The 61,413-nt window shown below is 47.3% G+C and overlaps 4 protein-coding genes across 7 annotated transcripts; 1 reads left to right on the forward strand and 3 right to left on the reverse strand.

Annotated features, from left to right (window-relative positions):
- Positions 1-6,175: 6,175 nt before the first annotated feature.
- LOC118094406 (diamine acetyltransferase 1-like) lies at positions 6,176-10,723 on the reverse strand. The gene is made up of 6 exons (XM_035134766.2): positions 10,661-10,723; positions 9,795-9,849; positions 9,168-9,251; positions 8,915-9,016; positions 7,748-7,788; positions 6,176-6,352 (listed from the first exon to the last, which is right to left on the reverse strand). The coding sequence occupies exons 1-6, from the start codon at positions 10,721-10,723 to the stop codon at positions 6,176-6,178; spliced, it is 522 nt and encodes a 173-aa protein (XP_034990657.2).
- A 4,663-nt stretch (positions 10,724-15,386) lies between these two features.
- On the reverse strand, positions 15,387-21,871 carry LOC118095764 (diamine acetyltransferase 1-like). Its single transcript, XM_060281394.1, has 6 exons — positions 21,809-21,871; positions 20,146-20,200; positions 19,644-19,727; positions 19,215-19,322; positions 17,671-17,705; positions 15,387-15,563 (listed from the first exon to the last, which is right to left on the reverse strand). The coding sequence occupies exons 1-6, from the start codon at positions 21,869-21,871 to the stop codon at positions 15,387-15,389; spliced, it is 522 nt and encodes a 173-aa protein (XP_060137377.1).
- Positions 21,872-25,553: 3,682 nt separating this feature from the next.
- LOC118095021 (thialysine N-epsilon-acetyltransferase) lies at positions 25,554-35,864 on the forward strand. Of its 2 annotated transcripts, none has more exons than XM_060281929.1 (6): positions 25,554-25,702; positions 28,746-28,797; positions 30,071-30,154; positions 31,582-31,683; positions 33,023-33,115; positions 35,487-35,864. In XM_060281929.1, exons 1-6 carry the CDS (start codon positions 25,601-25,603, stop codon positions 35,618-35,620), a joined length of 567 nt encoding a protein of 188 aa, XP_060137912.1. In that variant the 5' UTR covers positions 25,554-25,600; the 3' UTR covers positions 35,621-35,864. The 2 variants fall into 2 exon arrangements, with proteins under 2 accessions (XP_060137912.1, XP_060137913.1); XM_060281930.1 differs by having other exon boundaries at positions 25,555-25,702; positions 33,075-33,115; positions 35,487-35,842.
- A 3,620-nt stretch (positions 35,865-39,484) lies between these two features.
- LOC118095022 (asialoglycoprotein receptor 1) lies at positions 39,485-52,976 on the reverse strand. 3 transcript variants are annotated; one of them, XM_060281937.1, is made up of 9 exons: positions 52,770-52,976; positions 51,141-51,235; positions 47,601-47,723; positions 46,513-46,608; positions 45,167-45,238; positions 44,198-44,290; positions 42,318-42,466; positions 41,425-41,531; positions 39,485-39,747 (listed from the first exon to the last, which is right to left on the reverse strand). In XM_060281937.1, the coding sequence occupies exons 2-9, from the start codon at positions 51,172-51,174 to the stop codon at positions 39,603-39,605; spliced, it is 819 nt and encodes a 272-aa protein (XP_060137920.1). In that variant the 5' UTR covers positions 51,175-51,235; positions 52,770-52,976; the 3' UTR covers positions 39,485-39,602. The 3 variants fall into 3 exon arrangements, with proteins under 3 accessions (XP_060137920.1, XP_060137919.1, XP_060137918.1); XM_060281936.1 differs by lacking the exon at positions 52,770-52,976 and adding an exon at positions 52,518-52,685 and having other exon boundaries at positions 51,141-51,234; XM_060281935.1 differs by lacking the exon at positions 52,770-52,976 and having other exon boundaries at positions 39,486-39,747; positions 51,141-51,516.
- Positions 52,977-61,413: the final 8,437 nt, after the last annotated feature.

A 61,413-nucleotide genomic window follows, 5' to 3' on the forward strand; every position in this document is an offset into this window, starting at 1 on the left:
AGTCCTTTGACCTGTGGAACTCCCTCCCACAGGAGGCAGCCATGGCTACCAACTTGGATGGATTTTTTTAAAAAGAGGATTGGACAAATTTAGGGAGGAGGAGAGAGCTAACCATGGCTGCTCTCCTGTTGCTCTCGGTTATCGGGGCACCTGGTTGGCCACTGTGAGAACAGGTTGCTGGACTAGGTGGGCCATTGCTCTGATCCAGCAGAATAGTCTTATATTCTCCATGAAGTGAGCTAGGAAAAAATAGGGGTGGTTGGCTTTGGCTGCCCAACTCCCCATGGGGCTGAGTCCACTATCGGTCAGAGATGAATGGATGGAGGCAGGAGGCAGGGAAAGCAAGGGAGATCTCTGTTTTTCTGTTGAAACAGAGTTCCCTTCCAGTCGGGATTCAGGCCTCATCATGGGACTGAAACTGCCTTGGTCGCACTGGTCGATGATCTCCGGCGGGCTAGGGACAAAGGTGAGAGCAGTTTCCTAGTCCTGCTGGATCTCTCAGCGGCTTTTGACACCATCGACCATAACATCCTTCTGGACCGTCTAGAGGGCTTGGGAGCTGGGGGCACTGTCATGCAGTGGTTCCGCTCCTTCCTCCTGGGCCGTGTTCAGAAAGTGGTGGTGGGGGATGAGTGTTCAGACCCCTGGGCGCTCACTTGTGGGGTGCCTCAGGGTTCTGTCCTCTCCCCCATGCTTTTTAACATCTACATGCAGCCGCTGGGAGAGATCATCAGGGAGTTTGGGCTGGGTGTCCACCAGTATGCGGATGATACCCAGCTCTACCTCTCTTTCAAATCAGAACCAGTGAAGGCGGTGAAGGTCCTGTGTGAGTGCTTGGAGGCGGTTGGAGGATGGATGGCGGCTAACAGATTGAGGTTGAATCCCGACAAGACAGAAGTACTGTTCGTGGGGGACAGGAGGCGGGCGGGTGTGGAGGACTCCCTGGTCCTGAATGGGGTAACTGTGCCCCTGAAGGACCAGGTGCGCAGCCTGGGAGTCATTCTGGACTCACCGCTGTCCATGGAGGCGCAGGTCAATTCTGTGTATCCAGGGCAGCTGTTTATCAGCTCCATCTGGTACGCAGGCTGAGACCCTCCCTGCCCGCAGACTGTCTCACCAGAGTGGTGCATGCTCTGGTTATCTCTCGCTAAGTTGGACTACTGCAATGCGCTCTACGTGGGGCTACCTATGAAGGTGACCCAGAAACTACAACTAATCCAGAATGCGGCAGCCAGACTGGTGACTGGGAGCGCCCTCCCACCAGATGTCAAAGAGAAAAACAACTACCAGACTTTTAGGAGACATCTAAGGCAGCCCTGTTTAGGGAAGCTTTTAATGTTTAATACAGGCATCCCCAAACTGCGGCCCTCCAGATGTTTTGGCCTACAACTCCCATAATCCCTAGCTAACAGGACCAGTGGTCAGGGATGATGGGAATTGTAGTCCAAAACATCTGGAGGGCCGAAGTTTGGGGATGCCTGGTTTAATAGATTATTGTATTTCATTTTTCTTTTTTTTCTTTTTCTTTTTCAAAAACAATTTATTAGATTTTCCAATTAACACACATTTATAAACATCCAACCAAAACATACAAACATTCAAAACTTCACAATAACATACATTACTCTTTTGACCTTTCTCACTATCCTCTATTTACCATGCTCCGCCGAGCTTGACTTCCCTCCCTCCCCTCAATAGGTTTTCTAATCCGAGCTTATCCCGCAGTTCCTTTATATCTTCCCTTTAAAGTCAATTCGCAGGATTTATTTCAACCCTGCAAGCGTTTTTAAACTTCTACAGTTCTTTTCCATGTAGTCCACATATTTACTCCAATCTTTTAGGAACCTTGCTTCCCCCTGGTTCCGGATCCCGCTAGTCAGTCTCGCTAATTCTGCATAATCCATCATTTTTGTCTGCCACTCTATATTGTATTTCATTTTTCTGTTGGAAGCTGCCCAGAGTGGCTGGGGAAACCCAACCAGATGGGCGGGGTATAAATAAATTATTATTATTATTATTATTATTATTATTATTATTATTATTATCCAACAGAATAGTCTTATTTTCTCCATGAAGTGAGCTAGGAAAAAAGGGTGGTTGCCTTTTGCTGCCCAACTCCCCATGGGGCCGAGTGAGTCCACGATTGGTCAGAGATGAATGGATGGAGGCAGGAGGCAGGGAAAGCAAGGTAGACCTTATTTTTCTGTTGCAACAGAGTTCCCTCCCCTCCTTGCAAGGAGGCGAGAGAACACCTCTACAAACAGTCAGAAATTACATCACATAGAAAGTGGGGTTGTTGTGGCTGAGGCAGGCCAAGGTGTGATATTCCTGAAGATTTAGCAAGTTTCTCCCAGTTCCAGACACAGTTTACACTAAACATTAGCATTTGATGAGACCACCAGGATGCCTGTCAGACATCCCTCAGCACAGAGCATGTGGGCGAATGAGGACAATTAAGATAAGATATCTTTATTGTCATTGTCCCCTTGCGGAAACAACGAAATTACTTGGTTGCTACATCCACTCAGATAAAGCATTCCGCATAATCCAAAATTACAAAACCTAATTAAAAACAGTAAATATAATACAAATAACAAGTAAAATAAGATGACTTCAAAGTCCAGGCTTTCCATTTAAGGCAGGGGTCCCCAGACTTACTGGGCTTCGGGCCGGAGGGTAGGGGAGTGCGCGCACAGTGGGCCGGAGGGCGGGGGAGCGCGCGCTCGTGCGCATGCACACACGGTCGGAAAAAAAATCGCCGAAAATCGCTTGTGCGCATGCGTATGGGCCTCCCCCGACCCGGAAGTGCATCGGAAATGACCTCTTCTGGGTCGGGAGAGGCCCATACGCATGCGCACAAAGGATTTTCGGCGATTTTTTGCCGATTTTGAAGATCGACGCCGCGCCGCGCGCCGTAAGAGCGGGCGGCGGCAGCGGGCGGCGGGGGTCGTCGCGGGCCGGATTGGGAGGCCAATTGGGCCGCATCCGGCCCGGGGGCCGCAGTTTGGGGAACCCCTGATTTAAGGCCAAAATCGCTCTAGAGCAGAAACTGTTCCTGAGACGGCTCATTCTTGCCTGCATAGTTCTATATCTCCGTCCCGATGGCAGGAGCTGAAAGAAATGGTGACCAGGGTGCGTTGGATCTCTTGATATATCTAGTGCTTTTCTATGGCACCTGGTGGTATAGATTTGTTCTAAGGTGGTGAGTGAGCAGCCAATAATGCTCTCTGCTGTTTTAATAATTCTACACAGCCCTGCTCTGTCCTGAGAAGTACAGCTTCCGTACCACACACATAAACCGTACGTGAGCACGCTCTGTATGGCACAGTGATAGAAGGCAAGCAGCAGCTTTTGTGGAAGATGGTTTTTCCTTAAAATTCTCAAAAAATATCTGAAGAAGTGTGCATGCACACGAAAGCTCATACCAAAATATAAACTTAGTTGGTCTTTAAGGTGCTACTGAAGGAATTTTTTTATTTTGCTTCGACTCAGACCAACACGGCTACCTACCTATATCAAAAAATACAGTCTCTGCTGCGCCTTCTTCACAAGCCCCCTTGTATTAACACTCCAGGACAGATCCTCCTGTAACTCAATGCCTAGAAATCTAAACGTTGTTACCCTCTCCACACAAATTCTGTCAATCAAAAGTCGCTGGACCTCGTTTTTGTTCTTGTTAATACCAAGGTTTAGAGATATAGGAGATGAATTCCTTCAGGAACTTCCCCCGATTGCTATCATCCTGCCTGTTCTCAGGCAAGCGGGGTTAAGGAAATATTAAGAGTCTTTAGGGCAGCCAAGATGGTTTTTAGATCGCTCTCCTGCGCTGTTTTAGACATGTGGGTCATAGACGTGTTTACCCTGTGCAATTATCAACATTTAGTCTATATTTGAGACCTCGGAATTCCTAGAACAGAAGAAAATATGGACTTGCAGGGGGTTGAGCTAGATGACCCCTGGGTGACCCCCCAGTTCTACGGTTCCATGATTCTTTGTCTTCACCCACTGCAGGCCGGTTGGCGTAAGAGCGATCAGGAGGCTTAGCATGGCGTTTCAATGCCAAAGGGCGCCCGATTCGGGTTAAATATTAGTTTGGCGTTTTCGCGTGTACCAATTTGGTTCCAATAACAAACCGGCCTGGAAGCTTAAAGGACTCGTCTTCTTCCCCTTTGACCCGGGGACTTGAAGGCCCCCCAAGAAACTGTCTCTCTCCCAGACAGCGAATGGTTAACTTGAAACATGAGACCACTTCTTTCCTTCCATCCCAGACTTGTAGGGCCTGGTTCTGGCAGCTCAGTGACCAAGAGGGAAATCCACTCTGCACATGCTCCGGAGACAACCGTTCTTTATTTTTAAGCAGAAATTGGGTGGCATTGTAAATCATCGAATTTCAGAATTCTAGAGTGGGAAGAGACCATGAGGGTCATCTAGTCCAACCCCATACAATGCAGGAATATTTTGCCCTGGTTAATCTGAAACTCACTCACTCCTGTAGTGGATTTTCTCCAAATCGGCACTCCGGCTGCGGCATAGCTTTTTAACTTTATTGGCCCACAAAAGCAGAGTCCACAGGCTTGTACAGAGGCATTCCCTCCCCTTGGCTTCACACAAGCGTGGAAATTAAATCTCATAACAACCAGCTACCTAGACCTGATCAGAAGAGACCAGGGATGGGAAGAAAATAAAGTCCCGACCCGAGAAGAATGGCAGATTAAGTCGATGGATTATGCAGAGATGGCAAAAACGACCAGAAGAATCCGAAATCCGGAAAGCCAAAAATTTTCATAAGGAATGGGGGGAAATTATATATATATATATATATATATATATATATATATATATATATATATATATTGGAGTGGCAAAGCAAGCTCCAGGAATATGTTGAAATGGCCCAACTAACTAACAGTTTAAGAGGAGAATCAAAACAAAAATTTCAGGAAAAATGGTTAAGATATAAAGTATATATACAAAAATACAGTAGGAAACGGTTAGTCACATCAGCATTTGAATAACTCTGTATATGGCTTTAAACAAGTATAAAAACCGACGAAGATACATTTAAGCAAGAGCATTGAGGAAAATGTAAAGATACAGTCGATTGAGTTGAAACATGCTCATATGAATGTTTGGAATATACGCTTGGGTTTGGTAGGAAGTCACAGGAGGGTTATACTTACTTTTCCTTATTGGGAAAAATAAGGGACACCAAAGTTTACAATTTGTCAATAGTATTCGATATGGTTTTTTTTGTTTCGTTTGTATGAGTTTGTTTAATTCAAAGGTTTATTTAAATCTGATATGGAATTATTTGTGTTTCGAAAAATTTGTTTGGAGAACTAGTTGTAAAATGATGTAAAAGGGAATAATCTTTGTATTTCCAATATGTATTTTGTTTTTGGTAAGAAATAATAAAGATCTTTGCAAAAAAAAAAAGGAATGGGGGGGAAGTTTATAATTTATCTGAAAAAAATCATTGTAAACAGTTAAAACCGTTGGTATTGCGTTTCATTGCGATTTATTGTGATTTTATTGTGATTTATTGTGTTGTTTGTTTCTGTTGTTTTTTGTTGTAAAACCAATAAAAAATATTATAAAACAAAAAACAAAAACCGTTGGTAGGAGTGGAATAACACTTGGTGAATTTTGGATTATAATGGAGATGTAAAAGATTTGGATTATTATAAAAGATGCAGGAGGAAACGGCCGCCAAAGGACCCAGAAAGGGGAGAAGCGAAGTTCAGGAGATTCTTTGGAATCTTGTTTTTATTATGTATGTTGGATATGCGATTGTAAAGTTTTAATTTGGAAAAACCAAATAAATATTATTATTATTATTATTATTATTATTATTATTATTATTATTATTTTAAAAGAGAAGGGCATCAAAGGCAGGAACAAGGCCACAGATTCATCCATCAGTTCTCAGAAAATTTCTTCATGCTTCTTCGCAGACTAATTTTTTAATTTTTTTTTTGCAACAACCCTGCATTGCAGGGGGTTGGGCTAGATGGCCCTTGGGGGTCCCTCCTGTGATTCTACGACTCTTATCCTCTTGCCCAAACTCCTCCTTCACACTCGCTATTGCTGCCCTTGCATCGTGGGCATCGTATCCAACCACAAAACATGCCCCCCAGAAGCCCAGGAGTGGAGGGTGGGATTCGAACCCCGGCCGCTAGAATCTGCTCTCAACTGCCAGCCTCCTCAGCGCCTCGTTGGGGAAACGCAGAAGGTGCCAGCCATCTTTGTCGGTCAGGTTTTCGCCTCCCCGCCTCTCGAGGAAGCTCAGGACGTCCGCCTTCTGGGAGGAAATGTGCATTCGGAGTTGGCTGAGCCCTTGGCGCCAAGCAGCCTGAGGTGGCAGGGAAGAGGGGGAAAAGAAAGTCACCCAAGGAAATTGCAGGGGTGGACTGGATGCCCTTTGGGGGTCCCTCCCAACTCTGCCATTCTGCGAAATTCTGAGTTTCCGACAATCAGGAACGTCAACGAATAGCCATGACTGTCCACGGCTGCCAGGGATTCTTCAGCCGGGATTCCTGCATTGCAGAGGGTTGGACTAGATGAGCCTTGGGGGTCCCTTCCAACTCCACAGCCCTGTGAGTCTATTGCCATTCATTGCAAAAGTTAGCTGAATACCACCCTCACTTTTCCTCCACCAACACCACCAGGACCTGGGACTCAAATATAACGTTTTAAGTGCATTATACAAATGTGACACTAGATGGCGCTGGCGAGCTAATGACAAATTCCATATATATTTTTTCAAACGTTTTCTGAAAAAAGCATTTTCAGAGCATTTTTAAATATATATACACTACATGTGTGTGTGTAGATTCACTCCTGATGTCAGTCATTGCTGGCCCAGGCGCTGGGTGAATTAGCTCATTTACGCCCCACCATTTTTCTCTAAGGAACTCAAGGTGATATACATTTAATCCTCACAATAACCCTGCGAGGTAGGGTCGGCTGAGAGAAAGTGACTGGCAGCCCAAGGTCACAGCCAGGGAGCTTCATGGCCGCCCAGTGGGGATTTGAACCTAGGTCCTCGTCCGATGCGCCAAGGAAGGCTCTCAATGACATCGCAAGGCATGGCTAACTCAGTTTCAGTTGGCAAAAGATGAATTCAGCACTCGGATTTCCTCCAGCGTCACCAGGTCCTGATGCCAGGAATTGCCGACTCAGGTATTGGGCGAAAGGGATATCTGGCCTTCTCCAAATGGCATTATAAGGAAACAGGTCCCATAATCCTCCACGGCTGAGGGCTTATTCAGGGTGCAGAAACTCGTTTGAGAGCCAGTTTGTCGGAGAGGCCAGGGTTCGAATCCCCACACGCCCGCAAAGCTCACTGGATGGCTTTGGGTCATTGCTGCCTGTCAGCCCGGCCTACCTCAAAGGGGTGTTGTGCAGATTAATTCGGGGGGGGGGGAGGACAACCGCATATGCTACCTTCAGCTCCTTGGAGAAAGATAATGTGGGATATTAAGAGTAATCATAAACCCTTTGATGCCCTAGCTTCTTGCCAGGTAATGTGTGGACAAGGGAACCCACATGGGGCAAAACCAGGGGGCTTCTATTCCCCAAAAGAAAGAGAGGGGGTGGTGTTTGAGCCCCCCCTCATCCCGTCACGTATCAGGGGGACACGCGAGCAGAGGCGCTCTTGTGACCAGGGTTTGACCAGGGCAGGGCAGCCGTTTGTCTGAACAGGGCCAAAAAAGCGCCCCGGGGTCTCAGGGGTGCAAGAACTCACCTCAGCCACCTGCTCCACCAGCGCCCTCCCGATCTGCCTCCCTATGAGGAAGGACAACCAGAGGAAGCATGTTAGGAGATGATGCTCTGGCTGCGATTCCTACACAGCAAAAGAGGGTTGGGCTGGATGACCTTTGGGGGTCCCAACTCTACAATTCCATACCTGAATAACAGCAGCTTGTATATACTGTATCCCAAGGGAATACATTTTTTTGCATGCCTCCAACTGTACATAGATATACATGTCATTCTCAATGCTTTACATTGGTACCTCAGTTTAAGTACACAATTGGTTCCGGAAGACTGTAGAATTTTGAAGTGTCAGGCATAGCTCTTGTAGCTTTAGCCCAAACGTAGCAGAGTTTTCCTGCACAGCGCAGAAGCTAGTTGAGGTGGAAATGACTAGTCGGCTAGACGCAGAATAGCTCTTTACAGGATTTATTAAAAGAAAATAAAACCAGCAGAGTTTCTGCATACAAAGCAAAGCAAAATAAATCCTCTCTGTCTCTCTCACTCCAACCACACGCAGCACTCCTACTCCTAACACCCAACAAGAAACAACTGTGCTAGCATTCCTAGATAACAGAGTTCAGTGCTGGTCATTAACCAACCAGAGAGTAGTTTCCAGGCCAGGCAGACCTTGGCTTTCTGTCAAGAGTAAATTAACATTGCCTTGAGTTAATTGTGTGAAGGAAGAATCTGTACGTTTCCCATGAGAACTAATTATCAGAAACCGAACAGAAGCGTCCTTAACCTGAAAGTAATGGAAAGTGGATTAATCCGTTCCAGGCAGGTCCGCGGAGTACTTAAACTGAAAGTACTCAAACCGAAGCGTACTTAAACCGAGGTATGACTGTACATGTCCTGTTCAATGCTATATAAGTCACTTACAGTACATTTATAATCATATTGTACTACTTTGGCTATGTGTTTAATAAAATATTGAATTCTTGCATTGCGAAAAACGAAGATTATGGTGAAAAGTGAAAAACATGAATTGCAAAAAAACTAGAACTTACAGAACAAAACCACCTTCAGATATGAAATCAGCACGTTGAAATCTGCAGGTGTCAATGCAACAAACATTTTGTTCCCCAGTGGTTGGCCACTGTGAGAACAGGATTCGACCACTAGCTAGCCCAAGCAGGGGACCCCCCCCCATCCGTACCTCTAAATTCCGGCATGACGTACAGATTGTCCATATAGATGTTCTTCCCTCTCCAGGTGTTATAGGTGTACAAGAAGAGGGTGTACCCAATAAGGGTGTGGCCTGCGCGTGGAGGGGAAAAAACCACATTACCCAGAAGCTCAGCCTTGCTGGCATTTCCAGCCCACCCACTTGCGCCTCATTTGCAGCAGCAGCTTCTCCTTGCGAGCTGGATCATGTCCCTCGGAAGACGGGAGCCTATTCCCCTCCTTACCTTCCTTGCTTTTCTCCTCGAGGGGGACTTCAGCCACAAGGCACTTGTACCGGGCCTGCTCCCCAAATCCAGCCTTATTCAGCTCTGTGGAGGAAGTGGGAAAGGGAGGTTGCAGTGAAGCCTTTCAAAAATAAAACTGCCTCTTAGCGCCCCCTGTAGGTAATCCCACGACCACCCCCCGGGGGCACAACCACACCTGTAAAAGGTAAAAGGTAAAGGACCCCTGGACGGTTATGTCCAGTGAAAGGTGACTCTAGGGTTGCAGCGCTCATCTCGCTTTCAGGCCAAGGGAGCCAGCGTTTGTCCACAGACAGCTTTCTGGGTCATGTGGCCAGCAGGACTAAACCGCTTCTGGTGCAACAGGACACCGTGACGGAAACCAGAGTGCACAGAAACGCTGTTTACCTTCGTATTGGTCTACTTGCACTGGCGTGCTTTCGAACTGCTAGGTTGGCAGGAGCTGGGACGGAGCAATGGGAGCTCACCCCGTCGCGGGGATTCGAACCGCTGACCTTCCGATCGGCAAGCCCAAGGCTCAGTGGTTTAACCCACAGCGCCACCCATGTCCCTCAACCACCCCTTTAGGGAGCCACTAATCTATATGCCCACTGGGGCCCCTTTTTTTACCTTTGACGTTGGTCCTGAGCAAGCCCAAAGGGACGTTGTAGATACCCGCAATCTCCTGCACAGAGGGAGAGAGAGAGAATTGGGAGCAAAGGTGCTGGTTTGCAGCCGCCTCGAGACTCATTTGTTCCCCTTTCACCCAGGGATCCTTGTGATGAATTGTGCACACAAGAACAGTCAGGATCAGGCCCGGATTTAGGTTTGATGAGGCCCTAAGCTACTGAAGGTAACGGGGCCCTTTATATGTCCAGCTGTCCTTTGTCAACAACAAATTGTCGCTGTTTTTTTGTGTGTGGAAGATATGCTATGTATATTCCCCAGTGGTTGGCCACTGTGAGGACAGGATTCGACCACTAGCTAGGTCATTTGTGGACCTAATAGGTATCTCAAACCATTTGCACATAACAAAATATGTATTCTTTTCTCAAATTGTTGAACTGAAATACAGTTAAGGAGTATATTAATAGTGAAATGCAATTTAGAAGTATATTAATAGTGAAATAATTATTAAGCTCTAACTTAAAATGTTAAATTGTTTTGCCCATCTAGTTCAGCATCCGGAACAGAAATTTTGGCACCCGAGGACAACCACAAAATGGTATCTCCTTCCACTCCAGGGAAGAAGATATGAAGGAAGATTAAACATCAGGAACAAAGGGGAAATAATGATCTGTCGCAGAATCATTGATTTGTACAGTTGGATTTGTACAGTCATGTATTCCAAACCTAGGAAGATGATAAAGCAGAAGTTGGCTAGTCTGGGATTCTTTAGCTGCAATTGATTGAGTCATTGCACGGGGTTGGGCTTGATGACCCTTGGAGGACCCTTCCAGCCCTGACCGTTCTGTGCTTCTCATGGTGTTCCTCACCTTCACGAGCCGCAATATGTCCTTCAAGTCCTTGGGGGCGCAGGGGCGGATGGCGAAACTCATGGCTCCAGATTCTCCTGGGCTCCTTACTCTGTAGAAAGAACTGATGTGTGCATCTGGGCTGCGTTTGAAAGCTGGGAGGGTGGGAATCTGCTTGATTCCTGAGTGATGTATTAAACAAAATCTAAGACCTTAACATTCTTACAACAGTGACGACTCGACTCGACTCGGGTGGGGGTGGGGCTTCTGGGTGCGTTGCAGGGAGAAGGACGGTCCCAAGGTCAATCCGTCAGGCCTCCTGTATCTCAGCGAGGAGAAGATGGGCTGCCGGCCAGAGTTTTCGAGGGCTGGGTGAGCCTCACTCTGGATGAACAGAGCCAAGAAGAAAATCTGCCCAGCAGGAAATTCCAGCGAAGAGGCTATCCTCTGACATGTAGTCGAAGGTAAAGGTAAAGGGACCCCTGACCATTAGGTCCAGTTGTGACCGACTCTGGGGTTGCGCACTCATCTCGCATTATTGGCCGAGGGAGCCGGCGTATAGCTTCCAGGTCATGTGGCCAGCATGACAAAGCCGCTTCTGGCAAACCAGAGCAGCACATGGAAACGCCGTTTACCTTCCCGCTGTTGCGGTTCCTATTTATCTACTTGCATTTTGAGGTGCTTTCGAACTGCTAGGTTGGCAGGAGCTGGGACCGAGCAATGGGAGCTCACCCCATCACAGGGATTCGATCCGCCGACCTTCTGATCAGCAAGCCCTAGGCTCAGTGGTTTAACCACAGCGCCACCTGGGTCCCAGCAAACCGCAATGTTAAAACCAGGAATTGGGGGAGGGGAATTAAGCAACTCCCTCAAAATCCCAAGTCCCCCTCAAACTAAGGCCAGGACAATGACTGTTTACACAAGCGCCATACATACACACATACATATTGTACTACCAACATTACTGTATGCTTGTGAAACATGGACCACTTATAAAGGCCATCTCCAACTCCTTGAAAGATTCCATCAACGGAGTCTCTGTAATTTTTTACACATCACTTGGGAAGGCAGGTGAAATAATGCCAGGGTACTGGAAGAAGCAAAGATCACCAGTGTCGTCTCGGAGCGATGATTCTTCAACATCCACTTCCAAATGCTCCTCTTTTATGATGTTCTTGATGATGGTGTGAGCCGGGAAAGTTTTAATACGGTAGTCTGTGCATTTGAACCTAAAGGTAAAGGGACCCCTGACCTTTAGGTCCAGTCGTGGATGACTCTGGGGTTGCGGCGCTCATCTGGCGTTATTGGCCGAGGGAGCCAGCGTACAGCTTCCAGGTCATGTGGCCAGCATGACAAAGCCGCTTCTGGCGAACCAGAGCAGCGCACGGAAACGCCGCTTACCTTCTCGCCGGAGCGGTACCTATTTATCTACTTGCACTTTGACGTGCTTTCCAATTGCGAGGTTGGCAGGAGCTGGGACAGAGCAACGGGAATTCACCCCATCGTGGGGATTCGAACCACTGACCTTCTGATCAGCAAGCCCTAAGGCCTAGGCTCTGTTGTTTAGACCTACCGTATGTTGCAGCAAATAACGATCAGGTCTACTGACCGCTGATTTGCTTCTGTAACTTGGCTGAAGACTCCTCCTTTGCTGATCAGAGGGACCCCAACAAGGAGCTGGGTTGCGGGGTAAGTCCCGTACCGCAGGATTTCCCCCCCTTAACATCAATAACAGCCTGGCTGTTGGATCAGGTCAACAGTGGCTCAGGATTTGAACACAAGACCCGGCACTCTCCCATCCTGCGGTTTCCAGCAACTGGTATTCAGAAGCGCCACTGCCCCCATCCCTGGAGGCAGAGCTTAGCCATCAATAGCCCCCCTATTTTTAAAGCCATCAAGGTTGGTGATCCTCACTGCCTCCTGTGGCAGGGAGTTCCACAGTTTAACCATGCACAAAGAAGGCCTTTTCTACCCCAAATCTTCCAACAACCAGCTTTGTGCAATGTCCAAGAATGCTAGTGTTAAGAGAGGGGGAAACAACTTTATAAGATCCTATCCTGCAGGTTCCTGCCTCTGGCTGAATCGGGCCCCTCTTGCTGGCTGGCCATTTCCTCCCTCCCTGCGGAGGCACCCGAGATGCTTGGAAACCCGGGTCCCGAGGTTGTGTGAATCACGCACCGTGAGCAAACACATGCCTTCTGATTCAGCTGGCGCGCTGTACACAAACTCTGTATAAGTTGAGCAAATATGCTCATCATCGCAGAACTGGGTGAATTTGGATTCAGGAAATGTCTGGCCCTGATTTGCTCACGTCGCCTGCGTGACAAAGTCGCCAATCATCCACTTTCAGAGCGACAACAGGAGAATTGCCAATGCAGGCTGGCACTTTTTGTGGCTGCAGATAATTATTGTCTGCTCACCCAAACTGACCGCCTGTGAGGGAGATCGAGTCCCTGGGAATTGTAGTTTGTTCAGGGCGCTGTGAACTGTAGGTTGGTGGGAGGAAGAATGGCAATTCCCAGGGTTCTTTGGGGAGCAGTACTGTGTTCTGTTTTAAATGTCTGCAGGTGGATATACCCATCGCAATTCCTTCAATCTCATTTTCTGCCATTGGATCGGGTCCCACCCTCCAGAGCCGGAGGAAACAAGCTTGATCCATCTTCCATGGGACAACCCTTTAGATATTTGAAGGTGGCTGTTCTATCCCATCTCAGGGTGGATCTACACACAGGGGAAAAGCCACTATAAATAAGTCAGAAATTAAAACGTTATATTAAAAATTAAAAAAAACCCAACCACTATGGAAAAATGCAAATGAATTTTCTTGGCTCCCCAGCGCCATCTAGTGTTGCATGTCTATAATGCATTCGAAATACTGTGGTGGTGTTTTTTTTACTAATGTAGCTGTCTCCTCTTCTCCAGGCTAAACATCCCCAACTCCACCCACTGTTCCTCACAAGGCTTGGTTTCCAGACCCTCTTTACCATCTTGGCTGCCCTCCTCTGCTCACCTTGCAGCTATTGTGGGGAGGGATCTAAACATGGAGCTTAAATGGCAAAGGGAGCTGGGTTCGAGTTAAAGATTAGGGAAGGGGGACGAATGCCATCTCCGTTTAGTTAAAGAATAAACTGCACTGGGAGCTTCTGAGAGGGACTTGGAGGGCAAAGTTTGCGCGAGGGACTTGAGGGAAAGGGTTCAAGAAAGGGGAGGCAAAGTTTAAGCTACAATGGTTGAGGCTTAAACCAGCTGCCAGGGAAATTTCCTCTTCCTGCCAATCCCAGACTTGGGGGGCCTGATTCTGGCTACTCGGTGAAGAATCATAGGGTCTGTTCCAATTCTACAATCCTATGGCTCTCTGGCCTCAGAAGGTGGTTGGCTGTTACATCAATTTTTTAAAACAGAGGTTGGACGGCTGTCTGCCAGGGATTTTTGAGTTGTGATTCCCACATTGCAGTGGGTTGGACTAGATGGGCCCTGGGGGTCCGCTTCTAGCTCTGCAGTTCTACAATTCTGTGATCTAGAGACATTGTACAGAAAAGTTTAAAATGTTTGATGTTTTATTGTGTTGCTAATATTTTGTTGGGGACGCGGGTGGCGCTGTGGTCTAAACCACAGAGCCTAGGGCTTGCCGATGAGAAGGTCGGCGGTTCGAATCCCCGCAATGGGGTGAGCTCCCGTTGCTCGGTCCCTGCTCCAGCCCACCTAGCAGTTCAAAAGCACGTCAAAGTGCAAGTAGATAAATAGGTACCACTCCAGCAGGAAGGTAAATGGCATTTCCGTGTGCTGCTCTGGTTCGCCAGAAGCAGCTTAGACCCAGAAGCTGTACGCTGGCTCCCTTGGCCAGTAAAGCGAGATGAGCGCCACAACCGTAACCCCAGAGTTGTCCGTGACCGGACCTAACGGTCAGGGGTTCCTTTACCTAATATTTTGTTGGGAGCTGCCCGGAGTAGCTGGGGCAACCCAGTCAGATGGGCAGCATAGAATTATTATTATTATTATTATTATTATTATTATTATTATTATTATTATCATTATTACTAGTGCTTCTTTCTGGGGGTACGCAGGGTACGCATTGCATACCCCTAAACATTTTGTGAATCTAAACTTGGCCTCATTGAGGGGCAGTATTTTAATATGAGTAGTAAAATGAGAGTACCCCTAAACATTTTAAAAGAAAAAAGCATTGTTGTTGTTGTTGCTGTTGTTACCGGTAGCTGCGAGCCAATCTGGGCACAAGCATGTGGGAAAGCGGTGTCTACATGAACAGATGGTAATAATAATAATAATAATAATAATAATAATAATAATAATAATAATTTGTTATTTATACCCCAGCCACTCTGGGCGGCTTCCAACAGAAAAATAAAACACAATAATCTATTAAGCATTAAAAGCCTCCCTGAACAGGGCTGCCTTCAGATGTCTTCTAAAAGTCTGGTAGTTGTTTTCCTTTTTGACATCTGTTGGGAGGGCGTTCCACAGAGCAGGCGCCACCACCAAGAAGGTCCTCTGCCTAGTTCCCTGCAACTTCCAACGATGGTGGAAGAGAAAGTCACTCTGCACATGCTCCAAAAACACCTCTCCTTTATTATTACTTTTGACACATGTATCGTTTGTGCAGTGTCCTCCTGGCTTTGTCAACGGGTTTTCCAGCCGCGCCTGGGAGGAACCTTCAACCTCTCGCCAGGGATCCTTCCCTTTCCTCCAGAGTCGCAAATCTCGCCCCCCCCCCAGGAGCGCCACCAGCTTAGAATTTGCTCCGAGACGCCATCCCTCGCAGGACGTGGCTATGGATGCGAAAGAGGTTCCAGCCCTCCTCGGAACTGAGGTCTTCGCCTCCGCGGCGCAGAAGGAACCCGATGTCCTCCTCTTTCGAGGCAGAAACATACATTTGCAACTGGGTGCATCCCTGGCTCCAAGCATCCTGGAGAAAGAAGAGGCAGAAATTCAGCTTTGGTGCATCTAACTTGCAATATTAATTGTGGACTACCCAGCAGGGTAGAAATGGGAGTGCCTGATCACCTCATCTGTCTCCTGAGAAATCTCTATGTGGGACAAGAAGCTACAGTTAGAACTGGATATGGAACAACGGATTGGTTCAAAATTGGAAAAGGAGTACGACAAGGTTGTATATTGTCTCCCTGCTTATTTAACTTATATGCAGAATTCATCATGCGAAAGGCTGGACTAGATGAATCCCAAGCCGGAATTAAGATTGCCGGAAGAAATATCAACAACCTCAGATATGCAGATGACACAACCTTGATGGCAGAAAGCGAGGAGGAATTAAAGAACCTTTTAATGAGGGTGAAAGAGGAGAGCGCAAAATATGGTCTGAAGCTCAACACCAAAAAACAACCAAGATCATGGCCACTGGTCCCATCACCTCCTGGCAAATAGAAGGGGAAGAAATGGAGGCAGTGAGAGATTTTACTTTCTTGGGCTCCTTGATCACTGCAGATGGTGACAGCAGTCACGAAATTAAAAGACACCTGCTTCTTGGGAGAAAAGCAATGACAAACCTAGACAGCATCTTAAAAAGCAGAGACATCACCTTGCCGACAAAGGTCCGTATAGTTAAAGCTATGGTTTTCCCAGTAGTGATGTATGGAAGTGAGAGCTGGACCATAAAGAAGGCTGATCGCAGAAGAATTGATGCTTTTGAATTGTGGTGCTGGAGGAGACTCTTGAGAGTCCCATGGACTGCAAGAAGATCAAACCTATCCATTCTGAAGGAAATCAGCCCTGAGTGCTCACTGGAAGGACAGATCCTGAAGCTGAGGCTCCAAGACTTTGGCCATCTCATGAGATGAGAAGACTCCCTGGAAAAGACCCTGATGTTGGGAAAGATGGAGGGCACTAGGAGAAGTGGACGACAGAGGACGAGATGGTTGGACAGTGTTCTCGAAGCTACGGACATGAGTTTGACCAAACTGCGGGAGGCAGTGCAAGACAGGAGTGCCTGGCGTGCTCTGGTCCATGGGGTCACGAAGAGTCGGACACGACTAAACGACTAAACAACAACAGTGATGAGGCCTCCCTCATCACTATAATAATAATAATAATAATAATAATAATAATATTTATACCCCGCCCATCTGGCTGGGTTCCCCCAGCCACTCTGGGCGGCTTCCAACAAAATATTAAAATAAAGAATTCCATCAAACATTAAAAGCTTCCCTAAACAGGGCTGCCTTAAGATGCCTTCTAAAGGTCTGGTAATTGTTGTTCTCTTTGACCTCTGGTGGGAAGGCATTCCACAGGGTGGGTGCCACCACCGAGAAGGCCCTCTGCCTGGTTCCCTGTAACTTGGCTTCTCGTAGCGAGGGAACCGCCAGAAGGCCCTCAGAGCTGGACCTCAGTGTCCGGGCAGAACGATGGGGGAGGAGATGCTCCTTCAGGTATACTGGACCGAGGCCGTTTAGGGCTTTAAAGGTCAGCACCAACACTTTGAATTGTGCTCGGAAACGTACTGGGAGCCAATGTAGATGTTTCAAGACCAGTGTTATGTGGTCTCGGCGGCCGCTCCCAGTCACCAGTCTGGCTGCCACATTCTGGATTAGTTGTAGTTTCCGGGTCACCTTCAGAGGTAGCGCCACGTAGAGCGCATTGCAGTAGTCCAAGCGAGAGATAACTAGAGCATGCACCACTCTGGCCAGACAGTCCGTGGGCAGGTAGGGTCTCATCCTGCGTACCAGATGGAGCTGGTAGACAGCTGCCCTGGACACAGAATTAACCTGTGCCTCCATGGACAGCTGTGAGTCCAAAATGACTCCCAGGCTGCACACCTGGTCCTTCGGAGGCACAGTTACCCCATTCAGGACCAGGGAGTCCTCCACACCTGCCCGCCTCCTGTCCCCCACAAACAGTACTTCTGTCTTGTCGGGATTCAACCTCAATCTGTTAGCTGCCATCCATCCTCCAACCGCCTCCAGACACTCACACAGGACCTTCACCGCCTTCACTGGTTCTGATTTGAAAGAGAGGTAGAGCTGGGTATCAACGAAGGTAAGGACGCACGCTGGACTCACCTCCGCCATTTGCTTCATAAGCGCACTGCCAATTCCTTTCCCTGCAAGGAAAGAAAGCAGCCAAAATGAGGAATATCAAAATAATCTGAGTGAGTGACCCTCCCCCCCCAATATGGGTGATTCCCATTCTGAGGAGAGGGGGGTGATGTTCTAAAGGACATTTGCAAATATATTATGGGGTTTTGGAGGGGCCAGTCCTCTAGACCAGGCATAGGCAAACTCCGGCTCTCCAGATATTTGGGGACAACAACTCCCATTATCCCTAGCTAACAGGACCAGTGGTCAGGGATGATGGGAATTGTAGTCCCAAACATCTGGAGGGCCAGAGTTTGCCTATGCCTGGTCTAGATGATACCCAGAGACCCCTTTCAAAGCTGCGGTCCTGTGGCTGTGAAGTTAGAATCTAGTAGAGTTGAAAGGGACCCAACTCGCTGCAGGAACCACAGCTGGAAAGACCTGGACAGGTGGCCATCCGACCTCTGTTGAAAAATGGCCAACAAAGGTGACAGCCCACCACCTTCTGAGGAGGTGGGGTTGGAAGGGACCCCCAAGGCTCATCTAGTCTCACCCCCTGCAATGCAGGGATCACAGCTAAAGTATCCCTGGCAGATGGCCATCCAACATCTGCTTGAAAGGAGATCCTGCCGCCTTCTGAACTAGTCCGTTCCACTCCTCTTACCGTCAGAAAGTAAATAAAAAAATTCCTTCCAGCAGCACCTTAAAGACCAAGTTTTTTTAATTTTGGTATGAGCTTTCGTGTGCATGCACACTTCTTCAGATACGGTTGAACCGTCAGAAAGTACTTCCTAAAATTAAGGCGGAATCTACTTTGTTGTGGCTTGAAGCCATGGGTTCGAGTCCTACCCTACAGAGAAGGAGGAAACAAGCTTGCTCCCTCTTCCATGGGAGAGCCCTTCAGATATCTGAAGACAACTATCACATCTCATCTCAGTCTCCTCTATCCCAGACTAAACATACCCAACTCCTTCAACTGTTCCTCATCAGGCTTGGTTTCCAGACCTTTGATCACCTCGGTTGCCCTCCTCTGAACATTTCCCAGTTTGCCAATACAGTGGTACCTCGACTTCCGAATGCCTCGACTTCCGAAGGTATCGACTTCCGAAGTCCGCTAACCCGGAAGTTTTTTCACCCCGTGCGCGGTCTGCGCATGCGCAAAGCGCATAATCGTGCTTTGCGCATGCGCAAAATGGACGCTTCGACTTCCAACCTGCGCCGCAGAATGGATCGCCTTTGGAAGTCGAGGTACCACTGTATCCTTAAATTGTGCGCCCAGAACTGGACACGGGACTCCAGGTGTGGTCTGACCAAGGCAGAATATAATGAGATAATGACTTCCCTTAATCTGGACACCCAACATTTGTTGACACAGCGGAGAATCACATTCGCCTTTTTTGTTTCTGCATCACACTGCTGGCTGGCGTGAGCTTCTGCTCTGCCAAGTCATTTTCAGAGGAGCTGTTCGTGCCTTGGAAGAGGAGAAAGGTTCCTTCGCCGCCCCCACCCCAAAAGACACCCCTCCCTGCCCATACCTCTAAATTCTGGCATGACGTAGAGATTGTCCACATAGGCGTTCCTCCCTCGCAAGGTGTTATAGGTGTACGAAAACAGGGTGTACCCAGCAAGACTGCGACCTGGGGGGGAGCAGAAACCCGCAATGCAAACTTCTTAACCTGAGCTACTATTCCTGGGTTAGCAGAGTCTGTAACCTGAAGCGTTTGTAACCTGAAGCGTTTGTAACCCAAGGTACCACTGTACGAGAACAAAGTAATATTTAGCATTTATTGGACCGATATGCTTGTACAGAAAAGCAACCTGTTGCTAGAGAAGTCACAAGCAAGCCTCGTTGCTCTTGTTTTGACTCTGTTTTGAGCCAAAGTTTCCTCCGGCAGCATCTTGTGCCAGAACCGTCAATTTATTGAAAGTTGCTCCCTCCCCGCTCTGTTCAAAATTACCGTCCTTGCGTTTTTCCTCCGGGGGGATTTCAGCCACAAAGCACTTGTATCTGGGGTGCTCCCCGAAGCCAGCCTTCTTCAGCTCTGCGGAGGAAGTGGAGAAAGGAAGAATCGTGGAGGCGTAGTGTTGGAATGGGGCCCAAGGGTCATCTAGTCCAACCCCCTGCAATGCGGGGATCACAGCTCAAAGGACGGAGGAGGAAGCAAACCCCTGCGTCCCCGGTTCAGTTGGTGATGGACAAGGGGGCAAGGGGATGAGTGGAGGTTGTTGCCAACTTTTTAGCCAGCCTCTGCTCCTCTGCCTTTGTTATCAGATAGAGTGTGCTTGTTTTAGGAAGCTCCACCAATTTTACGAGGCCAACTGCAGTTCGGCGAACCTGGGCAGGCTAAGCCAGGAGGAAACCCCAAGGAACAGGCCTGCAGAAGATGGAGGAAGCCCAAAGAGTTGGGTGCTTGCTCCCCACCAGCACCCACAAAAATCTCCTACGCACCACTTATTTACCTTCCACGTTGGTTCTGACTGAGCCCAAAGGTACGTTGTGAAGGACTGCAATCTCCTGTAAAGAGGGAGAGAGGTTCGTGCTTGAAGGGGGAGCCCCAATATCCTTTGCCTTTTCCCCCCAGCGGCAGAAATAGGTGCCAGGACACCTGGGTCCCAGGGGCCATCTGAAGAGGTTTGGGGGTCTCAGTAGGGATCATCAAAGGGAAACCAGATTTTCCTGCACGGCCCTTTACGCTGGTGTTTGAAGCTGCGGGCGCATGATGTTATCTGCAATCCATATAACGGAAGCCACCTTGCGGCTCAGCTGAGGTGTGTACACTTGAGAAAGTCACTGAGCGTGCTCAGATGACGTCTTCGTGAATTGGAGATCGAGGAGGGAGGTTGCAAGGACAGGGAAACCAAAAAGGTAACACACACATCAGGTGAAGACATCCTCTCCGCCCCTTCTCTGGCGTGGACTTGAAGCACAGACAGGAATCGGGAAATGACCTCGCTGAGTTTTTAGCTGCTCAACCAAACCAAAGAGACACGGCTTCCCCCCAAAGAATCCCAACGTTTGTTAAGGATGCTGAGAGTTATTAGGAAATTGAGCACACCCCTTTCTCCTCACAGGACCACAATTTCCAGATTAACAATCAATCAAAGGGATGCATAAACCCTTAACAACTTGGGACCAGTTTACCTGCAAAATCACCTTACCCCACATTCTTCCACTTGACTGCTTCAATAATCAAAACTGACAGGTGCCACATAATACTCACTGCACATCTGCAAGAACTTGATATTTTAGCGTGGCAGCACTTTGGAACTCCCTGCCTCTTGATATCAGACAGGATCCTTCATTGTACTCTTTCCGGCGCCTGCTAAACTCTTTAGACAAACCTACCCAGATGTTTAGAAAGCTGGTGAGAGTTTTAATCTGTTTTTAGTTTACTGTATTAACTTTTTGAGAGTATTAACTCATTGCTGTCAATGATTCTTATCTATAATTTTATCTTTTTGGAAAACTGCTTTGAGGGTTGTTGTTGCTTTTTATAAAAGAATCAAACAGTGTATAGATTTTACGAAATCTATACCCATCCGTCCCTCTTCCCAGGGGACTCCTTCTGTGAGAGAAAATAGGGCCAGCTTGGTCGGTTAGAGCACGACACTCTTAATCTCAGGGTCACGGGTTCGAGCCCCGCATTAGGCAAAAGATCCCTGCATTGCAGGGGGTTGGGCTAGATGACCCTCGGGGTCCCTTCCAACTCAACAATTCTATGATTCTCCAAACGACTTTCAGCACCCTTAAACTTCTTTTAAACTCCCGGGATTCTTTGGGGGAAGCCAGGACCAGGTCCATTTAAAGTGACGCAACACCACTCCAAAATTCAAGGTGCAAACGTGACCTGCTATATTGGGGGCCTGATCCACAGAAACTCTCCCATGCGAGGTCCGCTGAAATTGAATGAGAGAGGGCTTTTTCACACACCCCTGCTAATATCAGCGGGCAGGGCAGGAGAACTTCTCTGTGACTTGAGCAAAACCCTGTGATTCCAGACTCTTTGCCACACTGACGAATGACCCAATCCTGTCTCGAATCCACCTGAGGCTCAGACCCCAGGAGAGGACACTCCAGGTCAATACTGGGGTGCACAGCCTCTCCCACCGCCACGGCCCCCACCTCAATAAACCGCATAATATCCTTCAGATCCTTAGGGGTGCAGCGACGGATGGCGAAAATCATGGCTCAAGGCAGGAACCGAGTCCAGTGTCTCCCAAAGTCGACTTGCTCTCTCTTTCGGTCCTTACAGGGGAGTCACGCAGGCAGCCGAGTTGCGTAAGAGGAGGGCAGGGAGGGCACAGTCCCACCACTGCAAGCAGGATTTGGCACAAGAGCAACTCTTTCCTCCTGGCATTCAGAAGCATTGCTGCCTTAAAGCCATCCGGGTTTGGATGGCTCCCTGGTCCTGAATGGAGTAACTGTGTCCCTGAAGGACCAGGTGCGCAGCCTGGGAGTCATTCTGGACTCACAGCTGTCCATGGAGGCGCAGGTCAATTCTGTGTCCAGGGCAGCTGTCTACCAGCTCCATCTGGTACGCAGGATGAGACCCTTCCTACTGTTATGAAAAATGTACCCCAAAATGCGTTGCCTTTTAAGAAGGACAGACGCGGGTCGGAAGCTCCAAAATTTGCACTAAGTTCAGCTCCGCCGGGAAAATGACAGAGACCACACGATGCTGTCAGGAAAAACAAACTGATCCCTTTATTGCAGAATGCAAAGCTACAGCTGTAGGGTCCCTGCCTCTGGAAAGAAGGAAGGAACCCCGGGAAATGGTAAAGTCCCTTTTTATGCCCTCCTGTCCCTGCGTGGAAATCTCTGGACTGGGAGGGAGGGGGAGACAAGGGCGACGGGTGGGGGATCGGATTAGCTGGGTGCGGAGATGACTTTTCCTTTCAGATGGAGAGATGTCAATTGCTCTTCTCCTGTCGCTGATGGTGCTCCCTGTTGTTTGGCAGGAAGGGCAATCAGTCGAGATGGGTGCAGAGGTGGGGCAGTTCCTGGCGATTTCCGTGGGGTGGAAGTCCGCCCGGCAGGTGTTTTCCTCCAGGCCATGGAAGGGTGGGCTACGTTGAGGATGGCAATTTATTTGAATAAAGTTGTTCCAGCTAATCCCTCTATTGTCCGTGTGTCCTTGAATGGGTATAGGGTGGTAGTAGGGCAAGGTTCAGGTGGGTTGGGATCATACAGGGTTCATACAGAAAATATACCTGGAAAACATACCTAATGCAGGGATTTCTAATTAAAAGGTAGCAGTCCTGACATATACAGTTCTAAGATATAAAACAGCAATTCTAATACAGAGGCAGCGGATAGAGATTTCATGGTAAGAGAACATATAATAGGCTGTATTATTAACTTGAGTAGAAAAGTTTAACTTTGGATTTGGGCGGTTTCCCCCCCCCTTCTTCTGGAAACATTGTTTTGTTCTGGGCGGAGGGGAGGTGGAGAGGGGAAATGTGTGAGTTTATGCTAACTGTTGTGCATATGCAGATCCTTAAGCCTTCCTTCAGGCAGGGTCGTGTCCTAGCTGGAGGGGTGGGGAGACAGGGAAGATGGCATTGAACAGGATTCTGGGTATTGCAGCTGTCACCCCTCTCTGTTCATTAATAATGGTGTCCTGCAACCCCCCCCCCCCAATATGATTTTATAACACTACCTTTGCACTGTCTGGCCAGAGTGGCGCATGCTCTGGTTATCTCCTGCTTGGACTACTGCAATGCGCTCTACGTGGGGCTACCTCTGAAGGTGACCCGGAAACTACAACTAATCCAGAATGTGGCAGCCAGACTGGTGACTGGGAGCAGCTGCCGAGACCACATAACACCAGTCCTGAAAGATCTTCATTGGCTCCCAGTATATTTCCAAGCACAATTCGAAGTGTTGGTGCTGACCTTGAAAGCCCTAAACGGCCTCAGTCCAGTATACCTGAAGGAGCGTCTCCACCCCCATCGTTCTGCCCGGACACTGAGGTCCAGCGCTGAGGGCCTTCTGGTGGTTCCCTCCCTGCGAGAAATGAAGTTACAGGGAACCAGGCAGAGGGCCTTCTCGGTGGTGGCGCCCGCCCTGTGGAACGCCCTCCCACCAGATGTCAAGGAAATAAAGAACAATCTGACTTTTAGACGACATCTGAAGGCAGCCCTGTTTAGGGAAGCTTTTAATGTTTGATGTTTTATCGTGTTTTTAATATTTTGTTGGAAGCTGCCCAGAGTGGCTGGGGGAACCCAGCCAGATGGGCGGGGTATAAATAAATAAATTATAATTATTGGTGGCCACCTCTGCCTCCTGTGGGGGGAGGTCCGCAGTTTAAGTCTGTGTTGCGTGAAGAATGATGTCTTCTTTTATCTGCCCCGAATCTCCCAACATTCTTGAGCATTCATCCCGGTTTGATTGCAGAGAGACTAGGCGACATTGCATGAAGGTGCATGTCACTCTCTTTTGGGAGAGAAATAAAATAAAAAAATTCCTTCCAGCAGCACCTTAGAGACCAACTAAGTTTGTTATTGGTAAAATAAAAAAAATTCCTTCAGTAGCACCTTAAAGACCAACTAAGTTTTTATTTTGGTATGAGCTTTCGTGTGCATGCACACTTCTTCAGATACCAAAAGCATGCACACGAAAGCTCATACCAATGGCAAACTTAGTTGGTCTCTAAGGTGCTGCTGGAAGGAATTTATTTATTTATTATTTTGGGAGAGAAATGTGTTTGTTGCTGCAAATCAGGAATGAAATCTGCTGGTCCATTTCCAAGCCTACAATCCTAGGATCCATTCATTGGTCGCAAGCAATCTCACCTCCTCCCAGCGGCGCTGCAATAAAACTCCCGGCACCGAGAGAATCCGAGAGCAGGGAAATGAGACGGTGGAAGAAGACTGGAAGAAATTCAAGATCTACTTGGGAAAGAACTGTAAGATTAACAATAGATAATAAGGGAAGTGGAAGTACAAAGAGGCTGAAGAAGCATTTAGATATAGTAAGAAGGGAATAGGGACCCAGGTGGCGCTGTGGTTAAACCACTGAGCCTAGGGCTTGCTGATCAGAAGGTCGGCGGTTCGAATCCCTGTGACGGGGTGAGCTCCCGTTGCTTGGTCCCAGCTCCTGCCAACCTAGCAGTTCGAAAGCACGTCAAAATGCAAGTAGATAAATAGGAACCGCTACAGCGGGAAGGTAAACGGTGTTTCCATGTGCTGCTCTGGTTCGCCAGAAGTGGCTTTGTCATGCTGGCCACATGACCTGGAAGCTGTACGCCGGCTCCCTCGGCCAATAATGCGAGATGAGCGCGCAACCCCAGAGTCGGTCACGACTGGACCTAATGGTCAGGGGTCCCTTTAAGAAGGGAATAAGTTTAAATGTAAAACGATTATCAAGATCTCTAGATCCAAATGACATTTTGAAATACTGGGAATGTGTGCTTAAAATGGATCAAGAAATTTTTTTTATAATAAGCATGTTAGAAGAAGAAATGGTTTAAGAAATAGACAGTGCTGTATTAGTTATAAATAGAAGCGTAGAAGGGGGGAAGGAGGAAGTCGACAGATTAAAAATTATACTGGATATCGCTAAAGAAATGTTTTTCCTTTTTCCTTTTTGTTCTTTTCTTTTTTGTCTTTTTATATTTTGTATTTTTTCTGTATTTGTTATAAAATCAATAAAAAAAATATTTTTTTAAAAACAAACTCCCGGCACGCTTGCACAGCTCAGCAGGGATCGGTAAGGTTTCAAACTGGATGGAGCAGGGGGTTGGACTGGATGTCCTCTGGGGTTCCCTTCCAACTCGAGGATTCGCTGAGTTCTCTGGCCAGCTCCCCGGCGCGCTCCTCCTCTTTCCACCCTCCCTCTTCCCTGGAGCATCCTGGGAAATGTAGTCCTCCGAGCCAGGGGGAAAACTTCCGTATCTCCAGCTGGGGACGTGCGATGGCCGCTCCGGCAGCCGTGGACCAAGACCCCGCCGCTCCCGCGGTGTCGATCCGGCCTTCCCGAGCCGAGGACTGCGCGGAAATCATGCGCATGATCCGGGTAGGCCCTTTCCCACGAGCAGGCAGACACGCAGGCATCCGAGCGGTGCAGCTGCGCCCTGTTGAACTGCTGCACCTGTTGAGTGTCCGCCTAGCCCCGTCTCCGAGCCCCGGCGCTCGCCCTCCCTGCAGCCCGAATAGCAAAGAAAGAAGTTTATTGTTTACTGAGCCTTCATCCTGATTTGCAGGCAGGCAGGGTGGATAAAAATAAATGATTTTAATAAAAAAAATAAAAATCGTTTTTTTAAAATTTAAATCGGATTTTTTTTAAAAAAAATTAAATCGGATTTTTAAAATAAAATGCTTTTGGAGGGAAAAGTCTTTCTAAAGATTTATATTTAAGTTACATTATCATCCAAAGGCTATTCATCAGGAAATAATTACAGGTAAGTAGCTGTGTTGGTCTGACGCAGTCAAAACAAAATTTAAAAATCCTTCCAGTAGCACCTTAGAGACCAACTACAGTAAGTTTGTCATAGGTATGAGCTTTCGTGTGCATGCACACTTCTTCAGGAAATAAGGATTTGTTTTAAGTTTGTCACGTGTGCTAAAACTCAGTCAAAGTTGTTGTTGTTTTTTTAAAAAAAAATCTTTAACCACATCAGTTAACAAAGGTGGATACACAATGCTATAATGCTTTTGTTTTAGTTAAATGAAATGTTTAAATTGTTATTAAGGGAATGATTTTTCTCCTTCCAATAAAGTACAGCAGAAAAGGTTTCCAAATATAAACAGTTCACTTATAAAATCTCACAATAATTTCATAATTATCTGCCTGTGTATTTCTAATAGTATAACCGAATCAGTAATTTTTGATATAACTGTAAAAACTGCTCTGAAAATTTATTATTCCGGAAATGAAACCTTCGTCTGGTTGTAAATATTAAGATTATGCCAGCAAGAATGAGTCTATCTGTGAAAAAAGAGATTTAAATTGAGTCTTACTGACTCGTGATTTAAATAATGATTTATATTGATTTGATTTAAATCAAATCTACCCTGCATGCAGGGATTATTATTTAATTCAATTTATCTATTGCATTTATATCCCCCCTTCCCCCCTCTTCCTCGCAACAACCCTGCGAGGTAGGTGAGACGTTAGCTCAGTTTCTAGAGCACGACTCTTAATCTCCGAGTCGTGGGTTCGAATCCCAAGTTGGTCACAAAGATTCCCGCATTGCAGGGGGACGGGCTGGATGACCCTTGGGGGGGTCGAGAGCTTCTTTGTGCACTGCATAGTTAAACTGCGGAACTCCCTGCCACTTGAGGCAGCAATGGCTACCAACCTTGACAGCTTTTAAAAAAGGACTGGACAAACCCAGGGAATATAAAGGCTATGGGGTGACTACGAACCATGATGGCTCTGCTTCTGAAGGCCAGCAGTTGGGAGCCACGTGTTTGAATCCTGCTTGTCGGTTTCATATAACGGGCGTCTGCTTGGCCGCTCTGAGGGCGGGATGCTGGAGAGAGGCTAGCTCAGTTGGTAGTGAGACTTTTAATCTCTGGGTCGTGGGTTTGTTCAAATGCCGCATTGGGCAAAAAGACTCCTGCATGGCATGGGGTGGGCTGGATGACCCTCGGGGGTCCCGCCCGACTCTCCAATTCTAGGATTCAGAGCAGGATTTGTTCAGGACATTAAGGAGGAATAAATGAAACAGTGTGTATTAATGGAAGTCTAGAAGTGGGGCCGGGGAGGCGGGATTTGGATGTGAGGCAGCGCCTCCTGCGACTTTTAAATCCTCAAATGTAGATTAGCATATGCAAATCCTATGCAAATGTGTGGGCTCAGGATCTTTTCCAGCAGCTAGCAACAGCCCCCTGCTGTCAGAATAGAGGTGGGGGGGGGGAGAGGCTCATCCTCCTTTGCAAAATCTAAACTAGGCACACTCTGTAACAATATTCACCCTGCCTGACTTCAAAAGGAAACTCCTTAGCTTTGAAAGGCTGAGCCAGGATTTAGGGCAGAGTTTGATGCTATTTGTTTAGCGCTGGACCAAGGCCAGGGATTTCTCTCCTGTGGGTTTTCCATTAGCATAGCAAAGCTCTTGTAGAGATTGTGTAATTGCCAGTTTTTGCTCTTCGGCTATCCTCTCTCTCTCTCTCATTTGAGATTTTGCAGAGAAATCGCACTCGCAGTTTGCAATGCAGAGAGGCTGCTGGTTCAGGCCCAAGGGGCCCAATCCAGTCCAGCATCTCCTGTTCTCACGGTGGCCAACCCAGTAGGAAACCCGCAAGCAGGATCCTGCGCCGCCATCAAGTGCCAGTTTTGGGCAAGATCGCCTCAGGCATCATCCAGACCGTGGGTAGCCAAACTAAGGCCCGGGGCCTGGATCCGGCCCAATCGCCTTCTAAATCTGGCCCGCAGGCGGTCCAGGAATCAGCGTGATTTTACATTAGGATGTGTCCTTTTATTTAAAATGCTTCTCTGGGTTATTTGTGGGGTGTAGGAATTCGTTCATTTCCCCCCATTCAAAATATAGAATCGTAGAGTTGGAAGAGACCACAAGGGCCATCCAGTCCAACCCCCTGCTGAGCAGGAAACACCATCAAAGCATTTATGACAGATGGCTGTCAAGCCTCTGCTTAAAGACCTCCAAAGAAGGAGACTCCACCCCACTCCTTGGCAGCAAATTCCACTGCCGAACAGCTCTTACTGTCAGGAAGTTCTTCCTAATGTTGAGGTGGAATCTTCTTTCTTGTACAGTAGTTTGAATCCATTGCTCCGTGTCCGCTTCTCTGGAGCAGCAGAAAATAAACCTTTCTCCCTCCTCTATATGACATCCTTTGATATATTTGAACATGGCTATCATATCACCCCTTAACCTTCTGAAAAAGTTTGCTGACCCCCGACCCCAAACCTATAACAAGATTTTGATAAGTTATTTGTTTGATATGGCAGAATAGAAAAGCTTTTATAAATGCAATGCAAAACAAGGGAAATACGTTTGGGGCTGGGTATATGGGTGAAAATTCAAGGTCTTGGCAAGTTAGATGGTGGGGGAGGCATTGTACCTGCGGTTAATGTCTCTTTCTTCCCTCATCAGGAACTTGCGGAGTTTGAGAAAATGCCTGATCAGGTAGCAAACAGCAACCAAGGTGAGGCTCAACCCCGGGCGAGAATTCTCGGGGCAGATCTTCCTTGGCCAGGTCTACACAGGAGCACAGAATCACCAAAGTGTTGAGTCGGAAGGGACCCCCAATGGTCATCTAGCCCAACCCCCGCAGAATGCAGGAACCGCAGCTCAAGCATCCCCGGCAGAGGGCCGTCCGGCCTCTGCATAAAAGTCTCCACCTTCCAGGGGAGTCCATTCCGTGGTTCAAAGGGGGTGGATAACTGCACTTTGCAAAAGGAGAAGAGAATTGGTCTCTGCCCGCAAGAGGCTTGCAAAACAGAAAATCAAGGCAGGGGAGCCCACAAAGGAATGGAAGGCAGGAGATGGCTCCCGAAGGAATGAGCTGGCCTGGCCAACTCACAAAGCAATTTTTTTTCCTGGAAAAAGACTTGGGGGTGGGGAGTGTTTCCAGAGCTCATCTGAACTTAAAAGCCCCAAGGTTTAGAATCATAGAATGGTAGAGTTGGATGAGACCACAAGGGCCATCCAGTCCAACCCCCTGCCGAGCAGGAAACACCGTCAAAGCATTCTTGACATATGCCTGTCAAGCCTCTGCTTAAAGACCTCCAAAGAAGGAGACTCCACCACACTCCTTGGCAGCAAATTCCACTGCCGAACAGCTCTTACTGTCAGGAAGTTCTTCCTAATGTTGAGGTGGAATCTTCTTTCTTGTAGTTTGAATCCATTGCTCCGTGTCCGCTTCTCTGTAGCAGCAGAAAACAATCTTTCTCCCTCCTCTACATGACATCCATTTATATATTTGAACATGGCTATCATATCACCCCTTAACCTTCTCTTCTCCAGGCTAAACATACCCAGCTCCCTAAGCCGTTCCTCATAAGGCATCATTTCCAGGCCTTTGACCATTTTGGTTGCCCTCCTCTGGACACGTTCCAGCTTGTCAGTATCCTTCTTGAACTGTGGTGCCCAGAACTGGACACAGTACTCCAGGTGAGGTCTGATCAGAGCAGAATACAGTGGTACTATTACTTCCCTTGATCTAGATGCTATACTCCTATTGATGCAGCCCAGAATTGCATTGGCTTTTTTAGCTGCTGCATCACACCGTTGACTCATGTCAAGTTTGTGGTCTACCAAGACTCCTAGATCCTTTTCACATGTACTGCTCTCAAGCCAGGTGTCACCCATTTGGGGTCTATACAGCTGGTAGTCTTGCAGTGATTCGTGGGTCCTTTCTTCCACCCCCTTTCTCTCACTGTCTCTTTGATACTCACATCTCCTTTCCCTCTTTGCAGGGCTTTATGAGGACGGCTTCTGCCAGGACCCCTTCTATAAGTGTGTGGTGGCCGAGGTCCCCTCCGAGCATCAGAGCAAAGACGGTAAGCGAGGTCCCTTGCCCCAGAATCCCATCTTCCGACATGGCAAAGAAGCCATCCTTCCCCCTCTGTCGCATCGGGGGGGGAGTCCCCCTTCTGTTTGCTCCTTCCCTCTCCCAATTAACCTCCGTCTCCAGGGCTCAGTGATGGGAGGGGAAGCAAAGGTTTGCCCCAGGTTTCACCAAGGTTTTCCCCCAGAGACATTCTGCCTCGGTCAGACCCCACCTGGAGTGCTGGGCACCCCAGTTTAAGGAGGATATCGACAAGCTGGAAGGCGGGCAGAGGAGGGCGGCTGAGATGATCAAGGGTCTGGAAAAGGAGCCTCATGAGGAGCGGTTGAAGGAGTTGGGTAGGGAGAAGAGGGGACTGAGAGGTGATAGGATAGGTAAAGGTAAAGGGACCCCTGACCATTAGGTCCAGTCGCGGATGACTCTGGGGTTGCGGTGCTCATCTCGCATTATTGGCCGAGGGAGCTGGCGTACAGCTTCCAGGTCATGTGGCCAGCATGACTAAGCCGCTTCTGGCAAACCAGAGCAGCACACGGAAACACCGTTTACCTTCCCGCTGTAGTGGTTCCTATTTATCTACTTGCACTTTGACGTGCTTTCAAACTGCTAGGTTGGCAGGAGCTGGGACCAAGCAACGGGAGCTCACCCCGTCACAGGGATTCGAACCGCCGACCTTCTGATCGGCAAGCCCTAGGCTCTGTGGTTTAACCCACAGCGCCACCCGCGTAATGGGGCCCTTTATATGTCCAGCTGTCCTTTGTCAGCAACAAATTGTCACTGTTTTTTGTGTCGAATATACACTATATGGTCATTTATGGACCTCATAGGTATCTCAAGCCATTTGCCCATGTTGCCCTGCAACCCGTCCATGCAGAATGTAGGCACCCTATATATAGAAAGGAGCAAACCCGTGATATTTTAGGGAGCAGGCTAGTAGGCGGGGCCCATGACTTCATAGGAGCCAACATAATCATCATAGGAGCCAACTTTTTATCTTATATTTTGGAAATGTACATCCAGGTTTTTTTCCTTTATTCCCCCCCCCCAAGAGAGTGGGCCCCTAAACTATGGCTTGTTTAGCTTATATGTAAATCCAGCACTTCTTGGGGTGCATTTCAACTGTACGATTCTATGATTTGCAATCCTGGGGGGATTTCAGACCCACTTACCCAGCTTCTCACCCCACGGGGAGCAGGCCCACAATCTCTTGGGCCACACCCTGATGTGTTGGCAGGGCCCCCCCCCAATATATTTTCTGCCCCCAAGCAACTGCCTGGAGGGTTCCACCTCTGAATGCAGTCGCTGGAAACCACAGGAGGGTGGGGTGAATTGCTCGGGTCCTGTTTTTGGCCGGCTCTGGACTGATTTTAGAAGAGCAGGTGAGATCTTTTGTCGTCGTTCTTTTGTTTTTTCCTGCTGCAGGCCACACCGTCGTGGGCTTCGGCCTGTATTTTTTCACTTACAGCACCTGGAAAGGCCGAAACATCTACATGGAAGACCTCTACGTCATGCCAGAGTTTCGGGGTAAGGAAACAGGGGAGGGAAGAAGCTGCTTCCAGGGGCTCTTAATCTCAGGGTTGTGGGTTTGAGTCCCGTGTTGGGCAAAGATTCCCGCATTGCAGGGGGTTGGACTAGATGACCGTTGGGTTCCCTTGCAACTCGACAATTCAATGGATTCTGTGAACAGACAAGAACTATCATTAAGAAAATATGTGTGTGTGTGTGTGTGTGTGTGTGTGTGTGAGAGAGAGAGAGAGAGAGAGAGAGAGAGAGCATTGGATCACACTTCAAAATGACCTTAACAGATTAGACAACTGGCCTAAAGCAAACAAGATGAATTTTAACAAGGAGAAATGTAAGGTACTACACTTGGGCAAAAAAAAATGAAAGGCACAAATACAGGATGGGTGACACCTGGCTTGAGAGCAGTACATGTGAAAAGCATCTAGGAGTCTTGGTAGACCACAAACTTGACATGAGTCAGCAGTGTGATGCAGCAGCTAAAAAAGCCAATGCAATTCTGGGCTGCATCAATAGGAGTATAGCATCTAGATCAAGGGAAGTAATAGTACCACTGTATTCTGCTCTGGTCAGACCTCACCTGGAGTACTGTGTCCAGTTCTGGGCACCACAGTTCAAGAAGGATACTGACAAGCTGGAACGTGTCCAGAGGAGGGCAACCAAAATGGTCAAAGGTCTGGAAATGATGCGTTATGAGGAACGGCTTAGGGAGCTGGGTATGTTTAGCCTGGAGAGGAGAAGGTTAAGGGGTGATATGATAGCCATGTTCAAATATATAAAAGGATGTCATATAGAGAAGGGAGAAAGGTTGTTTTCTGCTGCTCCAGAGAAGCGGACACGGAGCAATGGATTCAAACTTCAAGATAGAAGATTCCACCTAAACATTAGGAAGAACTTCCTGACAGTAAGAGCTGTTCGGCAGTGGAATTTGCTGCCAAGGAGTGTGGTGGAGTCTCCTTCTTTGGAGGTCTTTTAGCAGAGGCTTGACAGGCATATGTCAAGAATGCTTTGATGGTGTTTCCTGCTTGGCAGGGGGTTGGACTGGATGGCCCTTGGGGTCTCTTCCAACTCCATGATTCTATGATTCATTGCACCTTCAAAGCAGGCTTCACCAACCTGTCACTCTCCACATTCATTGCGTTACGACTCCCAGACCATCTGGAAGGAGACCGGTTTCTTTGAAAGCAAAGATAAAATCTGGAGGGGGTGACTTAGACCAGATGAGGAGGGTGGGACGTGTTCTGGGACTTTGGAGCGTCAGTTGTGGTGGAAGCCGGGATGCTGAGGCAGAGAGTTCCCAAGACATAAATACAGGGCAGGTTTTTATTTCCTTCCTTCCGAGAACCCAGGAGTCCTGTCTTCCTTCTGAGTTTTTCTTCTTCCTTCCGCCGCAGGAAGAGGCATTGGGAAGAAGCTCATGAGTGCCATTGCCCAGGTAAGAGCTGCGTTTTGCATTGGTTAGCATCCCTGCCCCAGTCTCCAGCTTCCAGGGAGAGAGGGGCTGGGCTGGTGTTTTGGTGCTCGACTTCTGATGTTCTTACCTGACTTGGCAGACAGGAGAGAAGCCACACTCTCAAGTGTCTGTGGCAGACTGCCTCTTTCTGTGATGTGTGTATGATTCTTTTGGGTGGTCTTTGGCGAAGGGGTTCGGGCAATTTCTAAAGTTTTTGCACACCTTTGTTCTGGGTTGCTCACCTTCCTACTGAAGGGATGCGAGGCTTCTGTTGCAACAGGAAAATGAAGATCTTCCTTGCTTTGCTTCTATAATTTTTTTTATTCATTAAATTTTCAAAGTTTTACAAATTCTTTAGGGATACGTGTCCAGAGGAGGGCAACCAAAATGGTCAAAAGCCTGGAAACAATGCCTTAGGGAGCTGGGTATGTTTAGCCTGGAGAAGAGAAGGTTAAGGGGTGATATGATAGCCATGTTCAAATATATAAAAGGATGCCATATAGAGGAGGGAGAAAGGTTGTTTTCTGCTGCTCCAGAGAAGCGGACACAGAGCAATGGATTCAAACTACAGTACAAGAAAGAAGATTCCACCTCAACATTAGGAAGAACTTCCTGACAGTAAGAGCTGTTTGACAGTGGAATTTGCTGCCAAGGAGTGTGGTGGAGTCTCCTTCTTTGGAGGTCTTAAAGCAGAGGTCTTTGACAGACATATGTCAATAATGCTTTGATGGTGTTTCCTGCTTGGCAGGGGGTTGGACTGGATGGCCCTTGTGGTCTCTTCCAACTCTATGATTCTATGATTCTATGATACAATCAGAACTTATCTTTCACGTCCGTCGACTTCCCATCAACCCGTCTATGGTGTTCTTTTGTTCCTTTGTGGAATTTATCTACCTCCCTATACCCAGGGGGTCTCAGGGCAAGTTCACAAAATGCTATGTTGCTTAATTTATTTACATTTTATTTATTATATTTTATCCACTATACGTTAAATTCTAAATGATTAAACTACAAATCCCCACCTGTTGCTGTTCTTCAGATCCTGCATATGTTTTAACATAAACACGGTATTTTTTCCAAATACTCCACAAAATATTTCCATTCTTCAATAATTTTTGTCCTGCCTCCATCCGTCCTTCTCTGACCAATCAGGGGACTCCACGTTCCTTGGGGAGTTGAGGCCGCAAAAGCCAACCCCAATTTTTTTCTACAACAATGAGAAGCTGCCTTTACACTGAGCCAAGCTACAGGGCCCAGCTAGCTCAGGATCGCCCACACGGACTGGCAGCAGCTCCCCCAGGTTTTCAGGGCGTCATCTTTCCCTAGCCCTACACAGAGATGGAACCTTCTGCATGCCAAGCAACTGCTCTGCTACGTCCCTTTCCCCTATACTGTAAATAGGAACATCAGAAGCTGCCACATAGCAAGTCTTGCCTGACTAGCCTCATATTACCTGCTCTGGCTGGCAGCAATGACTCTCCAGGGTTTCAGACAGATAATATTTATTTATTTATTTATACCCCGCCCATCTGGCTGGGTTTCCCCAGCCACTCTGGGCAGCTCCCAATAGAATATTAAAAACACGATAAAACATCAAACATTTAAAACTTCCCTAAAGAGGGCTGCCTTCAGATGTCTTCTAAAAGTCAGAAAGTTGCTTATTTCCTTGACATCTGACGGGAGGGTGGGTGCCACTACCGAGAAGGCCCTCTGTCTGGTTCCCTGTAACCTCACTTTTCGCAATGAGGGAACTGCCAGAAGGCCCTTGGAGCTGGACCTCAGTGTCCGGGCAGAACAATGGGGGTGGAGATGCTCCTTTAGGTATACAGGACCAAGGCCGTTTAGGGCTTTCAAGGTGAGCACCAACACTTTGAATTGTGCTCGGAAACGTAGTGGAAGCCAGTGTAGGTCTTTCAGGACCGGTGTTATGTGGTCTCGGCAGCCACTCCCAGTCACCAGTCTAGCTGCCACATTCTGGATTAGTTGCAGTTTCCGGGTCGCTTTCAAAGGTAGCCCCACGTAGAGCACATTGCAGTAGTCCAAGCAGGAGATAACCAGAGCATGCACCACTCTGGAGAGACAGTCTGCGGGCAGGGAGGGTCTCATCCTGCGTACCAGATGGAGCTGGTAGATGGCTGCCCTGGACACAGAACTGACCTGCGCCTCCATGGACAGCGGTGAGTCCAAAATGACTCCCGGGCTGCGCACCTGGTCTTTCAGGGGCACAGTTACCCCATTCAGGATACCCCCGGCGCTACCCAAAGATCCTGAGGGTTGAACCCACGACCTTCTGCCTGCCAAGCAGATGCTCCCCCTACCGAGCTAAGGCCTCCCTTCTCCTCTTCCTCTGCAGATCGGCTTGGAGAAAGGATGTACCCAGATGAAGTTATCCGCTCTGGACTGGAACCAAAAGGCCATCGATTTATACCTTGGCAACGGAGCCGTGGACCTGACTGCCGCGGAGGGCTGGCATGTCTTCCGCTTTGAAGAAGATGCCATGCGGCAGCTGGTGGCGGGGGGAGCCAGCAAATGAGCTGCGGGGAGAGATTTCGGAGAGCTCAACCCCCCCTGCAATGCAGGAATCGCAAGAATCCCTGACAAAGGGCTATCCAGCCTCTGCTTCAACTGTTGAATGACTCTCACCATCAGAATCTGAATAAAAAAAATTCTTCAGTAGCACCTTAAAGACCAACTAAGTTTTTATTTTGGTATGAGCTTTCGTGTGCATGCACACTTCTTCAGATACACTTGAAACAGAAGTGTCAGACCCTTATATATATACAGAGGGTGGGGGAGTGGGAATGGGTGATGGGCTGATGGGAGTGGTAAACCTGTGGATGGCTGTTAATGACTGCTGATGACTGCAATTAGTCCTGGGGGGGGGGAAGCAAGGGCTGAGGCGCTTGATCATGCATAATGAGATAAGAATCCGATGTCTTTATTCATCCCAGGTGGCTCCATGGTTTTAAGCTTGGTAATGAGTTCCAATTCAGCAACTTCTCTTTCCAGTCTGCTCCTGAAATTTCTCTGTAATAAAACAGCTGCTTTGAGATCTTGTATAGAATGTCCTGGGAGACTTAAGTGTTCTCCTACTGGTTTCTCTGTCTTCTGGTTCCTGATGTCAGATTTATGTCCATTTATCCTTTGGCGTAGGGTTTGGCCTGTTTGTCCAATATAGAGAGCTGAAGGGCACCGTTGGCATTTGATGGCATACACAATGTTAGAAGATGAGCAATTAAATAGTCCTGAGATGGTATGTTGGATGTTGTTGGGGCCAGTAATGATGTTGTCCGGGTGTATGTGGCATCAGAGTTGGCATCAGAATCTGTTTAGTCCAAATCTCCTTTCTTGTAAATTGAAGCCCTGGGTTCGAGTCCTACCCTCCCGAGCAGGAGAAAACAAGCATGCTCCCTCCTCCATGCCCTTAAGATATTTGAAGAGGGCTCTCCTGTCTCCTCTCAGTCTCCTCTTCTCCAGGCTAAATATCCCCACCTCCTTCAACTGTTCCTCATATGGCTTGGTTTCCAGACCCTTGATCGTCTTGGTGGCCCTCCTCTGCACACGTTCCAGCTTGTCAATCTCCTCTTTAAGCTGGGGTGCCCAGAACCGGACACAGGACTCCAGGTGGGGTCTGGCCAAGGCAGAATAACGCGGGATTATTCCTTCCCTTGATCTGGACACTAGACTTCTCTTGATGCAGCCTAGAAGAGCATTAGCTTTTTTTGCTGCTGCATCACACTGTTGACTCACGTTCAGCTTGTGGTCCACCGAGACCCCCTAGATCCTTTTCACATGTACTGCTAGTAAGCCAGGTGTCCCCCATCCTATATTTGTGCATCTGGTTCTTCCTGCCTAAGTGCAGAACCTTACATTTGTCCTGACCGAAAAACAAGAGATGTCCTTACCTTTGGGTCTGCCCCCTTTTGAACTCCCTGCTTTCCTCCCCACTGGCCCCCAGCCTTCCCTGCATCAAATAAATAAATATACATACAGGTTTGCAACATCTCGACTTTCTCATTCTCGCTTCCCGGGGTCCCTGCAGTATCCCAAAGGATTTTAGGATGCCGTTGTCTTCACAGTAATACGGGTCATTGTGGTAAGATTGGGCCAAACTCCAGGCCCCGATCCGGTTCAAGCAGGATCATACCATTTTAAACAGTTTTCGCCCGCAAAGAGTCCTGGGAAACGTAGTTTGGTTACTGGGGCTGAGACTTTCCCAGAGTCCCCCAGGAAGCGGCGTTGACTGTCAAACTGGCATGGCTTCCCCCAAGGAATTCTGGGAGCTGTAGTTTGCTCAGGAGGCCAAGAGAGAGGCTAGGAGGTGCCCCTTATTTCCCCTCACAGAGCCCTGGGAACGCAGACTGACTCTTAAAGCATTCTGGGAATTGTAGCTCTGTGAGGGAAAATAGGAGGGCTCTCTTAACAAACACTCAGCTCCCAGAATTCTTTGGGGGGGGGAAAGCACCTGCATATTGTTATCTAGCTCAGTCGGTGGAGCGTGAGATTCTTAATCTCAGGGTTGTGGGTTCGAGTCCCACCTTGGGCCAAAAGATTTCCACATTGCAGGAGGTTGGACCAGAGGACCGACGTGATCCCTTCCAATTCTGCAATTCTTTGATTCTAATCCAGGCACCCCCAAACTCCAGCTGTTTTGGGACTACAATTTCCATCATCCCTGACACTGGTCCTGTTAGCTAGGGATGATGGGAGTTGTAGTCCCCAAACAGCTGGAAGGCCGAGTTTGGGGGTGCCTGGTCCCTTGATTCCCAACGTGCGACACACGCCCCAGAGTGGGGCAATTTGATTTTTAAGAGGGGCAGTTTGAGAATGAGTTATTAACAGCGAATGGCCTGAGTTCACTTTTTGAATTATACATCATGGGGGTGGGAGTGGGGTATCAGGATTTTAGAGATGCTGTGGTGGGGCATGGCCCAAAAAAAGGTTGGGAACCACTGATCTAATCTATGCTGTGACTGCACTGCCTGATTGTAAAAACAAACAAACAAACTCAAAGCTCTTTACCAAAACAATAAAATTATTGTGAAAGAAAACCCCTTTAAACATTACCGAAATAATTAAGACTAAGAATATAACAGTTAGCTGCAAAACAACTACAGTGGTACCTTGGTTCTCAAACTTCATCCGTTCTGGAAGTCCGTTCCAAAACCAAAGCGTTCCAAAACCGAGGCGCGCTTTTTGGAAAATAATAAGAATAATATAGGAGATAACTGGGTATTGAAACTTGCTTAATCTAAACCATATATCCCAGTTTCCAGCGGCCCTTTAAAGTACGCTTCACGCAGGGTATACACAGTCAGAAGTTGACCTGGCTAAGAAAACACCAAGAACGTAGGGTATTATTTCCCTTATATGAAACCCCTTACTAGCTGCACACTTGTAAAAGTATGCAGATGAAAATACAAACGGTTGGGTTTCTTTAACTGAAAAACAAACTGAATCTAAAGAGGCTTTAAACTAAAGATAAATGCTTTCTCCCACATTCCAAACCTCCCACTAACTCCCATTAAACTACCCGAGAATTAACAGCAAACTAGCATTATAACTAAGCAATCATACTAAGATTCAACTAAGGAATCTCTTAAACTGAACAACTGAGAGTGTGATCTACTAAGAGATGAATCAAACTGAAAGATCTATCTGAAGAAGTGTGCATGCACACGAAAGCTCATACCAAAATAAAAACTTAGTTGGTCTTTAAGGTGCTACTGAAGGAATTTTTTTATTTTACTTCGATCCAGACCAACACGGCTACCTACCTGTAACCTGAAAGATCTAACTAAGAGATGCAGAAGGCTTTCTGGCAGAGCCTTATATACAAGAAGCAGAGCCCACGCCTGTGAGCAATTAACAGAAACACAGACACCTGTTTCTCTTAAACAGACAGTATTTACATTAGACCGGCTCTAAAGTAACTTGACTATTCAAAAAATCCAACAGCGCTTTCCCATAGAAAGTCACGCAAAACGGATTAATCCGTTCCAGACTTTTAAAAACAACCCCTAAAACAGCAATCTGACTTGGATTTTACTATATAACGAGATCATGGATCCATAAAATGAAAGCAATAAGCAATGAACAAAGAGCCACACAAATCTAAACACAAAATAAGTAGCAAAAACAGACAGACCTCAGCGTGACACTCAAAACGGAGCACGTTCGGCTTCCGAAAAAGGTTCGCAAACTGGAACACGTACTTCCGGGTTTGCAGTGTTTGGGTTCCAAGTTTGAAGTACCACTGTACTTCAAAGTCAACGCAGTTTGCCATAAGGACAAAGCAATAAAGTTATCGGTAGAAACCACGAGAAAGGAAAACGTTCCGGAAATAGACAATGATGACAAGGTGCGCCCCCTTTCTTTGTGAAATGTTTCTCTTTATTTGCTTTGGAAGAGGCCGAGCGGCCTGGCACGCCCGTGGGCTCCATGCTGGCTCGCTCTTCGTCCCGGCGACTCAGCCGTTCATCTCGCACACCCAGTTGTAGCGGCGGCTGCAGCTCTCGTCACTCCAAAGCCCGTCGCGGTAGAGGTGAGCGCAGTGGGCCGGGTGGTACGGCATCTGGATGGAGAAGTTGTCTGGTTCCCCGGGCCGCCAGTCTCTGCAACGAGAGCGAGAGGAAGGAAGGAAAAGTGGCACCCTGAGCAAAACCGCTGCACATTTTCAATGCTCCCGCGAAGGTTCAGATCAGATCAGAGAGCCACATGCAACAAAAAATAATATTTGGAATATACTGGACCCCATCACAGTGGTACCTCGCAAGACGAAAGCCCTGCAAGAAGAATTTTTCGCAAGACGAATGCGTCTTGTGATCCGATGGTGACTCGCAAGACGAATTCATTTTGCGAAAAATTCATCTTGCGAATCTCGGTTTCCCATAGGAATGCATTGAAATTTAATTAATGTGTTCCTGTGGGCAAAAAAAAAAAAAAGAAATTTCAATGCATTCCTATGGGAAACCGCGATGTGCAAGACGAATTTTTCGCAAAACAAATTGACTCGTGGAATGAATTAAATTCGTCTTGCGAGGCACCACTGTACGTTTGTTTTTTAAAAAAAGGGCTGTCTAAGGTATTGAACTGCTGGAGATGCAATAGGGATATTGCTTCTCTAAAACGTATGTTTTTTCATTGTCCTATATTGAAAGATTTCTGGCAGGAGGGAACTGAAACCATCAACAGGACGGTACAGAAGAACCTCACATTTACAAAGCAAAATATCCTCTTGAATTATATACCCAGCACATGGAACCTTACAAAAGGACACTGCGTGTGGGCTCTCCGTGCCCTTAACCACGGGAAAAGGACTGACACTGATAACATCCATAAAAGGGTGTCATATAGAGGAGGGAGAAAGGTTGTTTTCTGCTGCTCCAGAGAAGTGGACACGGAGCAATGGATTCAAGCTACAAGAAAGAAGATTCCACCTCAACATTAGGAAGAACTTCCTGGCAGTAAGAGCTGTTCGGCAGTGGAATTTGCTGCCAAGGAGTGCGGTGGAGTCTCCTTCTTTGGAGGTCTTTAAGCAGAGACTTGACAGGCATATGTCAAGAATGCTTTGGTGGTGTTTCCTGCTTGGCAGGGGGTTGGACTGGATGGCCCTTGGGGTCTCTTCCAACTCTACGAATCTATGATTCTAATTTATATCCCTTATTTTCCTATGCCCGAGGCAGTCATTGCCCACAAAAAGTATATGTAATATGAAAAGCTAAAAACACCTAAGAGATAATGGTTAAAAAGCAATTAAGCCATAGAAAAGTCTAAAAAGCCCAGGGTGCAAATTTTGTCAGCAAACTTTTTCAGCAGGGGGCCGGTCCACTATCCCTCAGAACTTGTGGGGGGCCGGACTATATTTTGGGGGGGGGATGAATGAATTCCTATGCCCCACAAATAACCCAGAGATGCACTTTAAATAAAAGAACACATTCTACTCATGTAAAAACATGCTGATTCCCGGACCGTCCACGGGCCAGCTTTAGAAGACGATTGGGCCGCATCCGGCCCCCGGGCCTTAGTTTGGGAACCCCCTGTTCTAGAGGCTAGGGTGGCCCATGGACCAGAAGTGATGTGTTTGGCGATAGTACCACCCCACTTTGGGCAACTGCCCTTCGAAGGGCGAAGCTTCAGGCAAGCAAGGCCACCTGCCGTGGAACGTCCCCGAGAAAACTGGCAGTCTAGGGCGTCGCGAGGCTGCCGCTCTATGGTTTTGCCAGAGCATCCTGCGAGTTTTGGGGCTCGGAGGGGCACTGGGCACCAGAAGGGCAAGGGGTCAAACTCACATTCTGCGGATGGTGTAGGCCGTCCCGTCCACCCACTTCCAGACGCCGCTAGCCATGGACAAGCCGATCCAGGTGTTCCGGGGTTTCGTGAGCTGGGCCACAAATTGCTGGCGAGAGAGAGAGGAGGCAGGGCAGAAGAAAAAAATGGTGTCACTGGGGGCATATCGCGGTTTTAGTTGGCGTTATTAAATGCATTTCTTAGGGCTCGTACATAGTTCCTTCTGTGCTTCCCAGGAAAACCCCATTGATTTAGCATTGGATCGGAACAAACATCCGTTGCATTTTCCACGGTTTGCTGTTTGTCCCAATGCAGCAGCAATTATTATTATTATTATTATTATTATTATTATTATTATTATTATTATTTCTTATTTATACCCCGCCCATTTGGCTTGGTTTCCCCAGCCATTCTGGCCAGCTCCCAACAGAAAACACAATAAAATTTCCAACATTAAAAACGGCTGCCTTCAGATGTCTTCTAAAAAGTCAGATAGTTGCTTGTTTCCTTGACATCTGGTGGGAGGGCGTTCCACAGGGCAGGCGCCACCACCGAGAAGGCCCTCTGCCTGGTTCCCTGTAACCTCACTTCTCGCAGGGAGAGAACCGCTAGAAGACCCTCGGAGCTGGACCTCTGTGTCCGGGCTGAACAATGGGGGAGGAGACGCTCCTTCAGGTCTACTGGGCCGAGGCCGTTTAGGGCTTTCAAGGTGAGCAGCAACACTTTGAATTGTGCTCGGAAACGTCCTGGGAGCCAATGGAGGTCTTATATGGTCTCGGCGGCCACTCCCAGTCACCAGTCTAGCTGCCGCATTCTGGATTAGTTGCAGTTTCCAGGTCACCTTCAAAGGTGTTTCCCCCGCCTACAGTTCCCCGCATCTCTCAGGCCAACCTACCTGCTCCAGGTAGCTGGTGATGATGACCAGGTGGGCGTCTTTATCTTCGCAGTCGAGCTTGGCTTCGTCCCAAGACTTGTCCGTTTTGGAGAGCCAGTAGCAGCTGCTCTTAAATGGGAGCCAACCTTTGAGGCAACAGTGGCTTCCCACTGTTTTTTTTTTGGGGGGGGGTAAAGAATGACAGAGAGGTCAAACTCTGATCCGCACACTGCCTTACGAAAAAGAGTCGGCTGGCGAAGATCACTCTGAGTATTTGCAAGATATTCCTTCTGTGGTTCCCCCTGTGGGATAGCTGGTAAAAACTTCACAGAACCATGAAATCGTATACAATAGTCCAGGCATCCCCAAACTGCAGCCTTCCAGATGTTTTGGCCTACAACTCCCATGATCCCTAGCTAACAGGACCAGTGGTTGGGGAAGATGGGAATTATAGTCCAAAACATCTGGAGGGCCGAAGTTTGGGGATGCCTGCAATAGTCCCTTGGTTCTCGAACTTAATCCGTTCCGGAAGTCCATTCCAAAACCAAAGCGTTCCAAAAGCGAGGCGCGCTTTCCCATAGAAAGTCATGCAAAACAGATTTATCCGTTCCAGACTTTTAAAAACAACCCCTAAGACAGCAATTTAACATGAATTTTACTATCTAACGAGATCATGGATCCATAAAATGAAAGCAGTAATCAATGTACTGTACTATAAAATAAATAGAACAGTATTGTAGATGATAAAAATAAAAAATAAATAAATTCTTAGCTGCACTGATCATAGTCCTTGTTTTGCTGGGGGGGGGGGGGCTTTTTTATCCATTTCCGCAGTCACACAATCATCGGGGGGAGCTGAACTGGGTTCCACACAGTCACAAAAACACGTTAACCAAAGAAGCCTCAAAAACAAAAATGCAAAATAAATAGCAAAAACAAAAGCGCCAAATACAGTGGTACTTTTGTTCTTGAACTTAATCCATTCCGGAAGTCCGTTTGACTTCCAAAATGTTCAAAAACCAGCTTCTGATTGGTGCAGGCGCCCCGGAAACAATAGCCGACAGCCGCATTGGACGTTCGGCTTCCGGAAAAGGTTTGAAAACCGGAACACTTACTCCCGGGTTTTCTGTGTTTGGGAACCAAGGTACCACTGTAGTTGGAAGGGACCCCAAGGCTCATCTAGTCCAACCCCCCTCTGCAATGTAAGAATCTCAGCTACAGCATCCCTGACAGAATCGCTTAAAATGACCACCAAGGAAGGAGAGGGAGACCGTTCCACTGTCGAACAGCTCTAAATGTAAGGAAGTCCTTCCTGATGTTTAGTCGGAATCTCCTTTCTTGTCACTTGAAGCCATGGGTTCGGGTCTTGCCCACCAGAGCAGGAGAATCCAAGCTTGCTCCAGGGGGGCAGACCTTGAGATATTTAAAAGGTGCCTATCCTATCTCCTCTCAGTCTCCTCTTTTCCAGGCTAAACATCCCCAGCTCCCTCAACCGTTCCTCATCAGGCTTGGTTTCCAGACCCTTGATCATCTTAGTCTCCCTCCTCTGCACACCATCCATTTTGTCCATCTCCTTTTTAAATTGTGCTGCCCAGAACTGGACAGAGAACTAGGTCATTTGGAGTATTTGCAAGACAGGTTCCCCAATATATGCTCTAATCCACTGAAGAAGCTACTTCCTATTATTATTATTATTATTATTATTATTATTATTATTATTATTATTATTTCGTACCGCCCTTCATCCGAGGATGACAGGGCAATTTGCAATATAAATACACAGAAATGCACACTTTATGACCTGGAGACGTTGAGAATTATTGCATGAGCTACCTTTCCACAGTTATACCCCCCCTTCTCCAAGCAGACGCTTGAGTGCTGCTCCCCAATTAATTCCTGACCTGTCTTGTTGCTTTTAATGCTCTCCACTTCGCAATTGTGGGTCCGCATGCTGGTCCGCAGTTTAGAGATCTGCTCCTGGAAGTGGGTCTTCACTGGATCAGGCGAAAGGGAAATGAGGGTCATTCAATATGATTCTCCTTGAGACCCCCTCCCTCAATAAATCTTCAAGGACTGACCGTTTTCTAAGCAAAGGGCTTTTTAAGAGGGCTATGCTGTTTTTGTTACCTGTAGTTTAATAGATCTGTTTTCTCACGCCGTTTTCATTCTGTTATGGCTTAATTGCTTTTTAACCATTATCTCCTAGGTGTTTTTAGCTTTTCGTATTACATATACTTTTTGTAGGCAATGTCTACCTCGGGCATAGGAAAATGAGGGATATAAATTAGAATCATAGAATCATAGAGTTGGAAGAGACCACAAGAGGCCATCCAGTCCAACCCCCTGCCAAGCAGGAAACACCATCAAAGCATTTCTGACAGATGGCTGTCAAGCCTCCGCTTAAAGACCTCCAAAGAAGGAGACTCCACCACACTCCTTGGCAGCAAATTCCACTGCCGAACAGCTCTTACTGTCAGGATGTTCTTCCTAATGTTTAGGTGGAATCTTCTTTCTTGTAGTTTGAATCCATTGCTCTGTGTCCGCTTCTCTGGAGCAGCAGAAAACAACCTTTCTCCCTCCTCTGTATGACATCATTTCATATATTTGAACATGGCTATTATATCACCCCTTAACCTTCTCTTCTCCAGGCTAAACATACCCAGCTCCCTAAACTGTTCCTCATAAGGCATCGTTTCCAGGCCTTTGACCATTTTGGTTGCCCTCTTCTGGACACGTTCCAGATTGTCAGTAGGCTATCCTTCTTGATAGGATACAGCCTGCTCTAAATCCAGCTGCAACCAGCACCTCCCCTCACACGGGGGGGGGGGGAACCTCACATCTGTCTCACATCTGCTTCTGCGCGGACCCACCTTCCTTCGCCTCCTCGGTCAGGTTTTGCAACATATGTTCAATCTTCACCAGCTGTTTCAAATCCTCTGCCTCTAGAACCAGCAGAAAGAGGTGAGGTCGGGGGAAAATGGTTTGGGGACAATGCCGGATTTACGTATAAGCTAAACAAGCTATAGCTTAGGGCCCCACTCTCTTGGGGGGTCCCCAAAAAAGTTGAATAAAAAAACTGGATGTACATTTCCAAAATATAAGATAAAAACCAAATAAAATAAAACCTACATACAGCAACAGTGTTTTGTGTTGTGTAGGCTCCTAGGATGTAAGTCATGGGCCCCGCCTGCTAGCCTGCTCCCTAAAGCAGTGGTTCCCAACAGGTGGTCCGCGGACCCCCAGGGGGGTCCGCAAGATGCTATTAGAATAAAAAATATATTAAATATATTTCGTATGATAACAGATTTTTTGTTTTGGCCGCTTCCTGCATGAGCAGAGTCTAGCGCAAAACTAGAATTAGATAGAGGCAGTAGTTCTGCTGTATGCCGTTAGGTGGCGCTTTACAAACACTACTGTTTTGCAAAGAGGCAGCGCGCGCATTCTACTAACGCTCACCTCCCCAAGATGCTTTGCGCGCGTCGGCTTCATTTGTGCGCTACTGCGCAGGTACCCTGTCTTCTCCATTCCCCTCCCTCCTCCCTGGACTCTTATAAAAATGGGGGTCCTTGTCACAATAGCGGCTCGATGAGGGGTCCTCGAGAAAATTTTGTTGGAAACCCCTGCCCTAAAGTCAATCTGATAAATAGATAAATAGGTACCGCTCTGGCGGGAAAGTAAACGGTGTTTCCGTGTGGCTGCTCTGGTTCGCCAGAAGCGGCTTTGTCATGTTATTGCTGTTTTAGGGGTTGTCTGGAACGGATCAATCTGTTACCATGAAGGTTGCCCAGCCACCCAGTCAGCCCTCTCCTCCTCCCTCAGCCCCTTTCCCTTTTCCTCGCGGAGGCTCCGGAAAGATGAAAAACAAATAAAACAAAAGCTACCTGCAGCAACAGGGTTTTGCGTTGTGTAGGCTCCCAGGATGTAAGTCATGGGCCCCGCCTGCTAGCCTGCTCCCTAAAATATCACGGGTTTGCTCCTTTCTATATACAGCGGTATCTTGGTTCTCGGACTTAATCCGTTCCGGAAGTCCGTTACGAAACCAAAGAGTTCCCGAAACCAAGGCGCGCTTTCCCACAGAAAGTAATGCGAAACAGATTGATCCGTTCCAGACAACCCCTAAAACAGCAATAATTTTAAGTTCAAGCTTTAAACTTGGAAACTTGGAGGGTTATTTGGTGGAATACGCTTGGAAAGAAGACCTGTTTCCTGGACTCACCCTTTTTTTTCAGATCGGCCAGCTCCGCCGAGACTGTGCGGTTGACGCCCTTCAAAGTCTCCTCCATCCCTCTCAATTCGTCGACAGATTTCCGACCTGGGGAGAGGGAGCAGCATTCGAAACTCCCATTCTTCTAGGCGCCTTTGGCTTTTTAAATATATTTTTAATTAATTTTTCATTAATAACAATCCAATGTGAGTCACGGCGATACAATTCCAAATCGTAATCGTTCTAGGCGCTTTTTACGACAGGGAATTTCATCCAGAGCGATCAGTTTCTGAGCTCTGGGCAAGATAGTGCACCTAATATTTCAGATTAAAACTGCAGAGTGGAAGGAAAGGAGGACCTTTTTCTGCCTCCCCACTTCCAGCTACTCTCTGAAGACTGGGGAAGAGACCCTCTTCAGAAATATTTGGGGGGTGGGCAGGGGAAAGACTAGACCATGTGAACATAATATTTTAGCTGCCGTTCATTTGTTTTCAGCTTTGTATTCTTGTTATTGAAAAAGCGCGGCTAGGCATTCTGTTGTTGTGCCTGTTATTATTATTATTATTATTATTATTATTATTATTATTATTATTATTATTAATATCCCGCCTATCTGGCTGGGTTTCCCCAGCCACTCTGGGCGGCTTCCAACAAAATACACAATAAAACATCAAACATTAAAAACTTCCCTAAACAGGGCTGCCTTCAGATGCCTTCTAAAAGTCAGAGAGTTGTTTATTTCCTTGACATCTGATGGGAGGGCGTTCCACAGGGCAGGTGCCACCACCGAGAAGGCCCTCTGCCTGGTTCCCTGTAACCTCACTTCTCGCAGGGAGGGAACTGCCAGAAGGCCCTTGGCGCTGGACCTCAGTGTCAGGGCAGAACGATGGGGGTGGAGATGCTCCTTCAGGTATACTGGACCGGGGCCGTTTAGGGCTTTCAAGGTCAGCACCAACACCTTTCCGTATCCTCGCACAATTGTGGACTCGACAACTGGCTGTCGCACGGGGGGTCCCACCCTGTTTTGTTTTGTTTTTGCTTCCCTCTTTGCCACACCCGCACCCAAGGGAGCTCAACATCTCACCCGCCGAGCCACTCACCCGTTAAGCCGAACACGGCGACAGCAATGGTGAAGATGCAGACGAGTCCCAGCAAGACGAACACCAGGCGGTGGCCAGGGCAGACACGCTGTCCCCAGGAGTCCGAGGGGCGCAGGCCGAATCCTGCAGGGATTAAGAAGCCTTTTCACCCTTTTACTGTCTTCCCACCTTGCCTGCTTGCACTCTTGTAAAACATGGGTTGGCAAACTAAGGCCCGGGGGCCGGATGTGGCCCAATCGCCTTCTCAATCCGGCCCACGGATGGTCCGGGAATCAGCATGTTTTTACATGAGTAGAATGTGTCCTTTGATTTAAAATGCATCTCTGGATTATTTGTGGCGCATAGGAATTCGTTCATTTTTTTTTCCTTCCGAAATATAGACCGCCCCCCTGCAAGGTCTGAGGGACAGTGGACCAGCCCCCTGCTGAAAACGTTTGCTGACCCCTGTCCTAGTATTTCAGAGTTGGAAGGGTCCCCCAAGGGTCATCTAGACCAACCCCAGGCCACACAGGAATTGCAGCTGAAGAATCCCTGAGAGGTGACCATCCAAACTCTGAGCTAATCTACACCGGTCAGTTAAAACATTAACAATGCGTTATAGGCAGCGCTCTTGCTTTTGGACAGCGTTTAGCTCAGCCGCAAAAAAGAGCTGTCCTCTGACCCTAAAGGGTTAACTTTTGGTGACTCCCCAGTGTGTTGAGGAGCCTGTCATTGGAATTGTAAATGACAGGCTCCTCAATGTGGCAGCAGAGGGCGCTATAGTGCAGCGATGTCAATGGGAAATTGCATTGAGAGCCACAATAGTTTTTTTTAAAGCGTTTTTTACAGAACAGTGTAGATCCAGCCTCAGTCTAAGGTCCCACGCAGAAGGAGAGCCCTGCATCTTTGCCAACGAAGCTTTGAAGATGGGGTCTTTATCCCAGTACTGAAACGAAATCTTCCATTGTTTCTGAATGTCGGTGTTGTTATTATATACGGAATTGGTTTATAGATGGAACTGGTTTTCTTCTTTTTATATTAACCTGTAATATATATATATATATTGTTAACCTGTAATATATATATATATATATACTGTATGCTGTTTTTGCACCTGTTTTGAGGTTAAAATCATAGAATTGTAGGGATGGAAGAGAACTCCAGGCATCACAGCTAAAAAGTGGGACACACACACGGGTTTATTTTATTTTTTGCAAGGAGCTAAAACTGCAGCCGCTTGCCCTTCTCCTACTGCTTGCAGAAGCTAAACTATGATTTGCCTTAGTGTTACATGAGAACTCAGGCTTGCGATTTTCCACTCTTAAAAAAAACCATGAGTGGTATAAAGTCTTATTTACAGTTTGTGGTTTATTCCGGGAGAGGTACTAAACACGGGTTTGGATGTAACACTAAGCCGAACAATGGCTTAGGCGCTGGCTTCACAGCAAGAATAAGAATCATAGAATCATAGAGTTGGAAGAGACCACAAGGGCCATCCAGTCCAACCCCCTGCCAAGCAGGAAACACCATCAAAGCATTCTTGACATATGCCTGTCAAGCCTCCGCTTAAAGACCTCCAAAGAAGGAGACTCCACCACACTCCTTGGTAGCAAATTCCACTGCCGAACAGCTCTTACTGTCAGGAAGTTCTTCCTAAGAGAGGAATGAAGCAGCTGTGATTTTTTGGGGGGATACAATTTATTAATTTTATAATAAGGGGGGGGAACCAAAAAGAACATCATAATCAAAAATTTAACTCATACATCTTAATTGACTTCCCTCCACTCCCCCTCCTGGTTCCATTATTTTATCCTTATTCATGCACGTCTATAGAATCCTATACAGTATGCGTAACAGTCCAATTTTAAAATCATATTCCATGTTGTTACAAGTGACCTTTAAAAGTTCGACTCGTGCCGAAGGTTAGGCTGATGAGAGAAGCAGGGACTCTCTCATATCACCCCCAAGCGAGTTTCTTTCCTTTCTTTCTTTTTGAAAATTTATTTGAGTTTTTCAGATTGAAATTTTGCAATGGCATATGTACATGCAGTATAGAAACAAGATTCCACAGAATCTCCTGGGCTTCCCTCCTCCCCTTTGTGGGTCCTTTTGTTATTTATTATTATTATTATTATTATTATTATTATTATTATTATTATTATTATTTATACCCCACCCATCTGGCTGGGTTTCCCCAGCCACTCTGGGCAGCTTCCAACAGAATATTAAAACACAATAATCTATTAAACATTAAAAGCTTCCCTAAACAGGGCTGCCTTCAATTAGCCCTTTCCTCCTGCATTTTTTATAATAATCCAAATCTTTTACACCAGGGGTGGCCAACTTCCAAGAGACTGTGATCTACTTTCAGAATTAAAATCTGGCAGTGATCTACCCCCATTTTGGGGGGTTCGGCTCAAAGTTGTTGAGCTTTTTTAGGGAGAAAGAAAGGGGGGTGACCAGATTTGGTAACCTTTTTGGGGGGAGCACTGCGCAAATACTTTTCTTACGGGGGGACAACAGAAACTTTTAGAGATTTCTTGGGAGAGAGTTCCATAAAAGCACTCACAATACTGTACGCCGCACAAACTCCTTTGTCATTTGTTAAATATGAAAATGCAGATTCACACAAATAAGTAGAACCAAAACATGAGTGTAAAATTTCACTGCATCTTCTCAAATTTCTGGAAATTTCTGTCTGGGCACAAACTTCCAGAATGATTCTTCTTCTGCACGGGCCCTCAGAAAAATGTCATTTTTCAGAGTTAATATCTCATTTTCAAAGATATTTTCTACCGGCCATGCCTGTTTTACACCTTCATTACGTCTAAAGTTCACCATTAAACGACATGGGTTATTCCAATCCTGCTTACGATTTTAATTGTTTACAATGGTTTTTAAGATAGATTATAAATTTTCCCCATTCCTTATTAAAACCCTCCCCCCCCAGTGAGTTTCAAGGCCAAGTGGGGAGCAACTGAACCCTGATCTCTCTCAAGTCTGATAATAATAATAATAATAATAATAATAATAATAATAATAATAATAATAATAATAATAATTTCATTGTTATAACCCTCCCTGGGATCTTGTAGCGAATGGCTGGATTGATTGAGCAACTGATTTCATAGAATTTAGGAACTGCTTGATTTAAAAAAACAAACAAACCTCAAGGCGGTTTACAAACAAAAACCAAAAAGATTTTTTTTAAAAAAATGCAAATTAAAAATTAGCAACAAGAATTTAAAACTTTTGAAAACAGATTAAAACTTGCATCCACTTTCTAAAGTCCTGGGTAGGTTTCCCTGGATAATAATATTTTTAGCAGGCGCCGATCAAGTTCCCACCTGATATCAATAGGCGGGGAGTTCCAAAGGTGCCGCCGCACTAAAAGATTGGTTTCTTACAGAAGTGGAATGGGTTTTTATGTGGCGCCTGGAACGGCGGCAGCCGCCTCGACCGAAGCCATCGCCTGGGCGCATTCGGGGTAAGAAATATGCTAAAACAAACAAGATGAGGCTTTGTGAAAGACGGAGATGGGGGATGGGGAGAGACACCTACCTCCGCTGCTCAGGTCCTCCTCCTTGTCCTCCATTTTTGGGGATCTAGTGGCTTGGCAACGCTGGATCACTCTGGTTCAGAGAGGGCACGAGAACCTGGAACCAGAAGGAACCGGGGTGGGATTTTGAAGGCAAAAATCCTGCCCCCCGGCAACATAAATCCTGGCTATGCCAATGCTTTCAAAGTAGTGGATATATCTGAGTTTATACAATAGATCCCAGAAGTCAGAGGTCTGTCCAGCTCTCTCCCAGAGGAGCCCGTGAGTTGATTTAGGCCAGATATTGGCAGAGCAAAGTCCAAAAGCACTGCCTTCAAATTGGGAATTTCCTCATCATCAGAAACACAGATTTTTAAAATACACAGATTATTAAACACATCCTCAATCATTAACACAGGCTCCCCTTTTTTAAAAAAAAAAATGAACGAAATAAACAGGCACCAGTCTTTGGGGTGGTGGTTTAACACCCAAAAAGAAAAAGTAGGGTGCTAATTGCAGCCTTCAGATTAAATGTATTTCATCGAAATTAGCTTCCAAATAGCCCAGGGTGCGATTCAGCAGACTTAGCAACCCACAATCAATTTTAATTTTTTTGCATTTGAAAAGCATTATTTCAGCCGGGGGGGGGGGGGGGGGAAACCCTGAGGTCTCAATTTGACACGAATTCTGGCTTATTTGCACTAACCTGGCGCTAACGTTTAAGTCAAAACATTGCCTATTGATGACCACAATTTTCTGATATCGACACACTGGAATTTCCAAATGGGGTGGGGGAAAGCTGGTTTAGTGCAGAACCCTACAGTTGGTGACGACACCTCAAAATTTAACACTCCAAATTATTGCTCTAAAGAGAAAACAAAACTGAGCTACGAACTATTTCCTGGTGGGGAAAAGAACACCCCAAAGTGACGGCAATGTTAATGCTCCTGTTTGATTTACCAATATGGGCAAATGGATTGGTTTCAGACCCAGATATTTTCCACCCTGCTAGGAGTCGCCTGGAGAACATCCTAAGAACTTAAGAGCATGAGAAGAGCTCTGCAGGATCAGGCCAGTGGCCCACCTAGTCCAGCATCCTGTTCTCACAGTGGCCAACCAGCATGCCCATCGTGGGAAAACCCACAAGCAGAATTCGAACACAAGATCCGCTCTCCCTTCTTGTGGTTTCCAGCAACTGGGATTCGGAAGCATCGGACGCAGAGCATAGGCATTCTGGCTAGCAGCCACCAATAGCCCTCTCCTCCTCCATTAATTCTCTTTTAAAGCCATCACTGCCTCCTGTGGCAGGGAGTTCCACAGTTCGACTCTGCGCTGAGGATGCCCTGAATCTGCCAACATTCAGCTTCCTTGCAAGGCCAGCATATTAATGTTATATACAGACCTCTTTTCACGTCCCCTTTCACTCCAAGCTTTTCTCCAAACTCAGAAATCCCAAATGTTGCAACCTTTCCTCCCCAGGAGGTCGCGCCTCAGCTCCCCCCCCCACTTCCTTTTCAGAAAACCCACAAGCGGAGATAAATTCTCGAGCTGGATGCATGGGGGGGGGGGACACAACGATCCATTTCTCCCGAGTGCGTCCAGATTTTTTGAACCAATCAATGTTTCTACAGCTCCGGCAAATGAATCATTACCTCCTCAAAAGGACCGACAGGCAGCCCTTTGGATTGGCTCCCAAAGGTAGTTGAAGTGTAGAGCCGGGAGGTACCCCAGGGGTCATCTAGTCCAACCCCGTGCTGTTGCAGGATTTCCCCCAGTCAATTAAAGACAGACACGGGTTCAACGAGGAAGGTCCAATTTTTTTACTGCGTAGGGCTCCAGTGAGATGTATCTGAAAAGACTGGAAGCCGCTGGGGGCTGCTTTCGTCGTGAAAGACTATAAAATCTCCTACAGGATTATTTCAGCATACGAAATGAGGAACCTCTCTTCTCAAGCAGGCAAAAAGAAAAAGCGGAACTATACCCATGCAGGCAAGAGAAACAGAACTTTTGTAACTCCCCCCCCCCTTCCTGTCCTGTATGCTCCAAACTGCAAGCATGTGCAGATTTCTTGTTGAAACTGTGAGCATTTTCACCCCTCCCATTCTGAAAATCTGGTGATATCTGCTGTTGGGAGGGAACAGTTAGGAATTGTTACTTTGTTGTTTTTCATTCCTGACTCTGCTCTCTGCTATGTGCTGTGTGCAGTTTAATATCTTCTGTAGACAAGATGGCTAAGTGAGAGGCTGTAACACTCACAAAGCCAGATCTGTAAATATGCAGTAGTTAATAGAAATAAATGAGGAATGTTTTGAAACCTCTACAAATGCTTCTGCTGTTTACTGCTGATTTGGTGCTCATAAAGCCCAGTTATGAGTCCATGATTCCCGGGTGTATGCTGAAGGTGTTCCAGACGTCCTGCCCAGGCATAGGGGCCTAAGAAGACCTGGACAGATCCTGGCATTTACCCACATATGGTAGCAGGCGGATGGTTGCTGGTAGCAGACTGGTGGTTGCAGATGGCTATTGATGGTTGGATAATTGGATGTTTCTGATCCATTTCCATCTGATGCTGCACATCGGAGTTGAGCTGTGAGCTGAAGCTGTTTTTCAAGCTGCTGTTTGATTTACAGAAAGGTATGTTGCTGGCTGCCAGGAAGACAGCAGAGACGCTTTTCCAGTTTGCCTGTTAATTGTGCTGAGTGGGGAGAGAAGTTGCTGAGAGAGTCAAGAGTATTTGGGGTGCATGAAGGGAAGTGTCTTGCTGTTAACTAAACACAGGCATGGCTTCTGCACATTCTGGCCAGATGTCTCTATCTTTTCCTCTCCTTACACCAGAGACCTATCCTACATGGCAGGTCAAAATGAAAGCACTTTTACAAAGGGAAAAGCTTTACCATATTATAGAAGATGACCCCCCTAATGAGGATGATGATGGATGGCCAGCGTGGCATGAGGCAGACATGAGAGCCAGGGGGACAATTATTCTGAGTGTCCAGGACCAGTTGTTGGTCAACTTGGAGAACCAGCAGACTGCACGGGCTGTTTGGAATAAACTTCGAGATATGCATCTAAGACAAAATGCAGGATCCAGTGTGCTTTTCTTTAAAAAGCTGTGTAGGCTGGAATTGCAGAAAGATGGTGATTTGCCCAGCCATCTAGCCCAATTAAAACGTCTCAGACAGGATCTTGTCCAGCGAGACTTAAATATTTCAGAAGCTGTTTTTGCAATGCTTATCATAAACAGTTTGGATGAATCTTATGATGCTGTAGCTGCTCAATTGTCGTCTTTGCCCAATGACCGTCTAACAGAAGATTATGTGTCTAGCGTGCTCTTGAATGAGTGGGATCGCAGACAGACTGCTAGAGAAAGCAGGGACAAGGCTGTTGGAAATGCCTACAAGCCTTCAACAGGGGAAAGTGAAAGTGTTGCAAAAGCTCTTAAAATGCGCCGCTGTTTTTCTTGCGGAGAGGTCGGCCATTTTAAAAATCAGTGTAAAAACTCTTCAAAGAAGAAGGGCAACTTCAAAGGCAAAGGGGGAGGAGGCCGAAAACCCCAAGGGCCAGCTGCATCAAAGGCTTTGATTTCACGCAGTTCTAATCAACTCACACGTTCTGTTTTTGTTGTCGACTCAGGAGCCACAAGGCACGTGGCCAATGATAAAAATCTCTTTCTTCATCTTGAGAAACAGGGAGGAGCAATTCATCAAGCGGATGGAACGACTATTAAAAGTTTGGCTCAGGGAACGGTTTCTTTGCAGAGCCTTAATGCAACAGTTAAAAATGTTATGTATGCTCCTCATTTGCAGGATAATCTCTTGAGTGTTTCTCAGCTAGACGCTCAAGGATTTAAAGTGGTGTTTGCAAACTCTCGGTGTGAAATTCTTCGAGACAACAAACTCATTCTTTATGCTAAGTGTGTTGATGGTTTATATGTATTGCCTTTTGTTACAGGTACAGCTGCTGGAGCAACTAAAGAAACTGAAAAGGCGTGCTGTAATATATCAGTAGATAAGAATGAGAAATTGCATAACCATTGTATTCATGATTATCATCGTTTGTTTGGTCATTTGCATTTCCAGGCAGTAGGTAAAATGCAAAATATGGTTGAGGGCATGAAAGTTCAAAAGTGTCCTTATCATATGAAATGTGTCTCATGTGCAGAGAACAAAATTAAGCAAGCTCCCAAAGGTACAAAATCTGGGAGGGAGGTTAAGAAACCTTATGAGATTGTGCATGCAGACTTGGTTGGACCTCTAGCGCTCTCTAGAGGAAACTCATGTTATTTTTTGGTTCTGATAGATGCCTATTCTAGATATGTTTGGGTCTATATGTTACAAAAGAAGTCTGAAGCCTTCTCTAAGTTTCAAAAATTTTGTGCATGGCTCAGGAATGTTCACGATGAGCATGTACGTTGTCTTTTCACTGACAGGGGTGGAGAATTTTGTTCAGAACAGTTTGAAAACTTTACTGCAGAACAGGGCATAGAGCACATGACTGCCACGCCCAGATCTCCATGGCAGAATGGTTTATGTGAAAGAGTAAACCAGACCTTGCAACAAGGAATTAAAACTCTGTTGCATGATTCAGGCCTACCCAACCCCTTTTGGGCTGAAGCTCTATCGTGTTTCACCTATATTTACAACCGCAGATATCAATCAGCCATTGATTGCACCCCATACGAAATGCTGTTCAAAAGGAAACCGTTTGTAAAACATTTAAAAATTTTCGGTTCTGAAGTTTGGGTGCACACTCTGCAAGGTGACAAACTGAGCAAATCTGGTCAACATGGCATTTTTCTAGGTTATGAAAAAGGTTCTTATCGTGTGCTGATGACAGACACAAACACAATTAGGCTGACCAGAAGCATGGATTGTAATCCAAAATGGGACAAAGTTGGCATTTTTCAATGTCATCCCATTTCAGATGATGAGGTGGTGAAACCAATTAACAAAGAGGCAAAACCTGTAATTGATGCTGATGGTAGCACAGATTCTGACACTGATACAGATGATCAGAATGAAAAGACCTCTTTTAAGAAATCAGATGGGTCTGACACTGATCTAGAGGTAGAATCTTTGCCAGATACAGGTCACCATTCTCCCAAGGAGGAGGAACCAGACCCAGAGGATCCCAGAGTATTGCGTAGATCTGAGAGAACTACCAAGGGACAAGCACCTAAACGATTTTCTAAAGAATTTGCTAAAGCTGCTATTTCAGATATGGCTGCCACTAGCAATCCAAACTCAGTTTTTGAACCAACTAACTACAAAGAGGTTCAAAATTTACCTGAAAAAGATGCCGAACCTTGGCTTAATGCCATGAAAGCTGAATTGAATTCCCTAAAGCAAAATGACACGTGGGAATTGGTTCCAGTAGAACCAGGCATGAAACTTGTAGACAGCAGGTGGATTTACAAAACCAAGACTGATCAGACTGGTAAAGTGGTCAGATATAAAGCCAGATTAGTTGCACGTGGTTTTTCTCAAGTTCCTGATCAGGACTATCATGAGACATATTCACCGACAGTCAAATTTGAGACAGTTAGGCTGTTGATGAAAATTGCTGCAGAAGAGGGCATGACCATATCTCATCACGACGTAAATACTGCGTTTTTGTACGGAATTCTCAATGAGAGTATTTACATGTCACCGCCAGACGGAGTGCAGATAAAAAAGGGAATGGTGTGTAAATTAAAAAAATCCCTGTATGGTCTAAAACAAAGTGCTCGATGCTGGCACACTAAGCTGACAGAAGTGCTGTTTTCCTTAGGTTTCCAGCAAGGAAAGGCTGATTCTTGTGTTTTTGTTAAAGAATCTAACCAGCACAAATTGTACTGCATTTGTTTTGTGGATGATATTTTGTTTTTCTGGAAGGATGCAAATATTTACAAAACCACTCTTGCAAAACTGCAAAAGCATTTTGATATGAAAGACCTAGGGGAAGTCAGCAATTATCTCTCACTGGAAGTAGAGAGAAATAAGCAAGGTGATGTTTTGCTGCATCAATCACGTAAGATCAATGATGTGATTGAAAAATTAAATCTGACAGATGCCAATTCTGTAGACACCCCCATGGTCACAGGGTACCAACATGATACTAATGCTAATGTTTTTCCTGACACTACATTGTTCAGAAGTGTTTTGGGTAAACTTAGTTTTATAGCAAGGTGCACAAGACCAGACATTGCTGTTAGCGTAAATTTGCTCAGCAGATATGTAAATCAACCTACAGTGCAAGACTGGAAGGCACTGAAACGCATAGTTAGGTATTTAAAAGGCACTATGCATTACAGGTTGAAGCTTACTAGCCAAAAATCTGGAGGTCTTGAGATCTATGCCGATGCCAGTTTTGGTAGTGATACAACTGATGGCAAGAGCACCTCAGGTGTGTGTTATTTGTACAATCAGTGCCTATTTGATTGGTCTTGTAAGAAACAGGCAACAATAAGCATGAGTTCATGTGAAGCAGAACTCAACGCTTTAAATTTTTCCCTCATGAATGTAGAGTGGTTGTTGCAACTATGTGAGGATATGAGAGTAAAAATTTGTTGTCCAGTTCAAGTTTATCAGGACAACAAAGCCTGCATAGAACTAATCCATTCAGAAGGGTGCAAGCAAAGAACAAAACATTTGCTAATCAAATTGCACCGTGCCAGAGAATGCATTCAGAAAGGAGTTGTAAAAGTCTCATATATGCCAGGGAAAGAAATACCTGCTGATGCTTTGACTAAAGCTGTTAATAAGGAACAACTTGGTATATATGTAAAGAAATTGCTTTTGTGCTAGATTTTCATAATGGTCAGAATGAAAAGGGGGAGGTTGTGAGCATTTTCACCCCTCCCATTCTGAAAATCTGGTGATATCTGCTGTTGGGAGGGAACAGTTAGGAATTGTTACTTTGTTGTTTTTCATTCCTGACTCTGCTCTCTGCTATGTGCTGTGTGCAGTTTAATATCTTCTGTAGACAAGATGGCTAAGTGAGAGGCTGTAACACTCACAAAGCCAGATCTGTAAATATGCAGTAGTTAATAGAAATAAATGAGGAATGTTTTGAAACCTCTACAAATGCTTCTGCTGTTCACTGCTGATTTGGTGCTCATAAAGCCCAGTTATGAGTCCATGATTCCCGGGTGTATGCTGAAGGTGTTCCAGACGTCCTGCCCAGGCATAGGGGCCTAAGAAGACCTGGACAGATCCTGGCATTTACCCACAGAAACTGCTGATCTGTGCAACTTTAAAAACAGACACTACAGTGGTACCTCGGTTTACGAACTTAATCCGTTCCGGAAATCCGTTGCTAAACCGAAACCGTTCTGAAACCGAGGGGCGTTTTCCCTAAGGAGGCCTCCCGCTGCCGGAGCCCTTCCACCGTTCAGATTCCGTTCTTAGACCGAGGTAAAGTTCGCAAACCGGGACACCATTTCCGGTTCTGCGGAGTTCGTAAACCGAATCGTTCGTAAACCGGACTGTTCTTAAAACCGAGGTGCCACTGTAGCTTAGCTCACCCCATTTGACAGACGCGTGTCAGGGCTTCTTGGCGTAGATGGCTTATTATTCAGCATTTCCTGCTAGTCTCCAGAGTGGGGGCTGTTGGGGGACCCTCTATCAGTGCAACGCAGGAATCACAGCTCATAGAATCTGTTTGTCTCTCACACACAAACTTCTGAGGTAGAGTAAGGTTACCAGATTTTTTTCAATGAATCCGGGGACAATAAATAAATAAATAAATAAATAAATAAATAAATAAATAAATAAATAAATACAGTGGTGCCTCGGGTTAAGAATTTAATTTGTTCTGGAGGTCTTTTCTTAACCTGAAACTGTTCTTAACCTGAGGTACCTCCCTTCCGATCAGAGCAGCCCCATCCCAACTTCTGCTTGCGTGCAAGCAGGAGGGGCGGGGATCTCTCAGGCAGTGCGATGCCTCCCTTCCGATCGGAGCAGCCCCATTGCAACTTCTACTTGCGTGCAAGCAGGAGGGGTGGGGATCTCTCAGGCAGCGCGATGCCTCCCTTCCGATCGGAGCAGCCCCATCCCAACTTCTGCTTGCGTGCAAGCAGGAGGGGCGGGGATCTCTCAGGCAGCGCGATGCTTCCCTTCCGATCGGAGCAGCCCCATTGCAACTTCTACTTGCGTGCAAGCAGGAGGGGTGGGGATCTCTCAGGCAGCGCGATGCCTCCCTTCCGATCGGAGCAGCCCCATCCCAACTTCTGCTTGCGTGCAAGCAGGAGGGGCGGGGATCTCTCAGGCAGCGCGATGCCTCCCTTCCCATCGGAGCAGCCCCATCCCAACTTCTACTTGCGTGCAAGCAGGAGGGGCGGGGATCTCACAGGCAGCGCGATGCCTCCCTTCCCATCGGAGCAGCCCCATCCCAACTTCTATTTGCGTGCAAGCAGGAGGGGCGGGGATCTCTCAGGCAGCGCGATGCCTCCCTTCCCATCGGAGCAGCCCCACCCCAACTTCTACTTGCATGCAAGCAGGAGGGGCGGGGATCTCTCAGGCAGCGCGATGCCTCCCTTCCGATCGGAGCAGCCCCACCCCAACTTCTACTTGCGTGCAAGCAGGAGGGGCGGGGATCTCTCAGGCAGCGCGATGCTTCCCTTCCGATCGGAGCAGCCCCATCCCAACTTCTACTTGCGTGCAAGCAGGAGGGGCGGGGATCTCTCAGGCAGCGCGATGCCTCCCTTCCCATCGGAGCAGCCCCACCCCAACTTCTACTTGCGTGCAAGCAGGAGGGGCGGGGATCTCTCAGGCAGCGCGATGCTTCCCTTCCGATCGGAGCAGCCCCACCCCAACTTCTACTTGTGTGCAAGCAGGAGGGGCGGGGATCTCACAGGCAGCGCGATGCTTCCCTTCCGATCGGAGCAGCCCCATCCCAACTTCTACTTGTGTGCAAGCAGGAGGGGCGGGGATCTCACAGGCAGCGCGATGCTTCCCTTCCGATCGGAGCAGCCCCATCCCAACTTCTACTTGTGTGCAAGCAGGTGGGGCGGGGATCTCTCAGGCAGCGCGATGCCTCCCTTCCCATCGGAGCAGCCCCACCCCAACTTCTACTTGCATGCAAGCAGGAGGGGCGGGGATCTCTCAGGCAGCGCGATGCTTCCCTTCCGATCGGAGCAGCCCCACCCCAACTTCTACTTGCGTGCAAGCAGGAGGGGCGGGGATCTCTCAGGCAGCGCGATGCTTCCCTTCCGATCGGAGCAGCCCCATCCCAACTTCTACTTGCGTGCAAGCAGGAGGGGCGGGGATCTCTCAGGCAGCGCGATGCTTCCCTTCCGATCGGAGCAGCCCCACCCCAACTTCTACTTGCGTGCAAGCAGGAGGGGCGGGGATCTCTCAGGCAGCGCGATGCCTCCCTTCCGATCAGAGCAGCCCCATCCCAACTTCTACTTGCGTGCAAGCAGGAGGGGCGGGGATCTCTCAGGCAGCGCGATGCCTCCCTTCCGATCGGAGCAGCCCCATCCCAACTTCTACTTGCGTGCAAGCAGGAGGGGCGGGGATCTCTCAGGCAGCGCGATGCTTCCCTTCCGATCGGAGCAGCCCCACCCCAACTTCTACTTGCATGCAAGCAGGAGGGGCGGGGATCTCTCAGGCAGCGCGATGCTTCCCTTCCGATCGGAGCAGCCCCATCCCAACTTCTACTTGCATGCAAGCAGGAGGGGCGGGGATCTCTCAGGCAGCGCGATGCTTCCCTTCCGATCGGAGCAGCCCCATCCCAACTTCTACTTGCGTGCAAGCAGGAGGGGCGGGGATCTCTCAAGCAGCGCGATGCCTCCCTTCCCATCGGAGCAGCCCCACCCCAACTTCTACTTGCGTGCAAGCGGGAGGGGGGATCCCTCAGCTGGGGAGGGAGGCTTCCCGTTGACTAACTGAGAGATCTCTGCCCCCTCCTGCTTGCATGCAAGCTCTGATAGGCAGCGTAAAGCCTCCCTTCACAGCTGAGAGATCCTCCCCCGCTCCTGCTTGCATGCAGGTAGGAGTTGGGGGGAGAAGGGAGCCCCCCTTCACAGCTTAGTTGCTGGGGTAAGGGAAGGTGGAGGCAGCCCGGAAGCTGCCTTAGAGCTCCTGCTCAGATGGGGTCTTCCGAGCAGCTCCTGAAGCCAGCCAGAGCCAACTGCTCCGTGCTGCTGTGTTTCCCGGTGACATTCAATGAAATCCAGGGACATTCCGATGATGGAATTTCTCTGGGGACTATCCCTGGGAAACGGGGACGTCTGGTAACCCTAGGGTAGAGGATCTACAGGCCAGAAGGGCTAGAAGTCCTTCTTTATTGGCTCCCAGTACGTTTCCGAGCACA

Source organism: Zootoca vivipara, chromosome 13, assembly GCF_963506605.1.
Source record: "Zootoca vivipara chromosome 13, rZooViv1.1, whole genome shotgun sequence".
Taxonomy (NCBI): Eukaryota; Metazoa; Chordata; class Lepidosauria; order Squamata; family Lacertidae; genus Zootoca; species Zootoca vivipara.

Coding starts and splice junctions, on each gene's coding strand:
- LOC118094406 (XM_035134766.2), bottom strand. CDS start 10,723: ATGAGTTTCGCCATCCGCCCCTGCGCCCCCAAGGACTTGAAGGACATA. Junction 9,850..10,660: donor ACATATTGCGGCTCGTGAAG/GTGAGGAACACC, acceptor CCCTCTGTGCAG/GAGATTGCGGGTATCTACAA. Junction 9,252..9,794: donor GCTCAGGACCAACGTCAAAG/GTAAAAAAAGGG, acceptor CTTCCTCCACAG/AGCTGAATAAGGCTGGATTT.
- LOC118095764 (XM_060281394.1), bottom strand. CDS start 21,871: ATGATTTTCGCCATCCGTCGCTGCACCCCTAAGGATCTGAAGGATATT. Junction 20,201..21,808: donor ATATTATGCGGTTTATTGAG/GTGGGGGCCGTG, acceptor CCCTCTTTACAG/GAGATTGCAGTCCTTCACAA. Junction 15,564..17,670: donor TTATGAAGCAAATGGCGGAG/GTGAGTCCAGCG, acceptor TTCTTTCTCCAG/GATGCTTGGAGCCAGGGATG.
- LOC118095021 (XM_060281929.1), top strand. CDS start 25,601: ATGGCCGCTCCGGCAGCCGTGGACCAAGACCCCGCCGCTCCCGCGGTG. Junction 25,703..28,745: donor AAATCATGCGCATGATCCGG/GTAGGCCCTTTC, acceptor TTCCCTCATCAG/GAACTTGCGGAGTTTGAGAA. Junction 28,798..30,070: donor GGTAGCAAACAGCAACCAAG/GTGAGGCTCAAC, acceptor CCCTCTTTGCAG/GGCTTTATGAGGACGGCTTC.
- LOC118095022 (XM_060281937.1), bottom strand. CDS start 51,174: ATGGAGGACAAGGAGGAGGACCTGAGCAGCGGAG. Junction 45,239..46,512: donor GGCCGATCTGAAAAAAAAGG/GTGAGTCCAGGA, acceptor TGCTGGTTCTAG/AGGCAGAGGATTTGAAACAG. Junction 39,748..41,424: donor GCCTACACCATCCGCAGAAT/GTGAGTTTGACC, acceptor CTCTCGTTGCAG/AGACTGGCGGCCCGGGGAAC.